This window comes from Spermophilus citellus, assembly GCF_964194105.1.
Source record: "Spermophilus citellus genome assembly, chromosome: 1".
NCBI lineage: Eukaryota > Metazoa > Chordata > Mammalia > Rodentia > Sciuridae > Spermophilus > Spermophilus citellus.
In genome coordinates, this window is record NC_138182.1 from 42854852 (window position 1) to 42926940 (window position 72089).

General features: G+C 41.0%; 2 protein-coding genes and 1 pseudogene across 3 annotated transcripts; 1 reads left to right on the forward strand and 2 right to left on the reverse strand.

Annotated features, from left to right (window-relative positions):
• Positions 1-4021: 4021 nt before the first annotated feature.
• Positions 4022-15934, forward strand: LOC308651791 (transmembrane protein 184C-like; annotated as a pseudogene). Its single transcript has 3 exons — positions 4022-4131; positions 6505-6578; positions 14791-15934. The product of its transcript is annotated as a transmembrane protein 184C-like (transcript).
• An 18217-nt stretch (positions 15935-34151) lies between these two features.
• On the reverse strand, positions 34152-35558 carry LOC308652534 (sperm motility kinase Z-like; the record flags this gene model as incomplete). Its single annotated transcript, XM_081300391.1, has 1 exon — positions 34152-35558. The coding sequence occupies one exon, from the start codon at positions 35556-35558 to the stop codon at positions 34152-34154; it is 1407 nt and encodes a 468-aa protein (XP_081156517.1).
• A 14557-nt stretch (positions 35559-50115) lies between these two features.
• On the reverse strand, positions 50116-51669 carry LOC308653127 (sperm motility kinase 2B-like; the record flags this gene model as incomplete). Its single annotated transcript, XM_081301588.1, has 1 exon — positions 50116-51669. The coding sequence occupies one exon, from the start codon at positions 51667-51669 to the stop codon at positions 50116-50118; it is 1554 nt and encodes a 517-aa protein (XP_081157714.1).
• Between the last annotated feature and the right edge of the window lie 20420 nt (positions 51670-72089).

The following is a 72089-nucleotide window of genomic DNA, read 5'->3' on the forward strand; positions in this document are numbered from 1 at the left end:
TTTAGGCTGTCACCACCCAGGTTTTGCTTGTCATGTTCATCAGTTACAAAGTTTCCTTTAAAAGAAGACTGAGAGTCACACAGTCCCCTCCCCCACCCTTCCTCTCCCAGAGAGTACACATCCTGCTCTGTTGTTTGCTCTCCTGAATAAATTTCCTTGCTTCCCTAAATAAGGCTCTATTTGTGCCTGGTGTGACCCACCTTGAAATTCTTGTGCTGTGTATGTCATGCCACAGCTGAGCTGATACCCTACTGCCTTCTAGGGATTGGTGGAGAAAACTGGGACCTCATCTGGCATGTCTGTCTGTCTGTCTCTCTCTCTCTCTCTCTCTCACACACACACACACACACACACACACACACACACACACAGTCAATCAAATGGACACAGAGGAACTTTTGGAGACGGTGGATATGTTTGTTACCCTGATTGTGGCAATGGTATCACAGGTATATCACAGTTATATCCTCATCGAATTGCATACCTTAAGTATGTGCAGTTTTTGTGTATGAATTATACCTTGTAAAGCTTTTTGAAAATTAGAATAAAGAAAAGGACCATTGTAAAGTCTACTAGGAACCTGATGTAAAAAAAAAATTATTAGGGAGTTGCCCTTGTGGAAATACACAGCTATGCATATATTCACTATCTATCCCAAATGTTCAATATATGTATGGACTAAAGAGTTCATCATAGCTAACCCATGCAGCAGGAGCTCTAAATAGACCGTTCACAAATGCTAGTAAACTAACAAATTCCTCAGCAGAGGGAAGTTCTGGCAGCAGACATAGTTAATTGGTGCTTGTGTAGCACCTGACACCCGTATGGTGCTGGGTTTCTTCCCTTATCATGTCCTTCCCCACAGCTCAAGGTCAGTGCTCAATTGATGTTTCAAGTCACATGGACCCGCATTCCTCTTACAGTGGACAAGTGCCAAACTTGTTCTATTGTGGTAGAGCAAAATGGGAACTTTAGCAGTTCAAGAGCTGACAGGGTGGGGTTTTGCCCAATGACACACAGTAGCTCTGCTTACTGACATTTAACCATAGGCTTACAGTGGCTGACAGGTGCCTGTAAAAGATGCAGATGCAGGAAACAAAGCAACAGGGACAGAACAACCCCCTCTAGGTTTAGTGCAGTACAAGTCCCTAAGCTGTAGGAGCTAAGAGTCCCTAGGTTGTTGACAAGCTTGTATTCATATAAGGAATGTGGAATGCACCCTCCAATAGAATTGCGCCAACTCTCTTGCCTTGATGTCCCTAAAACTTGCTTATGTACAAAAGTAAAAGCCCTGCTGCACTTTTGTGGGGGGAATTATCCCTTTGAGCCATGGCGCCGCTAATAGTGTTGCTTCCAGATCTCCGTGTCCTGACCCTCATTTCCCAATACACTATGAGCACCATAAAAGAGTATTGAACTGACAGAGGTCTCCATGTGACCAGGAAGCCCTCCAGATTTTGGATTTTCCAACAGCCTGGGAAAAATTCTACAGCCAAAGCTGTAAGTACCCCACATTACCTCTGCCACCCTTTCACCTATTTACTTTAAAAGGGAGAACAAGACCTTGGCCTGAGGTTATTGATCTAGTTCAGAGACTTCCCTCTGACACTGTATGTATTTAAAAAAAATCCTACCTAAATAAATAGGATAACCTTTTCCCCAAATAAGTTTCCTTTAGTCAGAGTTCATTGAAATACACAAGCTAAGGAGGAGACACATGTGCTGCTGTTTCTTGCCATGTGATGCTGAGTCACCTCCAGAAATGCCATCAACAGTTGTAGCCCATAACCTTCTACCTCTAGAACCAGAGCCAGAATAAACCCTTTTTCTTAAGTAAAACAAGCAAACAAAAAAGCTAAAGAGGATTTGACCAAGTGATTTCCATGTGGTATTCATTGTCCTCATTCCATTTATTCTAAAAAGAAAAAAATCTTGATGGGCCGGGCAGATGGCTTTCCCAGGTGTGTCACATGCCAGCATGATGTGAGTGCTCGACAAATGTGAGGTGGATAGCAGTCAGCACAGCCAATCTGGAAATTGGTAAGATTTAGCTAAGAACAGTTTTCTGTGAGAATACCACAGGGTCACCATTACCTTGGGATTTGTCCATGATGAATGTCTCCAACTTTAGATTCTATTACTTGCTCTCACCCTCCAACACTTCACCTTAAAATGAATCACAACGGCAAACTATCCCACAAAGTCAGGAAGGAAGATAAATTGTATCATTGTGGTAATTCTATAGCCAGCCTCAGGAAGGACATAAAGAGACTCTTCTAGGAAAATATTTCCAGTTGTTAAATTTGTCTGGTTTACAAATTCAATTTCCTTTGAATATCTACATTCACTTAATCCTCTGGCTCAGGAAATTAGAATTAAGCAAGTTTTTTTTTTTCTTGTGGTGCTGGAGATCAAACCCAGTGTCTTGCACAATGCTAGGAAAGCCCTTTACCACCGAGCTCCACCCCCAGCTCTGCCCTGAGTCTTAAGACTTATTTTACTAATGTAGATAATGAAACAGAAACACAAGAGAAAGAAACAGGCAGGAAAAAAATGATAAAACTTGTGGAGAAGCAGTAATGGAGACTCCTCAGAAAACTTGGAATGGAACCACCATCTGTCCCAGTTATCTCACTTCTCAGTATATACCCAAAGTACTTAAAATCAACATACTATGTCAATGTTACAGCAGCTCAATTCTCAATAGCTAAGCTATGGAACCAACATAGGTACCCTTCAACAGATGAATGGATAAAGAAAATGTGGTATATATACACAATGGGATATTACTCAACCTTAAAGAAGAATGAAATTATGGCATTTGCTGGTAAATGAATGGAACTAGAGAATATCATAAGTGAAATAAGCCAATCCCCCCAAACCAAAGGCTGAATGTTCTCTTTGATACATGGATGCTAACACACAAAGTGTGTGGGGGTAGGAGGCGGGAGGGTGAAAATAGAAATTCATTGGATTAGACAAGGGAATGAAGGGAAGGAAGAGGTATGGCAATAGGAAAGACATCAGAATGAATTAGACATAACTTTTTAATGTTCATATATGAATACATGACCAGTGAAACTCCACATCATGTAAAAACCACAGGAATAGGAAGTTATACTCCATGTATGTATAATTATTCTAAATATGCTCTACTGTCATGTATATCTAAAAAGAACAAATTTTTAAAATTTTTAAGAAGAAAACAAACTTGTAGAAAGCTGTAGGGAAACATGGAAACATCCTATATATAACCACATAACTTACATTTATTGTTTGGTTTGGTTTTGGTTTTAGTGTGTGGTGATACTGGGGATAGAACCCAGGGCCTTGCACATGCTAGGCACGTGCTCTACCACTGAGCTACTACACCCCTATATCTTAACGTTTATGATTGGCTATGAAAACATTACTTTCTCACTTTGTTCACTTTTTTACTCATGCATGTGTGCATTTAACAATCACTGAGTGCAGTGCTGGGTACGAAGATTACAGAGTAGGGATACTTTGCCTATAGAGATTTATGGTCTGTTAGAAGAGAAAAAAGAAAAGAAAAGCTCAAAACTTACATAATGGCCTGAAGAGGCTCTTTGAAAGCTTCTTGGGAGAGATGACTGACACTGGAGCTGACTAAGTCTTGAAGCATAAATGTAGGTTCCCAGTGGAAGAGCTAAATTAAGACAGAGTTAACTGGGGAAATGGATTCAAGACGGTTAAGAAAGTAGAATCTATAAAACTGACTGATCTGCTGTGGATGTGGAAGAGAAGTAATCAAGGCAAACATCTGGGTTCGTGGCTTGTGGTGAAAGGTGTCTGATGGAGCCGCTCAGACACAGATTACAAGAAAAGGGGCAGCTGAGATGTTCTGATGACCCTGTTTAAGATATGCGAAGAGACTTGAAGGAGATCTGTCTACAGTCAGTTTGCTGTCTGGGTCTAGAGCTCCGGAAATAGATATGAGCTGGAAACAAATGTAGAATCACTAAAGTTACACAAGCAGAGGGTGAATCCATAACTCCTGATGAAGGCTCCCAGAGGCAGTGAGATGACCAGCAAGTCAGGAGTCTCCTCAGGACGTGCCAACAGGGAGGATGTGAGCCAGAGAGAAAGAGAGAGGGCCGTGACCCACAGGTGAGGAGGGAGTGGCCAGCAAATCACATAGAAAAGGACTGCTATGGGCTGAATGTTTGTGTCCCTCCCAGAGGCACATGTTGAAACCCTCATCTCACTGTGATGGTATTAGAAGGTGGGACCTTAGGGGAAGCCAGGAGTGCTTGGTCCTCTGAATGGGATGAGTGTTTATAATAGAGGATGAAGGATGTGTCCTGGTACCTTTCCCCTTCCAACTCTTCCACTATGTGGGGACATCGTATTTATCCCTTTCAGCCGATGCAGCATTGAGGTGCCATCCTGGAAGAAGAGAGCAGCTCTCACCAGACATGAAATCTGCTGATGCCTGGATCTCAGACTTCCATCCTCCAGAGAAGTTAGAGAATAAATTTCGGTTGTTTATAAATTACTTAGTTTGTGTTACTTTGTGATAGCATCCAGAAAGGACTAAGACAGAAGGTAATTGTGTCTGGAGGATGGGGCTCTCATGAGATTAATTAATGCCTTTGTAAGAAGAAACAGGAGAGAGTTGTCTCTCTCTGCTCTCTTCCAGGGAAGAACACAAGGAGAAGGCATCCATCTGTGAGTCAAGAGGAGGGAGCGCTCTCCACCAGAGTCCAACCATGCTAGCACCTTAATCTCACACCTCCAACCTCCAGAACCAAGAGAAACAAAGTTTTTATTGTTTCAGTCACCCTGTCTATGGAAATTTGTTATATTAGCCCAGATTGGCTAAAACTTGACAAATAAGGTAAACATTGGGATGGAGGATGTTACCTTTTCTTCTGGGAAGAAAGCAAAGGACAAAAGGAGAGTAAAGGAATGATTTAGAGAGGAAGGAAAAGGCAAATGATAGTGTAAGAAACACATTGGAGGTAAGTTTACAAGGACAGTTCATGGAGTTAAACAACAAAACATTTTCACAAAATACAGGGAACCATGACAGAGATGAGGATCAGCTCTGTCACTAACAGGCTGGGTGAATTCTGTGCAATGGTGAGTTGGAGTGACCTCTAAGTTTCCTTCTTCCTCTAAGAAGTTGGACTCTCTTGTCACTATGCTGCTCCAGTGTGCTTTTCATTGGCCTTCTCAAAACCAAGACAGGTCCTACTGAGCCTCAGAAACCGAATCCTACCAGGTGCAGTAGTGGGTGGGATGAGGTCTGTTCACATGGGTTTTCCACCCCTAAAGAACTTGGAGTTCTGGCATCCTGATTGTAATAGGAAGACCCACCACAGCTGGGCAGGGCCCCTGTCTCTGCAGTTAGAACCCAGGGTGTTTGGCTATGTGAGTCATTGCTGATGCAGGCCCCATGGTTTTTGGTCTGCAAAGCTACAGAGAAGCTGGCTTCAAACAGATGTGACAGTTCCCACATTGCTCTTAGCTTTCATGATGTGCCTCGAGATCATCCCAGACCTTTATCCTGTATATTGTGCCAGATTCCAGCACAACAGAGACCTTTTATGACCAGAGAGTGAAAGCAACTGACCTTATTTTGTAGAGTTCATAGCTGCTCTGTTAAAAATTAAGCTTCTCAACAATTTCCTTTCACTTGGCTATTAAAAGGATCTAGGTCTAGCTGATCAGTTTGGAAGAAATTATTCAAATGATTCAGTCACAATCCCGTAAATCCATCTTGGTGCCTCTGTTCACACCACCATTTTCCTCTTTCCTCCTCTTATTCAAGTCCAGGTGAAACTTCCCATCCTCTAGAAATGGTTTGTTCACCATGAGACCTAGGTCCTTAAGATGCCTACAACCAAATATGTCACAGATTAATGAATCTGACCTCATAAAAGGTCTTGAAGATGCTATTACTTCAGTAATTAATATCATCCACAATCAATGTGTCTTGGCACATCTCACATAATTTCACTTTGTGTAAGTGTGTAGATTATCACCTAGGTCTAGTGTTGAATAACGTCTCTTTGGGCTTTACTTTAGCATCAGTGAACACAGCATGTTGTTCTTGTTTGACAGAGAAGTTAGAATTTTGCCAAAGGCTTTCCTTCCCCTGGACTCTTTTCAGACTCAGTTTTACTCTGCACTCATTTTTCCTGGGACGTTAAACACAACCCTCTAACAAGCTTCTCTCTCATCTCTACAAAAACACAGAATGATCCAGAGAAAACAACAAAACTCAGAAAGAGCAGTTAAATGGAATGAAGCTTCCCTGGGAAAACATTCTGGATAAATGAAAGCATGGTGAGAAGAAATCTTTCAAACTGAAAAAGGCCCGATACCAAATCACTACTTTGTGCTGTAAACAGTATCATGAGGCACTGTTAATTGGGAGATGACCTTGACCTGAATAGCTAAAGCAGACAAAGGCAGTAAATTGCAAAATCGACAGTGGAAGTCACCTCAAGAGATGATTCTTTTAATGTTTTCCAGGGACTTACCAGAAAGCCAGACGAAGCCATACAAACAACAACAAGCCAAACACTACCTCAAGGAGGGTTTTATAGGTGAGTTTTTGATCAACTTTTATTTCTTGTGTATTATCTTTATTAGGTACTTCAGGATTCACCTTGGCCAGGTTCCAATTTTTTTGACTTCTGAATTAATTAGATCTGATTGTCAGGAATGTACATATCTGACATGGCTATTTATAGTGTTGCTGATTATAAAATTATTCATACTGTACTCAGTTTAAAATGTATTTCAGCAATTAATTCTTAGGCTCACTGAATATATATATTCACATCCATGTGCTATGTGTGTTTCGTGTTATTTTGTTTAGTCCTTGTAACAACTCATGGGAGAAAGGGGTTATTACTCTCACCTTCCAGACATGGAAACTGAGGCTCATGAGATGAAGTTGTTAAGCACCTTGATGTTCATTCAGCATTCTGTGTAGCTTTGCTTATTGGGAAAGAAGGCCCTGAGGAGTGATTGTACATTTCCTATCTAGTCCATATTTTCCATTGAAGATAAAGTAGCATTCTGGATTTTTATGTGTCAGACTCTTGCAAAACTGTTTGATCTGAGCAGTTTTCTGTAGCTAGATCACATCAAACCAGCTCTCAAGATGGGCCAAGCACAAAGTGGTGACATTAAGAGCCCCTGGTCCAACAACACCCACCTCAGAATTTCCACTCATAGGGTAGGTACCAGGCCTGTTGAAACCACTCAAACATACCTTGAAGCTGGACTGTGTTTGACAGCACCAGGAGCACAGAAGTCCATCCTTTGAGGGCTGGCAGGTGGTCATTAATTACTCTGTTTCTTTTTTTAGGTGACTGAGGATAACAAAATTCTGAAAATACGCCTGGTATTGAACTGAACAAGAAGTGCATTTTTCAATCAGCCCAAGCCAATGTGGAATTCATTCACTTCTCTGAATACATGGATTTATCTCCTTTCCTTAACTGCAGACCATGAAACCTCCAACCTCTGGTCCTGCCTAGGCTGCACTGTTCTCTACATCCAAATAAAAAGGTCTTTCAAAAATGAATTTATGTTCATCTCCCTCTTCTTTGTGTTTCTCTGATACCTTCCAAGAAAAATCCAAGTGCCCTAGCCTGGCACCCAAGAACCTTCTAGATCCAGCCTTTGTCTTTGCTTTAGTCCCTCTGAGCTTTAGCTCTGGTGAAGCAGGAGCATTTTGCTAAAATACTGGGCCTCCTCTCACTCTTCTGTCCTGGCTAACTTCTTACTAGATTCCTTCTTGGGATCCAGACCCTTTACAAGGTGCCTCTGCAGCTTCTATCTGAGAGGTAGAGTCTGCTTCCATGAACCTGGAATCTGGACTGACCTGTGACTTGCCTTGACCAATAGAGTGTGCTAGAAGTCCACGTGTGGACTTGTAGCCTCAGCCAGGCCTTAAGATGCTGGCAGTCACTGTTAGCTCTCTTGGATCCTTGCCCAACCACTGCATGAACCTTAACTTCATTTTTGGATATAAATATATCAGTATGAAATAAGGCTTTAGATATGATTCCTGAGCAGCCTCTGAGGAGAGACTGAATGGAAAAAAGCAGAAGTTCTGGGGCATTAACTGCCCATGGGTGAGCCTTGACCACTTGGGAAACAAAAAGAAGCCAGACATACATATTTCCCCCTCTTCCCCTTTCTCTCTGAGCCATGGATCTTCTTTGTAATCCTCAGTGTGAGTGGATGTACCTGTTGAGCAAACCCTTGGTGTCTCCTCACATATCACTGCAAATCAGTGGCCAGGGCTAGGTGTGGTGGCACATGCCTGTAATCCCCAGTAATTCAGGAAGCTGACCCAGGAAGATTGTAAGTTCAAAGTCAACCTCAGCAACTTAGCAAGGCCCTAAGCAACTTAGCAAGACCCTGTCTCAAAACATAAAAAAAACACCATAGCTCAGTGGTTAAGCACCCCTGGGTACAATCCCTGGTACAAAAACAAAACAAAAACATAGAATTGAAGATGAAATAAAACCCTTCCATGATAAACAGAAGCTAAAAGTATTCATAACCAGAAAAACCTGCACTATGAAACATACTCAATGAAATATTTCATGAAGAAGAAAGGAAAAATAAAAATTGAAAATCAGCACAGGGGTGAACTACACTAGAAGAATAGTCAATTAAATGAGAATAAAGTCTGATTTAAACATTACAGATACATCATAATGGCACAAATTAAAGAGCAACTCTCTATAATAACATGGAATATAAATGGTCTAAACTCTTCAATCAAAAGACAAAGTTTGGGGCTTGGGTTGTGGCTTAGCGGTACAGCATTCACCTAGCACGTGTAAGGTCCTGAATTTGATCCTCAGCACCACATAAAAGTAAATAAATAAGATAAAGGTATTGTGTCCATCTACAACTAAAAAATAACACAAAATTAAAGAAAAAGAGACACAGGTTGGCAGATTAGATAAAAATAAAAAACAAGACCCAACGATATGTTGTTTGCAAGAGACTCACCTCACAGGCGAAGACATCCACAAACTGAAGGTGAAAGGATAGGGGAAAAATCCCATGCAAATGGTACTCTTAAATAATCAGGAGCAATTATTCTCCTTTCAGACAAAATGGATTTCAAGTTAAAATTAATCCGAAGAGACACAGAAGCTCACTTCATATGATTGAGGGAATCATGCAACAAGATATAATGTTTATAAATATTCATGCCCCAAACAATGGTGCATCTACATACATAAAGCAAACCATTCTCAATAATAAGTATCAAATAGACCAGAATACAATAATACTGGGTGACTGTAACACAACTGTCTCACCACTAGATAGACATCCAGATTCTACAGAACTAAAAACTATGATTAATAATGTGAACCTAACAGACATCTTTAGAATATTTATCCATCAACGACTAAATTTACCTACTTCTCAGGAGCACATGGAGCATTTTCTAAAATAGACAATATTTTAGTTCACGAGTATCAACAGTTATGAACTTAGAATTGATATGTCTCTTGAAAGTAGCTGCTGTGGAATCCTAGAATTTTAAAAAAAATTGCATCCCTGAGAAAAGCCCCACTTGATCATGGTGTATACTCTTTTCAATGTGTGCTTGGATTCCATTTGCTAGTGTTTTGTTGAGAATTTTTACATCCCTACCACCCCTTGGTTTGCGTGAGGGCAGGGCCATTCATTCAGGTGCGCTCAACTGGGTACAGTGCAGCATGCCTGGGGCTGGGTGTCTGCAAAGGTGAATTCGTTTTTACTGTATATTTTTATTTGTTCTTATTAGTTATACATAATGGTAGAACATATTTTGACATATCATACATACATGGAGTATAACTTCTCATTCTTCTGGTTGTACATGATGTAGAATTACATTGGTCCTGTAATCATATATGCACATAGGAAGTAAGATCCAATTCATTCTACTATCTTTCCTATTCCCATTCTCCATTCCTTCCCTTCATTCCCCTTTATCTAATCCAAAGTATTTGTATTCTTCCCCACTCCAACCCCCCATTGTGAATTAGCATCCTCATAGCCTTTGGTTTTAGGGAATTGACTTATTTCACTTAGCATGATATTATTAGATCTTGCTTAGCAAAATTTTCTTCTAATCTTCAGTTGTGAAGACTTTTACTATCTGAGCAACAAATTTAGAACACTAAATACTCTTACCAGTGACCCGCACAGATGGGATAAACTGGGTTTAAAAGAGCTGGTTGCAACATTAAGCTAAGAGGCAAAAATCCACACAACACAGAGAGTAGTTTTCTAATTGAAGGAGGGATGGTTCTGAGACCTTAGGGGTCAGCTTCCACGCTGGAAAGAGCTCTGGAGAAGAGAGCATGCACCTGGAATCTCTTTATTTTCATAAGGGGACTAGCAAAGGAGTTTCAATAAAATGTTCTTCACCAAATAAGGCAGGGGATAAGGTTTCAAGTGTGGAATCTTGCTTGGTGAGGTCTACTGACATCTTGGCGAGTTCATACCCAACTCAGGTGCTGTGTGGGATCTTAGGCAGAGCTTGAGAGGGAGTTCCATCTGCATCATGGGATCTCTCCCTGCAATGCCAGGCCTAGCCCCTCATATGGCTACAATGCACAATAGCTCAGGTAAAGCTCCCTCTATGCCCATCTCAGGATTCCTTCTACAGAGTCGGAGAGGCCTGGGATGTTGAGACTTCAGGCAGCACAGAGTTTGGGATCTGAAGCTGGGTAGGTTTGGCCATGGGTGCCAAGGCATGGCCACTTACAATGAAAGTGGATCATACCAAGGGGAAAGGAGGAAAAAACAACATAGACACTTTAAATTAACACAGGGCCTGGGTTTAAAAAAAAAAAAACTAACTCAGTCTTTACATCTGGACAAACACTTAGAATTCATATTACTTTGCAACTCCTCCTCCCTGCCCTCCTCTCCACAATCCTGTCAGGCTGAATTTGTTGTGTGTTTGCCTTTTTTAAAAAAAGATAACTCAGCTTTCAAATATAATTTAGTTGCAACATTTCTATAATTGCAGAGAAGCAGTAAGGTCTGTGCCAACAACCTGGGAACTAGTGCTGGTGTTTAGTTCTTGTTCTGCAACTTAGGAGTTTTGAAAATTTGTCCAAGACTCAAATTACCAATACCTCAGTTTTCTCATCTCTTAAATAATGATGAATCCATATGCCCTCACAGAGTTGTTGTAGATTTGAGTAAGACATGAACCAGTTGTGTGACTCTAAGGAAAGTACTTAAGCTCCGTGGATTTCAGTTTGTTCATCTACAGAAGGAATAGGTTGCAATCAGACAGGACTCTAATTCATTTCTAGCTTGGAACCTGTTTATAGCTACATTAAGAATGGTTTGAAAAAATGTGAAGTACCACTCAAATAATTACACATTAGAAACAGCATGAAGATAAAACAGATGAAAGGAGAACTCATTTTATATATTTACTATGCATTTTTGTAAATTCCTGCCATTTCTATGACTATTTTTGTTTGTGTACTTGACAACCACCGACCACCTGAAATCAAGGCAGCAAATAAGTGGCTTGGAAAGAGAATTTAGAATGAAAAGGACAGTGGCCCAGGAGGAAAATGAATCTGCAAAGGAGACTGAGGTGGAGCAGTCAGGAAAGGCAGGAAGAAAAGTGGGATGAGATTACCATGGAAGCCAAGGGAAGAATGAGCTTCAAAGCAGTGTGCTGAGTTCAGTGCAGCTCAGGGACCAATAAGATGATGACCAAAAAGGGCACACTGAATTTAGCAACATGGAGGCTACTCATGACATGAGCAAGGACTACTCTGCAGAGGGGGAGGAGGGGTTGAAAGTCACAGATTGACAGGTGAGTGAATGGAGGTCTGGCAGTAGCCACATGTATGGGGACACTTATGTGAAGAGGTTTTGCTGTGAACAGGGTTGGAATTACATAAGTTAGAGTGAGAGTAACAGGAGACTTGATCTTTGGGAACCATGAGACTAATGTCTGAGAATTTCGGGGAGAGTGGCTTGAGGTCTGAAGAATGTGAAGACTGCATGAGACTGTCAAGACTAGGCTTAAAAGACTCCTCCCTTTTCATCTCAAAAGAATTTCCAAATATGCTCCTTGAAATGGAAGTTTTGGGGGTGAATAACATTTTTTTTTGGGAGATATTAAGTGCTAGATGGAAGTGCATGGTCTGAGAAAGAGAAAAGGAGGCTAGATCAGTGGAACCTAAGGCTACTTTCTGTACAAATTGCAAGTATTCCAACATGAGGGCAACTGGTACCTCCCAGAAGTTGAACCTGAATTTCCCAAACAAAAGATGCTTTCATTCCTCTGGGCTTTCACAGCACTCTGTAAATCTCCATGTTGTCCTCTGGGCTACAACAGTCTCATCAATCCATGTAAGCTAGATCCACTACTAACCCCTAGGCTCCTTCAAGTCAAAGCTGTGTTGCACAGTATGTCTTCCCCTATATGCAATCTGTGAAATGCTATTTAAGTCAAAGAGGAAGTGTCATCGGGTATATACAGATTAACTTTACACATGACACTGAGTGACATATCTTGCAAGAACAAAGGTCTCCAGAAACAGCAACACAAAAACACGTGGGCCAGCCATGCTTGGAAGCAACATGCTGCCTATGAAGACTGCATGGCAACTCTGTTTTACAATTTTAAGAGAGCCCTGGGTAGCCTAGGAAGGCCTCCCATGCTCCTAAACTTATTAGGTACAAAAGCCAGATAATTACCTAAAAGCATTTTTCAAAATGAACAAATGTGACAGCCTATTCATGACATGTTTTAAACATGAGCAAAGCACTGTCAAGGCTTAGAGAAGCTCACAGGAGCCAACTTTTGCTCTCCCTTATGTACATATGCCATAAATTTAAAAAAAAAAAGACTAGTTTACCAACAGCCAGAACCAGAACCAGAACCCAATGGCTCATAATCACCCTGAGGAGTGATAAAATTCTGCTGCTGGTAGACGTACATAAACCAAGATGGAAAGAAATTTTTTAAGAATATTCCCATTGCTCAATAAACCTTAATGTTTTAAACCTGAAAGATAACTAGACTAAAAAGGAAAAAAAAATCCATCTGGCAAGAAAAAGCAATTATTCAGAGTGTTGGTAGTTTACCTGAAATACATACATTATCATATTTAGAGATTTTGAAACTATGCTTGCTAGTTAAAAATCACTGTTTGTAGCTCTTTACCAATTTTTTTTAAAAATGCACTAAAATGGCTTTATCTAGTGATTCAGCTACCTAATGCTAAAAGTTGGAGCTTATGTTCAATTTCCGATTTCTCTGTATTCAAAAGAGAAGATACAATAAATTTCAAAGTCTGAAACTTTTAAAAGACTTATCTGTTGTTCAATTGCAACTGAAACAAAAGTACTTCCCCAGGTTATAAATCAGTCTAGTTGATAATCCTGACAATAATGAAAATGTAGAGGCTTTTTAAAGAAGAAAGTAACATTTCTAATTTGTTGAGGCAACGTATCCAAACGATTTATTATTTTATTTAAAAAGAAAACCACAAAAACAATTTTTTTTATTTGAGAAGTCCTCCTACCAAGTCCTAATCTCTGATAACCACTGAGATTGTAACAATTTGCTAAAGTAACAGTACAATTTTTCTTCTAAATAGCCTTTGCTTTGTTCCTCCAACATATGTATACATATATTTCAGTCTTTAGGCACATGCTTGAATGAAGACAAAGGACTAAGAGGACTGGCAGGGGACTTATGGTGTTTGTGGGCAAGGTACAGATAATCAATAGGCTGGAAACATTTTCTAAGAAAAGAATGTACTAGACCTGCAGTTCTTATGGAAAAAAGGTGATCTTAAAAATTAATGAAACAAAGCAACACTGAAATATGAATTCTATGAAGAATAAGTTCCAAAGCATTTAGAGAGACTTACTGGTTTTGGAAAAATGACAATGCTAGTATTAGTAGATTATTTTACTTAGCAATCTCGTTAGAAATGTAACAGGGCACCTGCTTAGGTTATACACAGCCTGTCTGGAGCTGTCTGGAATTCTGGACCCTCTTATATGTACTGGCTCAGCTTTTCAACAGTTTCAATGTCTGCTGATTGGCAAGAGGTCTGTCATGCTGTGTTGCTTACTACTCTTTTTTATTTTTTTACATCTATTTGTTCTTTTTAGATATACATGACAGTACAGTGTATTTTGAATAATTATACATAGAGTATAACTTATTCTAATTAGGATCCCATTCTTGAGGTTGTACATGACATGGAGTTATACTGGTCGTGTATTCATATATGAACATAAGAAGGTTGTGTTCGATTCATTCTACTGTCTCTCCTATTCACATTCCCCCTCCCTTCCCTTCATTCCCCATTATCTAATCCAATATTCTTCCCCTCCTTGCCCTCCCTAGAATCCACATACCAGAGAGATCATTTGGCCTTTGGTTTTTAGGTTTGGTTTAGTTCACTTAGCATGATATTCTCCAGTTCCATTCATTTACCAACAAACGCCATAATTTCATTCTTCTTTATAACTGAGTAATATTCCATGGTGTATATGTAGCACATTTTCATTATCCATTCATCTGTTGAAGGACACCTACATTGTTTCCATAACTTGGCTATTGTGAATTGAGTTGCTACAAACATTGATGTGGCTGCATCACCGTAGTATGTTGATTTTAAGCCCTTTGGGTATAAACCAGGGAGTGGTATAGCAGGGTCAAATGGTGGTTACATTCCAAGACAGGAACTGGAGACTCAACCTTTAGCTGTGGTCATCTACCTGGTGTCCATATAGTCATTACGATTCCCCTATGCATGTGGGAATTACAGAAACTGGATGTTGGAATACATACCAAGGCTTGGTTTATTGCTGGAATCTTGTGGCTGTTGACTGTACCTATATCGCCGTGGGTGCTACTGCAACACCTACTGCGTTATACACAACCTGAACTACAAAATCCAATAATGATTCTTTGGATGGTAACCATATACAGTTCAGGTAGTTGGATAGCTTTAAAATATCCCAGAATTGCACAATATGTGATTACCTGCAGAGAATGCTATGAAGCTTATGTCATTTACAACTTTATGGGATTCCTTACTAATTATTCAACTAACCAATATCCAAATCCGGTATGAATCCTTGAAGCCAAAGATCAGCAGAAATGTTTTCCATCTTCATGTTGGTGTCCATCATGGCCGAGAAGTGTTGCTATTTAGGTACAAACTGGGTGTACTGCAGTACAAAGGTGTCAGACCATTCACTACCATCTTTGCTTTAATCTGTGAGCTGCTTGGTATATATGATGAAGGAAACTTCAGCTTTTCAAATCTTGGACTTATTTGATTATAATAAATAATATGTCACAATTGTTTGCCATATATGTCTCCTGCTGTTTTATAAAGTACTAAAGGAAGAACTGAGTCCAATCCAACCTATTGGCAAATTTCTTTTGGCATAAGGATGGTGGGTTCTGTGTCTTTTTGACAAGCAGTACTGCTGTGTTTGTAAAAGTTGATGCTATTTCTGAAAAGCATACATGGGAATGACAAGCTATAGAAGCCATGGCCACAGGACTCCAGGACCTTATTATCTGTATTGAGACGTTCCTTGCTGCTGTTGCTCATGGCTACACATTCTCATATAAACCTTGTGTCCAAAAAGCAGGAGGGCTCCTGCTTTGATTCCTTTCTGGAATGTGGGATGTTTCAAATATCGGAGATGATATTTCTGAACAAGTGAGGCATGTTGGATGGACAGTTAGGGGACATCCTAGGAAAAAAATTTTCCTGAGGATCAAGATCAAAATGTACACACAAGCTTGTTATCATCATCATCACAAGATGCTGTTTCTGTTGCCTCTTCTATGCCACCTTCATCCATGGGTCATACCAAGGGTTTGGATACAGACTCCACAGACTATACATACTACAGCTAAGATATGTGAGGAAATACTTAATGAAACTACTACAGAAGAGAAAAAAGAGGCTTTAGATAAATCTGTGGACTCTTGAACAGTGTGCAAAAGCAAACTGCTACAACCATGTTATTCTATTACCTGGTATCCCTTGGCTCAGGATTTTGTTACTTGGGACAAGCCATAAATGATGGAAAATTTCAACATAAACACAGGTGAAGACCAGGTACAACTACTGGATTTATACATTTTGAGTTTTGTATATCACAAAATAATCAGTCTAAATTTCCTAGACTTAGACTTGATTTCTGAACTAGAACATCACATACTCAAATGATAGAAAATGATTACAGCTAAAATGCTCCTAATGTTTTACTGCATTATCAAGAGGATGGACCTAAATGAGGAAAATTTAAAAAAATCAGTGTTTCTGTTTACTGCTGCATGAATATAATGCTCTGGATAGAAAGCATAAATTCAGAAGTATGAATTAGTAGACAATAATAATCATGTGCCATATAAGCTTACCTAACAATTATTTATCTACTTCCCAAATGAACATCTTTCAATAAAGAAGAGTTTATCATTTATTTTCTGCAAAATAAAATTGATCCATGAAAAATATCTGCCTTCAAAAAATGCTAAAAATGAGAAAAAAAATAAACAAATATGAATATAAGTATCCTGTAAAAGACAGAGTTCATTAACAGGAAAGAAGAAGAGATGGAGGTAGAAAAGTGTATTTTGATTTGAGAGACTAATAAGACAAATGCAGAGGTGAGATAGGATGTGTTATGAAGAGGAAGAAGGAAAAAAAAGTAAAATAATTAAAGGAAGAGTGAAATAGAGAACACTAGAGTTTGGTTGTTAGCAAGGGGAAAAAAAAGAAAAAGGGAAATAGAGTTGTGAAACATACAAAAGAAAATCAATCCAGAAGATACTAATCAAAATCTCTAACCCTGAAAAAACAGAGCACTGAAAAATAGCTACCTTCAAGAAATGCTAAAAATGAAAAAGTAGAAATATGTATGTGTACAAATGTATAAATGTCCATCATGTATCAATCAATACACATTCAAAAACAAAACAACAAAATAAAAACAAAAACAACATTAACAGAATAGTCAATGAGAGTATATGCACGCTGTCTACACCAAACTGTCCTTCATTTCTTAGCTTCCTTTGTCGGAGGAATGGTGTGAGGGTCTGTGGATGACATTTTTGGCTTCACTTCCAGGGTATGGTTGCCTCTGGGTTCTCTGAGATGAATTTCTGCAAATGAAGCTCCCAGGGATGGCACAGGATCTGGTGTTGCCCCAGGTATTTCATTGCAGGGGAGTTTGTGGGTGTTAAATGAATCAACGCACTTTTAGGACTATACCCCACTACTCTCCCCAGGGCACCAATTGTGGGAAGGGGGAGTCAGTCCTTCTCTGATTCTTTTGTTTGGGGACACAGCCCTTTTTGGCCTCTCAGAGACTGTTTCTGAGCACTGAGCTCAGTCACTCCACCTGTTCAGATTCTCCCTGCAGCTGGTCCTATAGCTGCTGGGTTCAAGGGAGTGGGGAGGACTGGCTTTCTCAGGCCTCTCTGATTTGTGTTGCCCCCAGACAAAGTAGTGTCCGTGCCAGTAATTCTCTGTGCCAAAGATTCTCCTGATTTTCTAAACTCAGTTTAGATTTTGTGGTTGGCATTTGCTGGATTCATGTATTGGACTCAGCCTGGAACTCACAGATCTAAGTTCCTGGTCTGAGTTTTTGCTGCTGTCACGTGGAGATACTAAAATGTCTCCAGCCCCACAACAGGCAGACTGTGACTTTCCCACAGCAGTTTAATGAGCCAAAAGTCCCTGGGTTGGCCCAGGGCAGGCTGCCTCTCTGACCCTGGGATTCCCCATACCAAGACCTCCCCACCACTTTTCTTCAGTCCTTTCTGACCTTGTGTATTAATTTTGCCCACCCCCACCAGGAGCTCTGCTCCAATTCTGTTCCTTAGCCTTGTCTGATATATCCAAAATTTCCCAGTCTTAAGGCTCTCTGTTCAATACTGAGTGCCAGTGGGTGTTTTCACTCACCTCACAGAGAAGTAGTTGTCTCCCTGTTTGAATCTGAGTTACTAAGCTTTGAGAAAAGCCACTTCCCACTAATCCGCCATCTTGGAATCCTATGATTAGATAAGAGAAAGGAATCGTTGCTCTGGTGGTTTAGAATGACGCTGGGTTTCTAGTCAAATACCCTGTTGCAACTGTGCTTGTTGTCACCTCCTTCATGTTAGTAGGCTTGCTCTTCTAGAAACCAAGATCAGATCCTCTTGTCTTGCTCACTTGAATGGCACAGGAAAATAAGCAACATCTGTATTTATTTACCAAAGGAAAGAGTGCCTCAGGGATTTAGGAAATGTCATAAGAAACACTGAAAACTGCTTTCTATTATTATTATTCATATTTTAGGGCATCCCAAAGCAGCCTCACTGCTGCTTGCCTCTGAGCTGTATAACGTTACTTGGCTGCACAGAAACATTGTCTTCCATGGAAACCAAGGTGATCTGATGGGGTTACACAGAGAGAACATTTTTAATGTAGCATTTTCAGATTTTGGCAGGGTAGACACTGCCAAAATCAGGGTGCACACAGATTTTTGGCTAGTTGATCACTATCTGACCAAATGGTAAGAGTAGGAAATGCTGCTTGCACTACAGGCCATGATGGATAAAGAGTACAAATTAAATAATCACTAATCCTGCTGTATGACCTGGGGCAAGTGACTTAACCTCTCTGGGCCTCAAATTTCCCCATCTGTGAATTATACACTTGGAATATTTTCTTGTTCCCATATTGATAACAAAGGACAGAAATCTGTTTTTAGACTCTTTAATTAAACTGCTTTTTAAACCTTAAGATTTTTAAAATATTAGCTTGAAATAATGTTTTAATTAGTTTCATATTCTCTTGATAATAGTAACAATGAGCAATAGATGACATAGTAGATGTCACTTACTATCGTATACTATTATTATTCTTGGGCTTACAGCTATTTATGTAATTTTATTTATGTATTTTAAATTTTATTTTTATTTTTGTAAATGAATGGTTTTTAAAGTTGTTTGTTTTGCATACAGATATCAAATTTTTTCTAGCACCATTCATTGACTACCCTTTCTCCATTAAACTGCTTTTGTGGCCTGACTGAAATTAATTGGCAACATATCTCTACATCTATTTTGGACACTGTAATGTGTTCTATTGATTTGGTTTTTTGTTCTTTTGATAACATCATAATGTCTTGATTATTGGAGTTTCATAATAAATCTTAAAATTGTGTAGTTTGATTCTTCCAAATTTATTCTTCTTTTAGAAATTGTTTTGGCTATTTTAGTTTCTTTCCTTTTATCTATAAATTTTAGAATCAGCTTGTCTATAACTATAAAAATGTTTCTGGGACTTTGGTTGGATTGTATTAAACCTATGAGTCAATGTGGAGAGAACTCTCCTCTTTATTAAGTCAAATCTTCTGATCTATAAAATCAGTCTCTTTCCACTAATTTAGGCTTTAGATTTCTTTTTTTTTAAAGAGAGAGTGAGAGAGGGGGAGAGAGAGAGAGAGAGAGAATTTTTAATATTTATTTTTTAGTTATCGTCGGACACAACTTCTTTGTTTGTATGTGGTGCTGAGGATCGTACCCAGGCCGCGCTGCATGCCAGGCGAGCGCGCTACCGCTTGAGCCACATCCTCAGCCCGGCTTTTGATTTCTTTCTCCCATTCTGTAGGCTCTCTGTTCACATTATTGATTGTTTCCTTTACTCAGAAGAAGCTTTTTAGTTTGAATCCATCCTATTTGTTGATTCTTGATTTTATTGTTTTTGCTTTAGGGGACTTGTTAAGGAAGTCAGTTCCTAAGCTGACATTTAGGCCTACTTTTTCTTCTACTAGCATGGAGTCTCTAGTCCAGTGCCTAAGTCTTTGATCTACTTTGAGTTGGGCTTTGTGCAGGGTGAGAAATAGAGGTTTAATTTCATTTTGCTACATATGAATTTTCAGTTTTCCCAGCACCATTTGTTGAAGAGGCTATATTTTCTCCAATGAATGTCTTTGGCACCCTTGTCTAGTATAAGATAACTGTATTTATGGGGGTTTGTCTCTGTGTCATCTATTCTGTACCGTTGGTCTGCATGTCTCTTTTGGTGCCAATACCATGCTGTTTTTCTTACTATGGCTCTGTAGTATAGTTTAAGGTCTGGCATTGTGAGGATGTGGGGGAAAAGGTATACTCATACATTGCTGGTGGGACTGCAAATTGGTGCAACTGTTATGGAAAGCATTATGTAGAAAAGTTAGAATGGAACTAACATTTGACCCAGCTATTCCACTCCTTGGTTTATACCCAAAGGGCTTAAAATCAGCATACTAGAGTGATGCACCACATCAATGTTTATAGCAGCTCAAGTCATAATAGCTAAACTATGAAACCAATCCAGGTGCCCTTCAGCAGATGAATAGATAAAGAAATTGTAGTATATATACACAATAGAATATTACTAAACCATAAAGAAGAATGAAATTATAGCATTTGCTGGTAAATGATGGAGCTGAAGAATATCATGCTCAGCAAAATAAGCTAGTCCCCCCAAAACAAAGGTTGAATGTTTCATCTGAAAGGCCAATGCTAACTTAAATGGGGGGAGGGGCGAGGGAAGAATAAAGGTGTTTTGGATTGGTCGTAGGGCAGTGAAGGGAGGGAAGGATGTATGGGGGTAGGAAGGACAGTAGAATGAATCAGATATTATTACCCTATAAGCATATATGACTACATGACTGGTATGAATCTACATCATGTCCAGCCAGAAAAAAGAGAAATTATAATCTGTTTATGTAAGATATGTCAAAATGCATTCTACTATTATGTATAACTAATGAAAACAAATGGGCAAGTGCATGTGTGCACATGTGCACACACATAAACACACAAGAAATGAAAGGCAAAAAAAATACACAGATTCAATAACCACAAAAATATCAATGACAAATACCAATGACATTCTTCAGAGAATAGTCCTTAAATTCATTTGGAAGAATAGTCAAAGCAATATTGAATAAGAAAAGTGAAGTAGGAGGCACTACTATCCCCAATCTAAAATTACACTATAGAGCTACAGTAGCAAAAGCAGTATGTATTGGAATCAAAATAGACAGGAAGACCAATGGAACAAAATGGAAGACACAGAAATAACCCAAATTTATACAGTCATGTGATACTTGACAAATGTTAAATAAATAAATGTTGGAGAATACACAGCCTGTTTAATAAATGATGCTGGACAAACTGGATATCCATGTATAGAAGAATGAATTTGGATTTTTATCTTTCACCCTGTACAAAAGTCGAATCAAAATGGATCAAAGTCTTAGGATTCAGACCAGAAACCTAACAATTGCTAAAAAAAAAAAAAAAAAAAAAATCATACCCTCAACACTCTATCACATAATTATAGAAACAAACTTCCTTAACAAGGCCCCTAAAGCTCAAGAGATAAAACCAAGAACCATTAAATAGGATACCATCAAATTAAAAAGCTTCTGCACAGCAAACAAGATGATTAAGGGTGAAGAGAGGACCTTTGGAATGGGAAAAAAATCTTTGCCAGTTGACGGAGGATTATTATCCAGAACACAAAAAGAATTCAAAATACTCAATGCCAAAAAAACAAATAATAAATGGGCAAAATAACTAAACAGAAATTTTTCAAAAGAAGAAACACAAATGGTCAACAAATATATAAAAAAATGTTCAACATCTCTAGCAATCAGGGAAATGCCAATCAAAATTACACTAAGATTTCATCTCACTCCAGTCATAATGGTAATCATCAAGGATACAAATGTTAGACCACGATGCAAGAAAAGACCACTGACTCCAATTAAAATCAAATTAAAGCAAGCTTATTATTTCGACCGGCCAGGCTGCCTTTCCCATCAAAATCGTGGGAGCCAAGGACAGCCCCTAAGCTTTCTTGCAGCCCAGCTTTATAGCCCAAAAAGTTACACAAAGTGGGGTTACAGATAATAAAACTCTGAGGAGCATAACACACAAGTTTACATTTTTGCTGGCCCCAACATCAGAATTTATGAAGGTCGTTAGAGCCTCAGAGAGGGTCGTTATTTGGCCAGGGAAGGCCAGGATTTATGAGGCGTCACTAAGATTTAGGAAAGGGTTGTTATCTGGTCAGAGAAAACCAGGCATGTGTGAGTTCAAGGAACGGGCAGGCATTCCAAGCAGCGTAACAACATCAACTTATGGCCAGGGTATACAGACATCCTAATATTTTTACAGAAAACAGAAATGAATCCTTCATAACTTGTGACAAGCTGGTTTCTGATCTAAAGAGAATTAGGCTAGGTATATCAACAAATAATAATAAGTGTTGGCAAAAATGTAGGGAAAAAGGTGTTCTTCAGTGTTTATCCAAAAGAACTAAAATCAGCATACTGTAACAATATACCCACTGCAATGGTTATAGCAGCATAGTTCACAATGGCCGAATTATGGAAAAAACCCAGATGTCCATCAACAGATGAATGGTTCAAGAAAATGTGGTATATACAAACAATGGAGTTGTATTCAGCCATAAAGAAGAATGAAATAATGTGTATTATTTTACACTTATAGCACATCACATTTCAGATTAGATATATCTCAAGCATTCAAGCCACATTTGGCCACCATATTGTACTGTGCAGATGTAACAAGTAACCCTTGTTCACAAACTAGCAAAAGTGAAGGACAATCTGAGGAAGGTATCATGTAGAAACTGCCGTAGTTAATGTTATGGATCCTAATCACATTGACAGTAATCACCAAGAAGGCAATGCAGTTGTAAACACCTAAATAAAAATGGGATGATTTGGAATGAGGATCAAGCATATGGGCTAATGTCCCCAGGATAGGACTTTTGGAAAGACTTATCTGTCTCAGATATGGGAAAATGTTTACAGAGGCAGCCAAACCAGTCAGGAAATGCTTACCTCTGTGATGCTCTAAGCTGTTTCATAATCGACAAGAAAACAGCAGGCATTGGGCCAGAAACTACAACATGCCATGATAATCCCAGGAATTGTCAGCAGATTATAAAGCACCATTTAGATCTGATTCACAAGGTCAATCAATGATTAACGAATACCAAAGAGCTGGCTCTGTCCTAATACACCTCGGGATTAAGTAAAGCTTGTACCCAGCATTTCCCCTTCACTTCCCACCCTCCTGGATGCCTTAGCCAGTGTCTGTCCTTCTGAATCAAATCATGCAGCTCCTCCAGCCACTCAAGAGGACCCCTGGTGATCTCCTTCAGGTGCACTATGTACTTTCTCTGCCAAACCCTCTGTCTCTTAAATTATAGTCTGTTAAGGGTAGACTATGAGCATTTTCTGATTTCATGGTATTAACCAGCATCCTGTGACTCTGAAGACCCATCATAGGCAGTATCCTCTGATTTTGTTAATGTAAAAATGGGTAATGCTCAGTTTAAGACTGGATTGAGGCTAGATTACCACTCTTCAGTATCTATAACTATACACAGAATTACTGCCTACAATAATTTACAAAATAATTTCAAAATAAATTTACAAATTTACAAAATAAAGCAAAGAGAAACAGAATTTTTTTGACTCTATATGAGAAGGAGTCAAATTACTAGTAATAGCAATTAAAGTGCCCTATTGAAAGCTATTTATTATAGGTTAGAGAGGTGTGACAAATTTTTAAAGGTCTGAGGACATAACTTTCTGAATGTCAAAAAACAACTCTGGATAGCTGGGCGTGGTGGTACACGCCTGTAATTCCAGCAGCTTGGGAGGCTGAGGCAGGAGGATTGCAAGTTCAAAGCCAACCTCAGCAAAAGCAAGGTGCTAAGCAACTCAGTGAGACCCTGTCTCTAAATAAAATACAAAATAGAACTGGGGGTGTGGCTCAGTGGTCGAGTGCCCCCGAGTTCAATCAGTACCAAAAAAAAAAAAAATTCTGGATAATGTAACTGTCCTCTTATAAACTGAGACCAATGCCAGGTTCCACATGCATTCTATATGGGGCCCATTATTACCTAATACAGAATCTCAGGCCACTTAAGATAACGGTTTTAGGTAGCAGAAAGTTAACACCCCAAATCCCTACGTAGGATGCCCAATGTCTGGGACCACACTACATGAATGTCGTGATGAGCCTCTATCTGCAGTGAGCTAATATCAATAGCGGAGAAAATACGAGCAAAGGAGCTGGTTTCAGAAACAAAGGCCCCTTGTGTATGTACACTTCAAAACCATATCTGGAAATTTAACCAATAAAGATGAAGTCTGCTTTAATTACCTTTAAATTTGAATAAATGAACTACACATCCTTACTTTTGTTTTCTTTCTCCTAAGCATTTACAATATTCTCCCATTTCATAAAACTTTTAGTTCAATTGAATATTATAAAAAATTCACTTGGATATTTTATTAGATTTGTTTGTATACACCAGGAGTTAAACATCAGACAGTCTATTCAATCCTAAGTGTCTCTTGTTGCAAGATAGTTTGTTTCATACACAATTGGAATCCAATTCAATATTTCCATTATGTGCTATAAAGCACATGAGAACAAGACTTCAGTTTAATGCAAATAAAGTCTTATATTACAAACCTCTAATTCGTGAGAATTCGTGATAGACAAATACTAATTAGCTATATGCATATCTATGTATTCATCAAGGCCTATTAAAGACAGAATGACTTTGTGTTGATTCTTTAAAACTTTTTCTTGGCTATATTAATGTAAAATACACTGGTATAGGAATTATAAGGGGAAATGCAAATGTAGCTGAATTGAAAATTATTTATAATACTTACATATTTCCAGTAGTCAATTTCCCCAAAATGTCCAGTAATAATCCAAGTCCCTGACATCCAAAGCTTTCCACCCAACTGAAAAATGGAAAAGGTGGGGTTATACATTGTCAGTTTTTATTTTGGAATATCATAATAATGCTACATACCCACAGGTATTTTATACTTGGCTATACCCAAAATCATAACTATACTATAAAAACAATACCAACTAGATTCGTTATCTTTGTAGTAGAGTTAGGGCTAAGATGGGATAAGCCAGGGTGAGCAATTCAGCTTGCACCAGCCTGTGAGAGCCCGACTTGCCGCATCCGGCAAAATGGACCGAGTCCGGCGGGAGACGTCGGGGTTAAAAGAGTTCACAGGACACCAAGGTTCTTCATCCAGGGGGAGACTGACTTTATTATCTCAGCTCATCCTTATATATTTCTTGCAGATAGAATGGAAAGTTACTGGTAGGCGGGAGCAAGGACGGAGGGGGACAAGTGGTTCTTGTCGACTCATACTAAGCCTTCAACCAGGAACCTTATCAGACCCAAGCAGGTCGGGACGTTCCCACATGACTGTTATAGGCTGAATATGAAAACAGAAACCACAAATCTTTCAAGGCCTTGGGAGCTGGCCTCTTTGGCGTGCACACAAGAAACCAGGGCCGGTACCAAGCCCCGGGGGCCAGGGGGAATCCGAGCCAGCAGTTGTGCTCCCTCCTTATAACCCCGATTGGGACGAGGACAACCCCAGAAGGCAGGGGGGGTGTTCAGTGGCAGCCTAAGATAGCCCAAACTTTTCCAGTAATTGAAAACCTGGATGCCTATGGACAGCCGGCCAGAGTGTATGTTTCTTTAGCCTTTAAGGATATTAAACAACTAAAGGAGGCAATTACTAATTACAGACCCCATGCCCCCTTTACATTGACTCTCTTCAAGTCTTTGTCTGCCAATCAGCTGACACCTAGTGACTGGCTACAGCTTTGCAGGGCTGTGTTGTTCGGAGGGGATTTTTTGTTGTGGAAAAGTGAAAATCAAGAGAGGTGTCACGAGCTAGCCCGAGTCAATCAGGACGCCGGCTTCCCACGGCGTAACCTTGAAATGTTAACAGGCTCAGGACAATATGCTATCATAAATCAACAAATTGATTATGACCCTGGGGTCTATGCTCAGATAGCTGCAGCAGCCGTTCAGGCTTGGAAGGCTCTACCTATTTCAAATTCTGAAACAAAAATTTCAAAAATTGCTCAAGGACCCTCTGAGCCTTATTCTAATTTCATAGCCCGATTGATGCAGATAGCAGGAAAAATATTCCCTAACTTGGAACAAGTCATGCCGGTCATTAAGCAATTGGCTCTTGAAAACGCAAATTCCTATTGCCAAAATGCCATTAAATCTACCGGAGCAAAGAGTGTTGATGACATGATTCGAGCTTGTAAGGATATTGATGGAGCTCATATTACCGGACAGGTTTTGGCCGCTACCCTCAAAACGGGATTGTCAGGGTTTAATGGTAAAGGAGCCCAACCCAAAGGCTGCTTCTGATGTGGGAAAGAGGGACATATTAAATGAAATTGTCCCGAGGGGGATAGACGGGGTCGGGAAGGCATGCCTGGCCCCTGTCCCCAATGTGGCAAGGGGAATCATTGGAGCAGCGAGTGTCCTTCCAAGTTTGATGCTCAGGGATGCCCACTGCAGCCGGGAAATGGGAACAAAGGCCCGCCCTGGGCCCGGAAGCCAGAGTGTACGGGGCGATCCAGAGACAAAACAAGCTGCTACCGCAGTAAGATCTTGGCCAGGCGGGGAAAAAATGCAGACAAAATCAAACAAAATGCAATCGATTAAGAAAACTTGGGGAACTTTTGCCCCCAAAAATGGGCAGCAGACTCCATGCTGTTTGCATCACCATGGTAACCATGGGCTGCCTGGCCGGAAGAGCGGCTTCCTGGTCCCACCTCCCACACTCTTGGGGCTACTGATTGGTTCTTCCACAGTCACTCAGACAGGACTTCTAGTCCCGCCTTCCAGCCACTAACCTGTACTGCTGTGTTTCAGATTTCTACCGGAGCTGCTCAGAGCCTGTATTTTTAAAAGATGCCTACCTGTAAATGCTAACGAAAGATATCTTTTTCAGACAAAATTTAATTCTACAGGTTTCTATGTTACAGTCCTAAATTTAAGCTAGTTCTAAGTTAAATAACCTGACTTTTTCTTTATAGTTGTGTTACTAAATAATGTTCTATTGATGAGAGATATCAAATATGCTTCTTTATATTTTACCTTTAATTTTGGAGGTTATGAGGATGCATTTGCTCGCCACAGGAACAAGCCGGCAAAGTTCCTGTGATGACCAAAAAATCCTTATTCTCATTGCTAACTATAAAAATAAAAATGTATACTCAAGGATCTTATTTCAGTTACATCAAGTGACGTCACATAAAAGAGTGCACTCCTAGTTAAAAATAAATTAAAATGGATCCAAATATTTTAAGGCCACGTGGTTACATAAAGTTAATACAATTATAAGTTATGCTCTTATTCTTAATATATATTTTTTTTATATATTTAGATAACCTATATTTGTTAATCTATAAATTAATTAGCACATGCCTAATTGATTAGTTAATATATATTTGCCTAATTGTTTTTCTTCAACAGGAAACCCATAATTTATGTTTTATATCTACATTTATCAGATACTCTGCCTTTTCAGTTACAGATATTTGAGATAAATGTGTTTACTATAAATTTGCTTTTAAGTGAAAATACAATCAAGTAGTTTCTAATTCTCAAGGTTACTGTTTAAACTTATAAGATGATAAATTATTATAATTATTTCTACAAAATATCTAAGGGTTTTAACTATATTTTTATTAATATTTCTTATCAAAGTATAATAATTTGTTTATAGATTCTAAGGTTTTCAGAAATTGTTCCAAAGTATATTTTTTTTAAGAAAAAGATGCTTCAACAAAGAAAAAGCACACATGGATCCTAAAAAGAAGAAAAAAATCATCTTTGGGTAAAACAAGGTCTTTATATTCATTTTCCTAAAAACAAAAAAAAAAAAAAAATGGAGAGAGATTTTTATATTGTTATCTAAACAGATGATGTAAAAAGTTAGAACAATTAAAAAAGAGATTTATATATACTAAACTGACTATAATTAATTTAAGGGTATTTCAGGTTATTTTCCTAATTTAACTATACTAATGTGAGCAAAAATTTTGTCCATATTTTGATATGATAAACACCTATTAAAATGTAAGTTTATTTTTTAAAGAAAGATCCTTATTGCCTAATAATTCTTACTGTTTAAGATAAAGATTAATTTTGGTAAATAAATTCACATTGTTGATTAAATATTAAGTATATTGAACTACTAACTTAAACCCCTGTATGACCTTTTGAGAAAAGACCCCTCACCCACCTCCCTGTGAAAACCTACTCCAAAAGCCTTGAAGGCACTCAGGTTAATAAAAACAGCCTTACAAGAGATGCAGGTAATGCAGGTGGACTACTCCCAGTAGGCACAAATCTTCAAACAAGTCCCCATATTCTTAGGAATCTAAAATGGACTATACAAAATGTGGAAACGGGAAAAATTGCAGTTTTGGCCCAAGGTACCGGACATTATCCCTCACCAGGATGGTGGCTGAATATTACTTTTGACCTATGCCACCTCGTCCAAGATTCTTGGCCAGATACAGGAAAAACCAAGGAGGATTCCTACCCCCCTTGTCGGTTCCGATCATGGTATTTATGCCCGGGACGACAACGTACTTGGAAGTGTGGAGGACCTGAGGCCTATTATTGTGCCTCGTGGGGATGTGAAACCTCTAGTAATGGGCATTGGCTTAAGAATTCACCTAGGAATGACTATGCCCACTTCTGGCAAACAATAGAGGGAGAATCAAATATTACTATTCAGTTTACTTCCAATGGAAAACAACAACCAGATTGGACTCAAGGATATCTCTGGGGGCTGCGTATTTACACCCCCGGACAGTACAATCCTGGCCTGCTTTTTCGGCTCAAATTGACCATAGAACAGCCTACTGGAAGTCTAATAGGACCTAATCAGGTGCTTGGAGACCAAAAGGCCCCATCTGGACCCAAGCAGCCCATAGCCCCAACATTAAAACCTTCCCCCAGCGGTCAAACAATAACTATGGGCTATCAAACCTTTGATTATACCCCTGAGCCCATACACCCTGGAACTGGAGATCGCCTTCTTAATTTGGTCCGAGGAGCTTTTTTTGCTCTCAACGCCACCAATCCTAACAGGACCCAAGATTGCTGGCTATGCTTGACCTCCAGGCCGCCCTATTATGAAGGGGTAGCAATGCTGTCTAATTTATCCTCTAATACCACTGCAGATCCTAAATGTTATTCTCTGCCCAGCTATAAGTTAACTATCACGGAGGTCATGGGACAAGGGGTTTGCTTGGGAAAGTTGCCGCTTTCACGCCAACATCTCTGCAACATCACCCGACCAATAAATCAATCCCAATCTGATTATTTGTGGGGTCCCAAAGGGTCCTATTTTGCTTGCAATACTGGGTTAACTCCCTGTGTTTCCATGGCAGTCTTAAATACAACTACTGATTTCTGTGTGCTGATACAATTATGGCCGAGGATATCTTATCATGGATCAGACTATGTCCTGGGACACCTTGAGGGACATACTCGGCTCCCCAGAGAACCCATAACAATGACTATTGCCCTCCTATTGGGCATAGGCGGAATAGCAACTGGAATAGGAACCGGGACAGCCGCCTATGTCCAGGGAGGTCAATTATTAAATCTACAAATGGCTATGAATGAGGATTTAACAGCCATGGCCAAGTCAATTACCGCCTTGGAAAAGTCCCTCACCTCCCTCTCAGAAGTTGTGTTACAAAATAGGAGGGGACTAGATTTATTGTTCCTAAGGGAAGGAGGACTATGTATAGTTTTAAAGGAACAGTGTTGTTTTTATGCAGATCACACTGGGGTAGTCCGTGAAACTATGGAAAAAGTCACGGAAAGATTGGCTAAAAGACAAAAGGAGTTTGAAGCACAACAAGGATGGTTTGAACAGTGGTTTAAAAATACCCCATGGCTAACCCCTTTGATATCCACTGTAATGGGACCGCTTTTCGGTCTCCTTCTTATAGTTGCTGTAGGCCCCTGCCTTGTCAAGAGAATGACACAATTTATTAAAGACCAAATTAACATTCTGATTTCTAAGCCAATACAGGTCCATTATCAACGCCTGCAAACCAAGGATGATCTTGCTGAAGTTTGTCTCCGACCAATTCGAAGATGACTTTTCTACAATGATCCCTGCTTCATGCCTTTCTCCTTTTGCCCCCCTTTTTTCTTCCTTAATTTTATTATTCCTCTCCTCTGACTCTATGCCTTGTCGAACCGGAACTAATTAAAGACCTAATAATGACTGGCTGGATCACTACCACTTAATGCCTTGGTAACAACGAGCTGATCTTGTAGTACCCAGAGACGGGCAACTTTCACGCTTGCACTGCAACCTAAGACAGGGGAATGGGGCCTCCCCAGAGATGGGTAAGCACTGTAAGGGCAGTGAACGACCTAAGACAGGGGCTACTTGATTCCCTTTGACGTGCAACAAACAAGAGAGGGGGAACTGCTGGCTCGGATTCCCCCTGGCCCCCGGGGCTTGGTACCGGCCCTGGTTTCTTGTGTGCACGCCAAAGAGGCCAGCTCCCAAGGCCTTGAAAGATTTGTGGTTTCTGTTTTCATATTCAGCCTATAACAGTCATGTGGGAACGTCCCGACCTGCTTGGGTCTGATAAGGTTCCTGGTTGAAGGCTTAGTATGAGTCGACAAGAACCACTTGTCCCCCTCCGTCCTTGCTCTCGCCTACCAGTAACTTTCCATTCTATCTGCAAGAAATATATAAGGATGAGCTGAGATAATAAAGTCAGTCTCCCCCTGGATGAAGAACCTTGGTGTCCTGTGAACTCTTTTAACCCCGACGTCTCCCGCCGGACTCGGTCCATTTTGCCGGACGCGGCACCGACTCTTCCATGCTCTGTGTCCATAGCATCACATAGGTAGCTTGAAGTCATCCACAGCCATAACAAGTATTTTACATCTCAGGAATTGTCAAAAGCAGAGTTTTACCACCCATTCTCCTAGATCTGGCTATAAAATATTACCAGCACACCACTGGATAAACTCCATCTTGGACTACATCAAAGAGCAGAAAATGGGTAAATGAATGATGGTCTGTGGAGGAAAGATGCAAAGAAAAAGATTACTCACAATAATTAATCAACATTAAAAATCGATGCTGTAGGAGAATATCACAAAGTACTGAAATTGCAGCTCATTAAATGGTAAGAACTTCATATATTTCAAATATCAGTTGCTTAAAAATAATTTGAATGAATATTTCTATCCTGACTAAATTACACCTATTCTATTCTATAAAACCAATGACCCAATCATTATGTTTAAATAAGTAGGACCTTGTTACCACTGGACAACAGCTCACCCTGACCCCAGAAAGATTACGTTGGTAAAAATGAATACCTTCTTACACTGGTGACTTGGAAGCCTAGACCAATAACTAATAGAATGATAATAATCTGTCTCCAAAACAGTTGGGTGGGGGAGAAAAAGCTATCCTAGGAATTCATAGGTGAATATTTATTTGTATAAACGTGTCCATATGTAAGAATTTATATGGTGTGTACAGAGTTGAACAGTAAGATATTAGAAACGAATTTTTATCAATAAAAAAGGGCTTCATAAAGGAAAAAAATTTAATTCATGTATAAGAAAACACTACTTTTTTTTTTAATGTAAGGTACAACATTTCCAACTAAATGAGAGTGAAAGCTGTAAGAACAGCATGATATTTGCACAAAAGTAGTCACATACACAGAATAGAGGGCCTAGAAGTAAACATACAAATTAACAACCAACTAATTTTCAACAAAAGTGCTAGGAACATGTCATGGAGAGAAGATAGGTTTTTCAGTAAAAGTTGTTGGTAAAACAAGGAAATTCATATGCAGAAGAGTGAAACTAGATTCCTAACCTATCACCATTTAAAAAAAAAAATCAATTCCAAATGGATTAAAGACTAAATGTAAAACTTGAAACTGTGAAACTACTAGATGGAAACATGGGAAATGCTTCAGGACATCACTAATCATGAGGAAAATATATATCAAATCCACAATGTCAAATCTTCATTCTTGTATGAATGACTAATATCAAAAAGAAGGCCCTGGAGGGAACAGGCATCTTGGAAAAGTGGAAAAGCTGGTGTAGGTTGTAAGGAGGGAACCCATGGTTTGTGCTCTACTTAACAGAAAGTCCTCAGCATGAAGGAGCTCGACATCAACATATATAAATATTTGAGTAAATGAAACAGCCCTTTCTTCCTACCTAGAGCAGGAGTTACACTGACCCCAGAGGAAAGACCAACATCTATTTCTAGGATCCACAGGGAGAACACCTGCCTGACAAGTGCCAGCCTGGCTCAGGGGCAGGCCTCCAGGCAAATGCCAGCCCAGGACACCCTGTCCTTCTGCTCCTGAGAACAACCACACAAAATGCAAAAAGGCGTTCCTCCTCTACACTGCCTCCCTCCCGACCTCCAGGATCCCTGCACACCTCTGTGACTGTCCCAGTGTGGGCCTGGAGTTGTCACCTGGGCCTGGGCTTCCTCCCCAGGACACTCCTCCATGATCCTCAGTAGGCCTCTCCTGCTTCCCAGAACCTCCCGCACATTGTGACCTTTCAGGCAGCTCTTAGGCAATCCCTTCCCTAGGCCAAGGTTGGGTCAGAAAATGGCCATTTCCTGGCGGCATTCCCTGTTCCCCTGCCTCAAGCTGGGAAGTGGCTTTGCCTTAGGGAGATTCACCACCATTGGGATTTTTTCTATAGAAAAAGACATGAAGAGTTTCTCTTTTAAAACTTCCTGGGCTGGGATTGGAGCTCAGTGGTAGAGTGCTTATCCAGCATGCATGAGGCACTGGGTTCGATTCTCAGCACCACACATAAATGAATAAATTAAGAAAAAAGGTCCATCAACAACTAAAAAAAATATTTTAAAAAACCAACTTCCTATCATCGAATAGTTTCACAACTAGGGCCCTATCAGAAAATAGCAAATTACTAAAATGTCACATGTGACATACATTTCAAGCTGCAGGAACAGCTATGAGCACATAGTCCTGTAGAGATATCAGGGATGGAAGGTGTTAGAAGCCTCCCCTCCTGGCTAACTCATGTGCGTCCCACTCTTCATCTGTGCACACTTCAATTTACGATCTTGGGCATCAATGGAACCCAACACAAAGAGCAATTCCACATGGATACACTTGGCTTTTATATAAATAGCAGCCATAAGATGGCCTGTCATCTGCACTCCCCAGACCCCATGTGTTCCCTTCTCTGCTACCTCCAGCAGGGGCCATGAGGAGGATTTGGGTGACGAGGCAGCATGGCAGGTGGTGAGGCACACAGTCACTGCTGCAGGAAGGCCCACCCCTAACTCCTGGCCCCCTCTGACTTCCTAGCAAACAGTATGAAGGAGATGATGCCATAGAACTCTCTGGGGTCTCCTATGCCTTCTCAGATGTGATTTCTCCAACAGTTGCCACCCACCCATCCTCTCCACACACCTCAGGAAGGGATTCCTTTTGCCAAAGGACACGAACTGGCTCTAAGGAAAAATCCCCATTCAACTGGGTTAAGGGGAGCAAATCTCCAAGGCACTGGGTCAAAGCAAGTGAGTACACATCTACACTGGAGACCGTCTACACTAAGGCAACTGAGTCCCCATCTACACTGCTAAAGCCAAGCAAGTTCCCCTGTCTGATGGCTGAGGTGAGTGAGTCCTCCTCTACACTGGCTCAAAGTGAGTAGATTTATCTACATTGAATAGGCACAGTGGTCCAGGCCTTGGAATGGATGCCTGGTGGGCTCCTGCCCCACTTGGAAACCCCCTGTCCCCACTTTTTGACATCAGCCCTTTTTTTTTAATCTTTGGAACATCAATTTGACTATGCAATTTGAGAAAAACAAATTTATTAAGAAATATCTCTGCCATCCCAGGAGCATGGGAGAAAGGACAGAGAAGAGCAGGGCAGGGGAAGGGTCCCAGGGTAAACAGTCTCATCTGATGACTCTGGTAGGTGGGGCAGGGGACACCTGATGTCCAGGTAGATCCAGGTGTGCTCCTGGCTGGACCCCATGTGGAGAAGCCCAGCCAGTAGGCACTCTCAGTCCTGCAGCTGTTGGGGTCCACGTGACTAATGCCCACATAGTGATGACAGCATCCACAGAGCAAAAGGTCCTCTGGCTGGCTGTTTCTTCGTTTGGTCCATCTGAACTGTCCATTTATGTAGGAACCACCCGATTTGTGAACCTAGCAGGTTTCTGCTCTCCTGGTGTAGGAGCCTCGTTTTCGCCATCACACGAGGGTGTGCAACAGCACAGTCTGCGCAAGCAGGCAGCGATCCTCCGCCTCACCCGCTTCCAACCCTTCCTGTGGCCCTGGGGACGCCCTGTGGTGGCATCTTGGGAGACTTGGCTGTCTGTTGTTGATGGGTAGGGTTGGGGTGAGTCGGACACAGAGTGATGCTGGGAGGCTAGGCTGGGAGTGAGGGGCTTCTCATGCAGGAAGCGGAGACTAATGGCAGGGCAGCTGGCCCTTCTGAAGCCCTTCTGCCCTGACTCCTTGGCCTCCTGAGGCTGATGATGCTCACAGGGCAAGGGGAAGGTGTGAAGGGCAGGCTCACTCGCCCTCCTCTGCGGGAGGGCAGGGAAAATGGAAGGATCCCTTCTCACAGGCTCCATGCAGCCTGCCCCCTGGCTTATCTGCTGCTGGATTATGAGATAGGAAGCCATCACATCATCAAACTTTTTCTGGGACAGCGACACCCAGGTACTATAAGGGTCGTACCCCATGTCGAACAGCATTGTCAGTACAGTGGGGTCTGAGAGATTGGGGAGGGGCACATCATGGTAAGATGCCTTCTCCTCACCCTGATTCAGCCACGGGTCTGCCAAGATCTCCTCTGCCGAGGGGCTTGCTCTTCGGTTCTTTGCCAGGATTTTCCTGATGAGCCTTTGTGCTTCAGGGGACATGTGCTGGGGAAATTCCAACTCAGATCGGTAGATGTCACTTGGGCAGTTCCCTGTCAATATAAAGTACAAAATGATACCCAGTTGCCAGGTGTCCACTGCGGGGCCCTCTAGAGAGTGCCAGTATCTGTTCCATTCTTGCCCAGGCTGGAGAATGGTGCTTAAGCCAAAGTCGATGATTCGGATGTTGCCTCTGGCATCCAGCACAATGTTCTGGGGCTTCAGGTCTCCATGCAAGATGTGCATCTTGTGGCAGTAGCACACCGCACAGGTGATCTGTCTGAACAGTCTCCGGGCCTCCTCCTCCTCCTGCATGCCCCCAGGTGGGATGAAGTCAAAGAGCGATCCCCTGCCTCCATGCTCCATCACCAGGTAGACATATTGGTGGGTTTCAATAATCTGAAAGAGGTGGATCACATTCGGGTGGTTCAGAGTCTTCATCGCCAGTTCTTCAGGGCAGGTCAAACTTCTCCAAAGTCTCCTTGGCAGGATTTTCACCGCCACCTCGGCCCCAGTGCGCAGATGGCGGGCTAGGATCACCTTACCAAATGCCCCATGCCCAATGTCCTTCAAGACCTGGTAATGGTCTGTGAAGGCCTTCTCCTGGAAGGAGCCAGGCCACTGTGGCACTACACTAGACTCACTACTCTTACTATGCATCCTAAGCAGGAACACCAACTAAGGATGCTAGCTAAAAACAAAATAAGAAACTAAAACAACAAACCAAAATCAAAAAACAAAACAAGACAAAACAAAAAACCCAAATCAAAGAACCAATCGCCAAAGAACACAACCACCAACCGCCAACCACCAAACGCACTAACTAGCTGGGAGTCCGACAGGTCACCACCAAGAGCTTCCTGTACTTATGGACAAAAACCCAGCCTCAGTCACTCTGTTATATACCCGGGGATTGAGACTCCCTCACAGTGGCTCCTTGTGAGCTCAGAGCAAGAAATGGCCCAATCATGCCTGGGCATCACCCCCACTGGCCATCACCCTTTGGGCCTACAGGACCTTTTCTACTTTCACAGTAAGAATAAGAATGGAATCCAAGAAGGATTTCACTTCAATGGGTTATGGAAACTGACATGTATTTTTTTTTTAATTAAAATTTGAACATTGCGCTTGTAGGGGACAGATGATGCAGGGAATCTAAGACAGCAGGAAACAGTTTTATTTGGCTGCAGCCAGGTTCAGAGGGTACAGTTTTCACTGTAATCAATTAATGCCCTGACTCCCAAGTTCAAGTAGTTTCAGAACTTTATACCCAGTTTGTTAGGGGAGGGGCTCAGAAGTTCACAGTCTGCAGAAGTTCACACAAAAGCACATTTTTCTTTTACTCTTTTGGGAAAATTAACCCTTCAAAGACAGTGCCTGAGAAGGGAGAGCTTCTTCTCCCCTTTCTTTCCTCCTCCTGCCAGCTGTGACTACGGAGCCCAATTGGTAGCCTGTACTGTCTTAGAAGTACAGACATCTCTGTGAAGTTCCAGCTCAAGGCCAGATGCCTGGTTAAAGGATTTGTCTTTTTTTTAAATCAGATTTTGCAGCTATAAAGTACTATATTGGATCTATGTTTGTGAAAAACTAGTAAAAGGGCCTACAGCACCAGAGTGCTGATTTCTTTCCAGGGCAGTGGCCAAGTAAAATACAGCCACAGGATAATAGGAAGTTTACCTACACAGAACTCTTCTGTAGAGACTCTTCTGCTGAGAGTCCTAAAATCAATTACGGTGAAAATTTCTGGAGAAGCTTAGTTAAGATTTTCTGTGGAGGAAGGAATGCCACAACAGGATCTCAATGGACTTTTCATTTCAAGTCTAGACGTTTGTAATAACTTAGCCTTTGAATGACCTCATTATATCTACACTGAAGGTATTCAACTTCTTTATTTCCAACACTGAATAATGGGTGTCAAAAGGATCGTAGCCCCTCACATCATGATACTATATAATGCTTTTCCCTAAGATACTCTCAAGCATGGTATGCACAGCTATGGGGTTTAGAGAGAGGAAGCACTAAAGAACAAAACACAGCGGTTTCAAACATTCAAAGTGATAAAGAACAAACCCTGATTGCCAAGAATCCTAGAACCAGTACTAGCGTCCTTCCCAGACGGGGAAGACATGGAGGCATTCTCAGGGCCCCTTCATGCTGCTGAAAGCAAATGCCGTGGACTGGGTGATTTATTAACAAATTATCTAGTCCCAGATCTGTAGACTGGCAACTTCTAGGTCAATGCAATTTGGTGCTGTGTCCTCATATGATGGAAAGGCAGAAAATGGAACTCATTTCCTCAGGACCCCTCGCCCTACATCTTTTCTATTTTTTTCTTTTTGTATGTACTGGAACTCAACCCATCACCCAGGAGCCTCTCACACTTTAAGCAAGTGCTGTACCACTGAGTTAGATCTGTCCTCTTTTCATTGTGAGGCAAGTTCTTGCTGAGTTGCTTAAGCTGGGCTTGAATATGTGATTCCCCCTGCCTCAGTGTCCTGAGCAGATAGGCTTAAGGCACTTGTGGTTTAAAAATGAGGTGTTCACCAAAAGCTGCTGTGTTAAGGCAGGAATATTCAAAGGCAAAATGAGTGGATTGTGAGAGCTGTACCTAATCCGACCCTACTCATTTCAATGGATAAATTGGGTGTTAACTGTAGGCAGGTGGAAAGTGACTGGAGGAGATGGGTCACTGGAGTAAAGCCCTGAGAGAGTACTTCTTTCCTGCGTCTCCTTTCCTTGTTTGTCCCATGTTGCTGTGAAAGGAGAAGCTTGGCCCTTGCCCCAGGATGTGCTGCATCACGTTTCGACCAGTACAATGTTTTTGGCCATCTATGGATTGGGAACTCTGAAATCCTGAGCTCCTAATAAAGTTTTCATCCCTAAGTTGTGCTTGTTGGGTGGTGTGACTACAGCATCAAAGAAAGCTAAGAGAAACGTAAATTGGTACTGAGAAGTAAGGTCATTGCTACTAACTGGACCACATTGATCACAAACCATTAAAGCTGGTTTGCACTAAGAATACTTAACAGTTTAGAGATGCAAGCCTCAGAAATTTTGGAATGTAGTAAGCAGAGCTTGAAAAGGAATTTTGGGAGGAGCTCAGAAGACCAGAATACCAACAGAAATGCTGACCATACTAATGAAGTTTCAAAGGAAATGGAGACTCTACATGAAATTGGACTAGAGGCTGCTCGTGTTATTTTCTGTCAAAGAACTTGGTCGCATTTTGCCCATTTGCTGAGACCCTATTTTAGGCTGAATTTTGAAGCAAGAAAGTAATTAATAGAGTTGAGGAAATTTACACACAGTACAGCATTTAGTCACTGGCATGGATATAACTGGAAGCTTTTAGCCCAGTTTACTGTGAGAATGGGGAGTAGCAAGCAGACTTAAAAAATTTTACAACCTGCAGTTTGGACAGTTATGCACATGGAAAGCTGAGGGTAGAAAAGATGTGCTTGTTGAAGAGTAACAGATCCTAAAGAGATGCTATGTTCATTGCACAAAAACAATAGAGAAGATGAGTATCTCAGGAATTTGCAAGACCCTACCCACTCAGGGTGGATCCAAGGCACAGAGGAGAATAATTCTTTGAATACAGGTCATGGGATCCTCTGCTGACCCAATGCCTAAAATGATGTTTCACCATGCTAAGGTACACAGGCCCTCAGAGGCCACTTTAGCCTTGATTCCACACACAATGCATACACTTGTTACATTCCTGACACCAGGAACCAAGGGAGTTGGGATGCAGATATATATGTGCAGCATTCTGCAAGTTACTGAAGTTATGCTGCTGTATGGTAACATCAGACTGGTTTCTCTTTCTCATGTAAAATGACCCTCATGGGAACCACAAAATACCTGGGGAATATCTTCTAAATGAAAGGAATTGGAATTTAAATGTTTCACTATAAAAATCAACTAGACTAGAAAGAAGGTAATTTTGGAAAAATGAAAGGCACAGCAAATTTAACACTTCCCTGGTCTTCTTATAACGGTGCAAGACACAGCCAACTTGCCACCTGGCCTACTCTCCTTATAAGGACACTAGTGCCAATGAACCAGATGCCCATCCTATCCTCCTTATAAGGTCAGAAGTCCCAATGGACAACTGCTCATCCTGCTCTCCTTATAGGGACACAAGTCCCATTGAACCACTAACCTAATCTGGTCTCTTTATGAGACAAGAATACAACAGTACCAATATCACACCCTGCTCTTTCTATAAAGCAACTCACACTGAACCAAAAGCTTGTCCTATTCCGTTAGGAGCCAATCTTGTGGTAATTACATCATCATAATGCCATTTCCTTCAGTCTTGTTAGAACCTAAGCATGCTTTCCAGGGATATATTTCAACCCATATCATTATATTCTTAGTTTTCGAACAGTTTTTATCCATAGATGTTGAATTTGCCCTGTTATTCTATTCTTATCAATGAAATGTAATATTATATAGGGATTTTCATGTTTACTTTAGGATGGAATTTGCACACTCAATTTTGGGTTTCTTCCATTGTTTATTTTGACACTATAATTTCTAGTTAATGATCTAGTAATGCTAGCCTCATAAAATAAGTTGTGAATTGCTCCTTGCTCGTCTACTTCCCGGAAATGATTGCATAGAATTGTACTGATTCTTCTTTAATTGTGAGGTAGAATTCTCCACCTATACCCAAGATCCCTTTGGAGATTCTCAAATTAGCAACTTAACTTCCTATGATCATTGAACCCTGAAAAGTTCATATTGTTGGGTAGTTCATGCTTTTCAAAAATTGGTTTATTTCAGTCCATTGTAGCTTATATTTTCTGTTGTTCAGTTCACATTTTCTGATACTCACATGAAAATAACAAGATTTGCTCTGTTGCTAAGCCTGGGCTTGAACATATGATCCCCCTGCCTCAGAGTTCCAAGCAGATAGGCTTTTAAACCTTTTGTGGTTTCAAAATTAGGTGTTCCCCAAAAAGCTGCTGTGTGAAGGCAGGAATATTCAAAGGCAAAATGACTGAATAGTAGCGCTATACTAGCACTGTACCTAATCAGACCCTACTCATTTCAATGGACTAAATGGGTGTTAACTGTAGGCAGGTGGAAAGTGACTGGAGGAGATGGGTCACTGGAGTAATGCCCTGAGGGGGTGCTTCTTCCCTGTGTCTCCTTCCCCTCTCTCTGCTCTGATATTGCCATGAAGGGAGCAGCTCTCCTTTGCTTGGCCCTTGCCCCATGAGGCGCTGCCTCCCTGAGCTCACACTGGTGCTCAAGCAACCTTGCTCTTCTACATCTCCAAGTGCCATTTGTCTCTTTCCAATGCCTTCATTTTCCATATTTCTCTATCCCACCCATGGCTCATGCAGGTGGTGGAATTAAAGGTTCCTCTTGGGTGGAATAGGCAGGCTGTGAAATAAAGCTAAGAAAGAGAAAACAGCAAAGAAACTAAAGGACATCGGAAGTATTTTTAAAAAGCGGGGTTTGGGGGAGGGCGTGGAGGAGGGTTGGAAGGCTCTTATATCTTAGGGACAGAGCTTTCACACTGGAAAGAGGATAAGAGCTTGCATTTGCTTTATTTGTATGGCAGAAATATCAAATGTCTTCCATAGAATGTTCTTCACCAATTAAGATAGGAGATGGGCTGTCCAGTTTCCAACAGGTTACACCCAACTTCACAGCTAGCAGTGCAGTCTCCCTAGCATTGCATAATCCATTGAGTGAAAGGAGCCACAAAATAGTTTGCAATGCCAAACCTAAATCTCAAGGCCAAGTGAAGATGTTCAAATAAGCTCAAATCATTCACAAATGGCATCCCACATTTCCTTATGTTCCATAACACTAGTTAAGGTACATGAGTACTTGATGCTCTGCAAGACCATTTTTCAACCCTGCAATCCACACAGTGCTGATAAAACCAGCTCTCAAACTATGCTCACCATTATGTCAGCTCTGCTCCACATACTTTACATTTACAACTCATTTAATTTTTGCAATTACCTCCCATGGCAGGGACTATTATTCTCCCTTTTCTTACATGAGAAACTGAGACCCAAATGGTTGAATAGTGTGCACATACCCATATGAATGGTGAACAAATAACCAGGATTTAAATACCCGTGTCCTACATGCTGATGCACTTCCCCACCCTGACCCCCAGCTCTTCTGTGTCTAAACACACAGTCATAATAGCATTATGACAATAAGGCCAACTGGGCTTCTCAGGAAACCACTCATGGTACAGTATGGTGCTTTGAAATGATAAAAAAAAAACAGTAAAAAAAATCAACTATTCCTTTTTAAAAAGTGACTTCTTATCCTTATTTAATAAAAAAAAATCAGGTCAATTTGTGTAGTAAAATATTACTCAGTTTAGCCCAGTTTCTTTAACTAGATTCTCTGTGGTTCCAAAGAAAAATTCATTGCATGTTGAATTATGGAAATGCTTTCAGGCTTCACTGGGGTATTCACATGACTGTATGCATCTGCCAAACTTCATTAAACAATGCAAGTAAATGTTATTTTATGGTATATAAGTTTCAGTTCAATATTATGGCATTCTTTTTAAAGAATGTGGGCCCTGAAAAAAAGATCACAACATCACCAAAACCAACTTTTTAGAGTCCCAAATAGCAGTTCCCTGTTAGAAGTGCTCCTGAGACAGAGAAACAGAGTATTGTGAATAGTTAAGAAAGTAGCTGAACTGCACACACATAGAAACTAAAAGCTTGATCTTTCTGCCAAGACGGCAGCCTGAACATTACTTTTCTTTAGTATGTCCCTCTATAACAACAGCAAAAAGACTGCTCAAAAACAACAATTAAGGATTTAAAGACATGAACCCTAAAGGACAGAAAGGATGGTATATTTTTCAGGATTCTGTAGAGAAACAGAATCAATAGGAAGTATGATTATGAAAAAGAGATTGACTAGATTGGCTTTTACACCCAGAATCAGGATAGCCCACAGTGGCCATCTGCAAGCTGGAGAGCTGGAGGAACCAGTAGCTGTGCAGATCCAAGAGGCTGAAGCCACAAAACTAGAGGGATCAATGATGATATCCCAGTCTGAGATGGAATCCTAGAAAGTGCCTGGAGAATCACTAGCATAGTCCCCTTTAGAAGAGAAAGGAGCAAGAATCTGATGTCCATTGGTGATTAAAGCAACTATTAAGAAACCATTCCCCCCAAAAATGGATCTTGCATCTTCCACTGATTCTTTGTTCTTCAAATTTTTATCCTTCCAAGTCTCCAATCTATTGGGCTGTGCTATCCCACATGACAAACATTCCTATGCACCCCTCAGTTGAGAAACTGATGTGACTCCATTTTTGAAAATAAATAACTGTCTAATTAGGAGCTATTAGATTTATGGCTATGTATTGTTTGCATTGGGTATTGTAAACATTGATCTCCCCTTTAAAGGCAAGGTATTAGTAACCTGTAGGAACACAACAAGATTATAGGGTAGAAACTGTAATATCTCAGCTCTGAACTGCAAGAGAGGAAGACTCACCAACACATGAAAAAACAAGGGAAGAAAGTGCCCCAAACAAACCAAGGTGATACAATAATAGAATCCACTGACACTGCAGTTGATGAAATGTCAGAGAAGGAGTTCAGAATGTACATAATTAAAATGATCTGAGCATCAAAGAATAACATAAGAGAGCAAATAAAGGCAACAATTGATCACTGCAACAAAAAGACAAGAGAGCAAATACAAGTAGCAAAAGATTTCTTAAAGAAAGAGACAGAGATTCTGAAAAAAAAGCCAAACAGAAATCCTTGAAATTAAAGAAAAAATAAATCAAATTTAAAAAACCTCAATAGAAAGCATCACTAACAGACTAGATCTTGGAAGACAGAACCTCAGACAATGAAGACAAAATATACAATCCTGAAAATAAAGTTGACCACATAGTGAATATGGTAAGAAACCATGAACAGAATATCCAAGAATTATGGGATAGCATCAAAAGACCAAATCTAAGAGTCATTGGAATAAAGGAAGGTATGGAGATTCAAACCAAAGGAATGCACAGTCTCTTCAATAAAATATCTGAAAATTTTCCAAACAGAAAGAATGAATTGGAAAATCCAATACAAGAGGCTTACAGGATACCAAATGTACAAAATTACAGCAGATTTACATGTAATTTTATATATATAATATATATTGTATAATATATAATAATTATAATTTACACATTATAATGAAAATGCCTATCATGCAGAATAAGGATAGAATTTTAAAGTCAGGAAGAGAGAGGAATCAGATCACACATAGAGGGACCCCAATTCAGATCTCAGGAGATTTCTCAACCCAGACCCTCAAAGCCAAGAGATCCTGGAACAACATATACCAAGCTCTGAAACAAAATGGATGCAAATTAAGATTCTTATACCTAGCAAAATTAACCTTCAGATTTGATGATGAATTAAAAACCTTTCATGATGAAAGAAAGTTAAAAGAATTTATGGCAAGAAAGCCTGCACTACAGAACAGTCTTGGCAAAATATTCCATGAGGAGGAAATGAAATGAACAGTAAAAATCAGCAAAGGTAGGAACTACACTAAGGGAAAGGACAATCAAAGGAGAAGCCAAGTTCTGTTAAAAAACAAAAATAAACCAAAATGCCTGGGAATACAAATGAAAATGAGTACATATTTCAATAATAACCCTGAATGTAAATGGCCTAAACTCATCAATTAAAAGACATAGTCTAACATATTGGATTTTTTAAAAAAGACCCAACAATATGTGGCCTTCAAGAGACTCGTCTCACAGGAAAAGATATCCACAGACTAAAGGTAAAACAATGGGAAAAAACATTCACTCACATGGGCCACATCAACAAGCAGGGGCTTCCATCCTCATATAAGATAAAGTAGACTTCAAACCAAAGTTAGTGAAAAGCAATAAAGAAGGACATTTCATACTACTCAAGGGAGTCATACATCAACAAGACAAAACAATCATAAATGTCTATGTATATCAAAAAACCCTTCTCAATTTCAAGAAGCAAACAGACCACAACACAATTAATACTGAGTGTCATTAACACACCTCCCTCACCACTGGATAGATCTTCCAAACAAAAACTAAACAAAGAAACTACAGAACTCAATAATACAATCAATAACTTAGATTAACAGACATATATAGAATATTCCATCCATCATCGAGTGAACACACTTTCTTCTCAGCAGCACATGGATCCTTCTCCAAAATAGATCATATGTTATGCCACAAAGCAAGTCTTAGCAAATACAAAAAAAAATAGAGATACTGACATGCATTCTGTCTGACCATAATGAAATGAAATTAGAAGTCAATGATAAAATTAAAAAGAAAAGCTACTCCAACACCTGGAGACTAAACAATATGCTTTTGAATAATGCATGGATAACAGCAGACATCAGGAAGGATATTAAAAAAAATTCTTAGAGATAAATGAGAATTCCAAGACAACTTATCCAAATCTCTGGGACACTGCCAAGGCAGTACTAAGAGGAAAGTTCATTGCATGGAGTTCTTTCATTAAAAGAAGAAAAAGTCAACAAATAAATGACCTTACATTATAGGTAAAAGCCCAAGGAAAGGAAGAACAAACCAACATCAACATAGTAGAAGACAGAAAATAATTAAAATCAGGGTGGAAAGCAATGAAATTGAAACAAAAGAAACAAGTTCAGAAAATTGACAAAACAAATAGCTGGTTCTTTGAAAAAATATAAAATTGACAAACCCTAGACACTCTAATGAAAAGAAGGAGGGAGAAAACTCAAATTACTAAAATTTGTGATGAAAAAGGAAATATCACGACAGACACAATTGAAATATAGAAGATAGAAACTATTTTGAAAAATTATAATTCATTAAAATAGGAAACCTCGAAGACACTAAAAAATTTCTAGAGGCATATGATCAACTCAAACTGAGGCAAGAGGACATGCACAATTTGAACAGATCAATTTCAAGCAAAGAAATAGAAGATGCCACCAAAAGCCTACCAATCAAGAAAAGCCTAGGACCAGATAGATTCACAGCTGAGTTCTACAAGACCTACAAAAAAGAATTAATCTCAGTACTCCTCAAATTATTCCATGAAACAGAAGGGAAGAAACCCTCCCAAACTCATTCCACAAAGCTAGTATCATCCTGATACCAAAACCAGACAGACACATATCAAGGAAAGAAAATTTCTGACTAATATCCCTGATGAACATTGATGCAAAAATTATCAATAAAATTCTGGCAAATCTCATACAAAAACATACTTAAAAAATAGTGCACCATGATCAAATGGAGTTCATTCCAGGAATGCAAGATTGGTTCAACACACAGAAATCATTAAATATAATTAATCACATCAATAGACTTAAAGAATCATGATTATATAAATTGATGCAGAAAATGTATTTGACAAAACACAGTACCCTTTCATGTTCCAAACATTAGAAAAACCAGAATGGCAGCTATTAAGACAACAGTAAGAACATCCTCAACATTGTAAAAGCTATCTATGCTAAAACCAAGGCCAACATCATTCCAAATGGAGAAAAATTGGAAGCACTTCCTCTAAAACAGGAATAACACAGGGATGCCCTCTTTCACCACTTCTATTCAACATAGTCCTTGAAACTCTAGCGAGAGCAATGAGACAGAAGAAACTGCAGAACACTAAAGAAACACACTGAAAAAGACCTTAGAAGATGGAAAGATCTCCCATGCTCTTGGAGAGGCAAAATTAATATTATCAAAATGGCCATACTACCCAAAGCGTTATACAGATTCAAAGTGATACAAATTAAAATTCCAACATCATTCCTTATAGAAATAGAAAATGCAACCATGAAATTTATTTGTAAAAATAAGAGAGGAGCTGAGCTGGGGCTCAGTGGTAGCACACTTGCCTAGCATGCGGGAGGCATTGGATTCGATTCTCAGCACCATATACAAATAAATAAAATAAAGGTCCATCAACAACTAAAAAAATATTTTAAAAAAGAGACCCAGAATAACCAAAGCAATCCTTAGCAAGAAGAATGAAGCAGCAGGCATCACAATACCAGATCTTTTATACTATAAAGCTATAGTAACAAAAAATGATATGGTATTGGCACAAAAATAGACGTGTAGACCAATGGTATAGAACAGAAGACACAGAGACAAACCCACATAAATACAGTTATCTCATACTAGACATACATTGGAGAAGGTGCCAAAAACATACACTGGAGACAATATAGCCTATTCAACAAATGGTGCTGGGAAAACTGGAAATCCATATGCATCAAAATGAAACTAAACCCTCTCTCTCACCATGCACAAAATTCAACTCAAAGTGGATCAAGGACCTAGGAATTAGACCAGAGACCCTGAGCCTAATAGAGGAAAATGTAGGCCCAAATCTTCATTATGTCAGATTAGGCCCCAACTTCCTTAACAAGACTCCTAAAGTACAAGAAATAAGGAAAAGAATTAATAAATTGGATGCAATCAAACTAAAAAGCTCCTTCTCAGCAAAAGAAACAATCAATGAGGTGAAGAGAGCCTACAGAATGGGAGCAAATTTTTGCCACATGCATGTCAGATAGAGCACTAATCTCCAGAATATATAAAGAACTCAAAAACTTAACACCAAAAAAATAAATAAAACTCAATCAATAATTGAGCTAAAGAGCTGAACAGACACTTCTCAGAAGAAGATATACAATTGATCAACAAAAAATGTTGAAAAAACAAAAGATGTTGAAAAAATGTTCAACATCTCTAGTAATTAAAGAAATGCAAATTCCTGTCTGTACACCCGGTGTCTACTCTAAGAGTTCATCTCATGCCAGTAAGAATGGCAGCTATTAAGACAAACAACAGTAACTGTTGGCGAGGATGTAGGGGGAAAAGGCACACTCATACATTGCTGGTGGGACTGCATTTTGGTGCAACCAATCTGGAAAGCAGTACGGAGATTCCTTAGAAAACTTGGAATGGAACCACCATTTCACCTAGCTATCCCACTCCTCGGTCTATACCCATATTAATATAGTATGTCTCAGCATACTATACTAATATAACCGCATCAATGATGATACAATTCAATTCACAATAGCTAAACTATGAAAATAGTATGAAGGCTCCTCAAAATTTCAAAAACATAACTACCACATGATCCAACTATCCCTCTAGTGGGATATATTCACAGGAAATAAAATCAGGGTGTCATAGAGACATCGGCAGTCCCATGATTGTGCAGCACTATTCACAATAACCAAGATATGAAAACAATTTAAGTACCCATTAGCTGCTGAACCAATAAAGAAAATGTGGTACATATACACAATGGAATCCCACTCAGCCATAAAAAGGAGGAAACCCTGGCATTTGTGACAGCATGGATGGAACTAGAGATTATTAAGTGAAGTAAGCCAGGTGCATGAAACAAAGGCTGCATGATCTCACAAATGCATGGAATCTAGAAGAGTTGATTTCATAGAAGATGTAAATAGAATGGTGCTTACCAGTGATTGGGGAGAGTAGGGGGGAGGAGGAATGTGGAAATGTTGATCAAAGGGTACTAAGTCACCATTAAGATAGGAGCAAGAACTCCTGGAGTGCTCCTGTACAACATGGCACCTACATATAGCAGTTATGAATTGGGTATCTGCAAAAGCCAGAGGATTTTGAATTTTTTACCATAAAAATTTTGTTTTAGGAAATAGATATGTTCAACCTGATCTAAACATTTCACAATGTACCCATGTATTAAAATATCACGAAACCTCATCATGTGTATACTTTTTATGTTTTGATGTATCAGCTTGAAAAAATAATTTAAATTCAAAAATACACTGTTTAAAATCCATTTTTCTTGGCTGGCCATGGTGGCCTACACCTATAATCCCAGCAGCTTAGAAGGCTGAGACAGGAGGATCAGAAGTCCAAAGCCAGCCTCAGCAATGGCGAAGCAATAAGCAACTCAATGAGACCCTGTCTTTAAATGAAATACAAAATAGGGCTGGAATGTCCTTCTGCTCCCGAGAACGAGCCACACAAAATGCAAAAAGGCGTTCCTCCTCTACACTGGCCCCCTCCCGTCCTCCAGGATCCCTGCACACCTCTGTGACTGTCCCAGTGTGGGCCTGGACTTGTCACCTGGGCCTGGGCTTCCTCCCCAGGACACTCCTGCACATTGTGATCTTTCAGACAGCTCTTAGGCAATCCCTTCCCTAGGCCAAGGTTGGGTCAGAAAATGGCCATTTCCTGTCTGTACACCCTGTGCCCTGCCTCAAGCTGGGAAGTGGCTTTGCCTTAGGGGGATTCACCACCATTGGGATTTTTCTATAGAAAAATGTGTGAAGAGTTTCTCTTTAAAAAACTTCCATCGGATAACCTTACAACTAGAGGCCTATCACAAAATAGCAAACTACTAAAATGACACATGTGACATACTTTTTTTTATAGGTATCCATATCTGACCACTGAGAGAATAATAGGAAAAAACTGCCAGATAAACTCTGGGGGCGCAGTCCTGTAAAGGTATCGGGCAGAAGGAGTTAGAGCCTCCCCTCCTGGCCAACACGGTATTCCCACTCTTCATTTGGGCACCCTTTAATTTACAAACTTCAGCATCAAGAGAACCCAAAACAGAGCAATTCCACATGGGAACACTTTGCTTTTATGTAAATAGCATCCATAAGATGGCCTGTCATCTGACTCCCCAAACCCCATGTGCTCCCTCCTCTGCTACCTCTGTTATGCCAGATTCATGGGACCCCAATAGACCTCCAGGAGCTGAATCCAATGCAATTACACAAGAGTCTTTATTGCAAGCTCGAGCCAGGACTCACAACCGTTTCCAATGCAGCGGTCCCAGGGAGTGAGTCCTGGTCCTTTGTTCAGTGAGATTTTATAGGTTTTGGGGGGATATTCTATGCGTCACAACATCACACAGCAAATCATCCCATACTGCAGGAAAATCAAACGACAGTTCTTAACATTGATTAGCACATTCACTGGCGGGAACAAGTTGGGTAGGGGTGATTGGTTAGTACAAGAGGGAGATTCCTTTGAACTGATTGGTTTAAACCACGAGGGGTGTATGTACTAAACTACATGGTTTCCCAACATGTTATCAACCACCATAAACTACTGGGGGGGGGGGTCATCTGGCATCCCAGGTATTTTCCCTGTCTCATGCTGATTGGTGGTTACTAGGGGGTTGCTATGGGTCCTCACCTAGCCTGAGTCAGGGACACCTGGCGCTGCAGGTCTCTCATTATTTGCAGACAAGCAACTCAGCAGGGTGGGTAGGTGCCTAGGAGTGCTCTGTGGGTTTTTCCAAGGACAAGGGTCATGCTCCCTTTCTGGACAGGCTTTGCTCTGAGGTAGAGGCTGGTTTCTCAAAAATGGAGTCACATTAGTTTCTCACAAGCAGGAGCCATGAGGAGGATTTGGGTGATGAGGCAGCATGGCAGGTGGTGAGGCACACAGTCACTGCTGCAGGCAGGCCCACCCCTAACCCCTGGCCCTCCTCTGACTTCCTAGCAAACAGTATGAAGGAGATGATGTCATAGAACTCTCTGGGGTCTTCTCAGATATGATTTCTCCAACAGTTGCCACCCACCTTCTTCTCCACATACCTCAGAGAGGGATTCCTTCTGCCAAAAGCTACCAGATCAAAGTCACTCATATCTACACTGGCTCTAAGTCAAAATATTCATCCATTAGTTTAATGGGAGCAAGTCTCCACTGGCACTAGATCAAAGCAATTGAGTCCACATCTACATTGGCTAAAGGTGAGTATGTTCCCTTGTACACAAGCTAAAGCAAGTGAGTCCTCATCTGCACTGGTTCAAGGCGAGTAGGTCTCTGTACATTGAGTAGGAGAGGGAGGCACAGTGGTGCAGGCCTCAGAGAGGATGCCTGGTGGGCTCCAGCCCTCACTCAGACACCCCCCACCCCGTTTGTTTGATTCGTTTTTTTAATCTTTAGAATATCAATTTGACTATGCAATTTGAGAGAAACAAATTTATTAAGAAATATCTCTGCCATCACAAGAACATGGGAGAAAGGACAGAAGAGCAGGGCAGGGGAACGGTCCCAGGGAAAACAGTCTCATCTGATGTCCCTGGCAGGTGAAGGCAAGGGAGACGCCTGATGTCCAGGTAGATCCAGGTGTGTTCCTGGCTGGACCCCATGTGGAGAAGCCCAGCCAGTAGGCACTCAGTCCTGCAGCTGTTGGGGTCCACGTGACCAATGCCCACATAGTGATGACAGCATCCACAGAGCAAAAGGTCCTCTGGCTGGCTGTTTCTTCGTTTGGTCCATCTGAACTGTAGTAACATAGGATTCTAATCTCCTTGTAGGAGCCTCGTTTTTGCCAACACATGAGGATGTGCTACAGCACAGTACACGAAAGGAGGCAGCGATCCTCTGCCTTACTTGCTTCCAGCCCTTCCTGTGGCCCTGGGGACGCCCTGTGGTGGCATCTTGGGAGACTTGGCTGTCTGTTGTTGATGGGTAGGGTTGGGGTGAGTCGGACACAGAGTGATGCTGGGAGGCTAGCCTGGGAGTGGGGGGCTTCTCATGCAGGAAGCGGAGACTAATGGAAGGCCAGCTGGCCCTTCTGAAGCCCTTCTGCCCTGACTCCTTGGCCTCCTGAGGCTGATGATGCTCACAGGGCAAGGGGAAGGTGTGAAGGGCAGGCTCACTCGCCCTCCTCTGGGGGAGGGCAGGGGAAATGGAAGGATCCCTTCTCACAGGCTTCATGCAGCCTGCCCCCTGGCTTATCTGCTGCTGGATTATGAGATAGGAAGCCATCACATCATCAAACTTTTTCTGGGACAGTGACACCCAGGTACTATAAGGGTCGTACCCCATGTCGAACAGCATTGTCAGTACAGTGGGGTCTGAGAGGTTGGGGAGGGGCACATCATGGAAAGATGCCTTCTCCTCACCCTGATTCAGCCATGGGTCCTCCAAGATTTCCTCTACCGAGAGCCTTGCTCTAGGGTCCACTATCAAGATTTTCTTTAAGAGTCTTTGTGCTTCGGCCGAGACAGGCTGGGGAAATTTCACCTTGGGGTGTAAGATCTTCTTCCTTAGCCTCTTCTTGCTGGATGCCCTAAATGGGCGGTGTCCAGTCAACATAAAATACAAAATGACACCCAGGCTCCAGCTGTCCACTGGGGGACCCTCGTGTATTTCCTTGCGCACAATTTCAGGGGCATGGTACTCCAGAGTGCCCCAAAACTGGGTCAGCTTCTGCCCAGGCTTGAACATGGTGCTTAAGCCAAAGTCGATGATTCGGATGTTGCCTTTGGCATCCAGCACAATGTTCTCGGGCTTCAGGTCTCCATGCAAGATGTGCATCTTGTGGCAGTAGCACACCCCACAGGTGATCTGCCTAAACAGTCTCTTGGCCTCATTCTCCTGCATGCCCCCAGGCAGGATGAGGTCAAATAAAGTTCCCCTAACCCCGTACTCCATCACGATGTAGATCTGTTTGCAGGTTTCAATCACCTGAAAGAGCTGGATCACGTTTGGGTGGTTCAGGGTCTTCATGGCCCGTATTTCAGGGAGGACCAAAGTCTTCCACATGCTCCTTGGAATGACTTTCACTGCCACCTCAGCTCCAGTGCGCAGATGGCGAGCTAGTTTGACTTGACAAAACAATCCATATCCAATGTCCTTCAAGACCTGGTAATGGTCTGTGAAGGCCTTCTCCTTGCAGGAATAAGGCCTCTGCGACACTAGACTAGTCTCAGTACTATGCATCCTAAGCAGGAACACCAAATAAGGATGCTACCTAAAAAATAAATAAATAAATAAATAAATAAATAGATAAATAAATAAGTAAAACAAAACAAACAAACAAAACAAAACAAAAAAAGACAAAACAAGAAACCCAAATCAAAGAACCAATCTCCAAAGACCATAACCACCAACCGCCAACCACCAAACAAATGTGCTAACTAGCTGGGAGTCCAACAGGTCACCACCAAGAGCTTCCTGTACTTATGGACAAATACCCAGCTGCAGCCACCCTCTTATATATATCCAGTGTTTGAAATTTGCTCACATTGGTGAGAAATGTCCCAGTCACGCCTGGACATCACCCACACTGGCCATCTCCCTTTAGGCCACTTTCACAGTAAGAATCAGAAAGGAATCCAGAAGTTTTTCAATTCAATGGGTTATAGAAACTGACATGTATTTTTTTTAATTAAAATTTGTACAGTAGTCAATGGACTTCTCATTTCAAGTCTAGAAGTCTGTAATCACTTTGGCATTGAAAGACCTCATCAGATCTACACTCAAGGTATCCCACTTCTTTTTCTTCTATCCAACACTGAATAATGGGTGTCAAAAGGATGGTTGCACCTCACACACATCATTATAATATAACAATGCTCTGTTCCCTAAGGCCCTCTAGAGCATGGTAGGCACACCTACAAAGTTGACAGGGAGAAAGGGCTCATCATAATTTCCCCATAAGGTCTTCATCAGATCTCTGCTTAGAAACACTAGAGCACAAAACACAGTGTGTTGAAACATTCAAAGTGATAAAAGATATACTCTGGAAGCCAAGAATCCTAGAACCAGTACAAGTGTCCATCCCAAAGCAGGAAGAAATGGAGGCATTCTCAGATGACTGGGTACCTTCCTGCTGTGGTAACCAAATACATTAGACTGAGCAATTTATTAACAAATTCATTTGTCCAAGTTTTGTAGACTGGCAAGTTCAAGGTCAAAGCACTACTTTGGTTCTGTGTCCTCACATAATAGAAGGGCAGAGGATGGAACTCATTCCCTCAAAAACCCCTCACCCTTTTTCTTTCTTTCTCCGCCCCCCCACCACCAACATACTGGCAACTCAACGCATCAACCCAGAATATCACATGCTTTAAGCAAGTGCTCTGACACTGAGTTAGATCCATATCCTTTTAATTGTGAGAAAAGGTCTTGCTAAGTTGTTCAAGCTGGGCTTGAACATGTCATTTCCCCGGTTTCACTATCCTGAGCAGATAGGCTTACAACTTCTTGTGGTTTAAAAATGAGGTGTTCCCCAAAAGCTGGTGTGATAATGCAGGAATATTCAAAGACAAAACAACTGGATTGTGAGAGCTGTACCTAATCAGACCCTCCTAGTTCCAATGGACTAACTGGGTGGTTAGTTAACTATAGGCAGGTGGAAGCTGAAAGGGTGCTTCTTCCCTGGGTCTCCTTTCACTCTGTCTACTTCATTTTTGCAATGAAGAGAGCAGCTTTCCTTTCTTGGTCCTTGCCCATGATGTGCTGCCTCACATTGGGCCCAGAGCAATGTTTTCAGCCATCTACAGACTGTGACCTCTAAAAGCATGTGTTTGGGACAAAGTTTTCATCCCTAAGTTGTTCTCATTGGGTGGTGTGGTTAGTGCCAAATTAAGCTAAAAAACAGAAATTGGCACCAAGAAGTGGGGTCATTCCTGTGACAACTGGACAACATGGATCAGAAACCTTTGGAGATGGTTTTCACAGTTTAAAGATGCAAGCCTGAAAAGTTTTGGAATGTAGTAAGCAGAGCTTAATGAGCAATTCTGGGGGGAGCTCAGAAGACCAGAATATCAGTAGGAATGCTGACCATGCTAATGAGGTTTCAGAAAGAAATGAAGACTGTGAAATCAGACTAGAGGTCGTTTGTGTATTTTCTGTCAAAGAACTTGATCATATTTTGCCCATTTGCTAAGACTCTGTTTTAAGCTGAATTTGAAAGCAAGGGGCTAATTAACCGAGTGGAGGAAATTTCAAGATAGCATAGCATTCAGTCACTGGCATGTATATTGCTAGCAGCTTTTAGCCCACTTTACTGTGAGAATGGGGAGCAGCAAACAGAGCAAAAGGATTTTTGAAATTTGCAGTTTGGAGAGAAATGCACATGCAAAGTTGATGCTAAAGAAGATGTGATTGTTGAAGATCTTATCGACCCTAAAGACATACTAGATTCTTTTCACAAACACAATAGGGAAGATGCTTTGAGGGTATCTCAGGAACATGCAAAATCATACACACTGAGGGTAGCTCCAAAGAACAGAAGAGAATATTTATTTGAATACAGATCATGGGATCTTCTGCCGACCCAGAGGATGCCTAAAATGTTGTTTCACCAGGCTTAAGTACACAGGCCCTCAGAGGAACTTCATCCTTGACTCTGCACACAATGCGTACACTTGTTACATTTCTGACATCAGTGAGACGGAGTACAGATGTACGGAAGCAGCATTCTTCATGTTACTGAAGTTATGCTGCTATATGTTCACATCAGATAATTTCTCTTTCCCCTGTTAAAGGGACCCTTCTGGGAACCACAGAGAAATCCACGAAGAACAAATCCAAAATGAAAAGGGATAGGAATTCAAATATTTCACTACAAAAATCAACTAGACAGAATACAATCATAGAAGGATGAAAAGCATAGTGAATCAGAGCTCTCCCTGTTCTTTTTATAAAGGCACAAGTTCCAGTGAACCACTAGCCCACTCTGTTCTCCTTATAAGGACAAAACTGCAACAGTACCAACATCCCACCCTGCTCTCCTTATAAGAAAGTAAGTCACACTGAACCAATAACCCATCCTATATTCCCTTATGACCCCATCTTGGGGTAAATACATCATAATAATGCCATTTTAAAAAATAAATTCCTTTTTCTTAGGTCTGGGGTTGAAATCTAAACATGCATTGCAGGGATATATCAACCCACTATCTATTCCTATTTTTCTAAGAGGTTTTTAATTCATAGATGTGATTTTGCTACACTTGTCAATAAAAATAGCTTATTATATAGAAACTTTCATGTCTAGTTCATGATGGAATTTGGCCAGTCAATTTCGGGTTTCTTCCAGTGTTTTATTTTGGCACTGTCTTTTCTGGTTGAATGATCTGTTAATGCCATCCTCACAAAAATAAGTTGAGAATTTCTCCCTGCATTAATGCCCTGTCCTTTGATACACTGCCAATGAGGAAGCAGAGGAATTCAGAAAGCGTTCATGGCACCTTATGGAACATAAGGAGTGCAAACAGTAAGAACCTACAATATTAGTTTGCTTTTAAAAGTCAGCTCTGAGTGTGACCTGGGCCTGAGGGATAATTTGGGCAGAAGCAGAGGCATCAGCTCCTCCCCTTCCCTCCACCAAGTGCAGCAGAGGAGGTACAGGGCTTGACAGCCATAGCTGGAGCTAATTAATATGTTCTTGATTCTGCACTCTAATTCCTGATCAAACTTGGCAAGACTGGAAGAGAAACAAGGAAAGGAGGGCCAATAAATTTTCCTGATGGAATTCATCTTCCTCTAACATCTAAAGCTCCTAACATCTCAACATCTGTTCACCCATTCATCAAACATACAAGTGTTATACCTATACAGAATAAATTATGCTCATCTCTTCTGGTTTCCTAATACCTTTAATTAAAACAGAACAAAGTTTCCTAAACTAGTGACTCTCATTCTTCAAAGAACGTTTAGAAATAGCAGGAGACATTTTCAGTTGTCATTACTGGGGGCTCCTACTGCCAAATGCTGCTAAATATCCTACAAGGCACAGGACATCCCCCAACAAGAAAGGCAACAGCACTAAATTAGAGAAATCCTGCTCTAAGCAGTAACTGTTCTTCTATCATGAAAAGTTAATGACATGGAAAATATAGGAGGGAAATATTCTAAAATGAGATTATCCAAATAGAACTTTCTGGAAATATTCTATATCTGTGCTTTCCACCATAGTAGCCACCTGTTACATATGTTAGCTGAGCACTTAGAATGTAGCTAATGTGAATAAGGAACAGGATTTAAATTTTACTTAGTTTAAATTTCATTTTACTTTGCCACATGAGCAAATCACTACCATAGCAGATAGAGAAAACTGCCTGTCGGCACTATCATCCAACAGAGTAGAGGAAGTCCAGAAAGATTTCTGCTTTCTATTTTTATGTCTTGAAGTAGAGTGCCTGATAGGGGTGAAAGGAATTCCCAGTTCCAAGAGGGAAACTTGCATTTCCAGGTAGAGAAACCTGGCTTTCTAGGTCTCAGCTTAGAAGTGATCAATCCTCGCAGGCTACCTCCCCAAACTCTCTCCAAAAAGGCTGGCCAGCTTCTTGGCAGGTATATTTATTTGTCAGCTATTTTTCTGCTGTAACTAAAAGGCCCAACTAGCACAATTGTAGAAAAGGAAAGGTTTATTTAAGAGCTCATAGTTCCAGAAGCCTTATTAGTCCATAGAAGTCTGGCTCCATTCCTCAGAGTTCAAGGTAAGTCGGAACATCATGGCAAAAGGGTATGGCAGAGAGAAGCAGCTCCCATGAACATCAGGAACTGAGAGATAAAGAAACTCCATTCTCCAGATAGAAAATATATACCCCCTAACCATGCCCCCAGTGAATTACTTCCTCCAGCCACGCCCCACCTGCCTCCAGCCACCACTCAGTTTATCCCATCTGTGATAAATTCACTGACTAGGTTAAGACTATAACCCAATCATTTCTCCTCCAGCCTTCTTACATAGTCTTACATGTGAACTTTTGGGGGACACTACATCTAAACCATCACAGCATGCCATTCATTCTCTCAACATTTGAGGACCAGCTATGAGCCCAGCACTCTTCTAGGAGTTGGAGATAAAACAATGAACAAAACAAGCAACATATCTGCCTTGAGGCTTACAGTCTAGTGACGGAGACAGTTAAGGAGACAAATCAGTAAAATAGAAGAGTATTCTAGTAAGAACATGCAAAGAATTAAACATAATGACAGCTTATACAAAGTGTTCATGTAATCGCTTGTGGCCAGTATGGAAAGCTGGGCATTTTCCATAGGGTAGCCAGGGAAGACCAAGATTTTTGAGTGAAAATGTTACAGAAGTAAAGGAACCAGTCATAGTATGTCTGTGGGAGTTAAGCGGGTGGACACTGGAGGGAGAAGAACACAGGTGCAAATCCCTCAGTCAAGAATGAGCTGGCCCTTGAAGGTCCAACAGGGAGGCCATGTGACTAGAGCCAAATGCTTAATGGGGAGGCAGCTAGGACTCAGGTCCTCCTGATTTCTGGTCAGTCATACAGCATTGTGGTCACCATGGCCCTTTTATAAATTGGGGAGAATGTACACGAATCTCTTACAACAAATCCCTGTCAATGCATCTTACACAAAAATAATACACTGTCCATTATTCTGATATTCTTTGCTCTGTCATCAATAATAGACAGAGTAATCCATTATCCACATTTACTAGGCTCTATTGGAGTGCCACAGCCAGCACAGAAAGCATTCTGGGGGCTGGGGATGTGGCTCAAGCGGTAGCGCACTCGCCTGGCATGCGTGCGGCCCGGGTTCGATCCTCAGCACCACATACCAACAAAGATGTTGTGTCCGCCGAGAACTAAAAAATAAATATTAAAAAATTCTCTCTCACTCTCTCTTTAAAAAAAAAAAAAAAAAAAGCATTCTGGGCCACGACCAACCACCAGCTCTCTCCTGAGGGCAGAACGTGGTTATGATTAACATTCAGAGGTGGCCAACCAGAGATTTTTCACCAAGGGACATCATGATGTGTTTCTTGGCTTGGGATCTTAAAATTTTTTTCATTTGTAAAAAGAAATGGAGTTAATCAGTACAATGTTCTAATTGAACTATCTGCATCTTTTAAAGCTAGAACCCTTTAAACCTCTCTACTGTACCTTAAGAAGAATCACAAATTTCTAGTCCATCCAGGGGCCTTTAAGCACTTCTCCCTGCCCATGCCCAGGAGTCTATCTCTGGAGGGCTAGGGAGATGTTACACTGCAAGACAGCTCAGGAAGACAGACACCAGAAGATGATGTCTTTACCAAGTTTACAAACAGATCCAAAGAAATTCAATGAAAAGAAGTAATGCAAGAAAAAGTATCAAATGTTTCTGTGAAGGAACATCCCATGGAAATGCTTCCTGCTGAATTCCTGTGCTCCATTTCACCTGTGATTTGGAATATAAACAAAGTGGTTCAAATTCAACTGGAGTTCAAGGTCAGCAAGAATTACCAATGCAAAAATATTCTAAGTTTTTGCCATTTACCTTACAGATGATCTAGAGAAAACCTAGAGAAAAGATATCCCTATTCACGTAAAATGACCTCTCACAAGGTCTAGAGGGCCAGTGAGCTCTTCTGCCCAAGCAGCTCCAGAGACCTTCTTGCCATCCTCTCTAAAGAAAAAGACATCACAAAGATTCCATGAAATACCTCCTTAGGTCAAGTCAACAAGGCTCAACAGGCCCTTTATGACCCTCTGGAGTGTGCTGGCCACATTGAACACAAACCAAGAAGAATGGAAAAACGACTTGGTGAAGATGTTTTGTCTGTAGACTCTCTCTATAATCTGTCACATAGTCTCAGGACAAATTACAATTAAACTACTGCATGTGTGTGTGTGTCTACACTCACATAAATGGATAGTTTCCTTCTTGCATCATTTTAGTTATTTTGTCTTTTACGACTTTTGCTTTGTTTTAGAGAATTAGGATGTTTTTATTTACTTTCTGCTATATTTCTCGATTACAGAAATGCACCTCAAGGTTGAATTTTCCTTTTTGAAAATTTGTTTATTCATTTTTAGTACACACTAACTGCAAGGGAAAATGGAATGGTCTAGTCTTCTCAAATTGTAATATTTGATTTTTCTAGTCTCATTATTAACCACTTTAAAATCTTCTTTAAGCCTATTTAATTTTCCATTGCTATAGAATACTTAAGGTACTTAAGGGTGTGTAATCACATTCACAATTTGTCAAAACCTACAACGCCCCGCCCCAAAGCCCAGGATAAACAACATGTCAGAAAAATTAAGCCAGAAAAATATGCATAACTTTCCCTTGTCAAAATTCCCTGTGTCCCTCAGCATACTATTTTTTCCTTTCTTTATTTTCATAAAGAATCAGTGGAGCCAAGCACAGTGGCACACACCTAAAACCTCAGCAACTCTGGAGGTTGAGACAGGAGGATCACAAGTTCAATGCCAGCGTCAGCAACTTAGCAAGACCCTAAGCTACTTAGTGAGATCCTGTCTCAAGATAAAATGGGCTGGGAATGTGGTAAAGCACTCTCGGATGGATCAATCCCCAGAAAAATAAAGAAGAAAAAAAAATTAGTGGCCAGGGAAGCAACATATCTTAGAGTCAATAATTTAGGCAACTTTTCTTACTTCACTTCCCCTTTTTTCTCACCTTACTATCCCAGATTTGCACCCCTCATAAAGATGTTAGCATCCTATCCTTTGCCAAACATCCTGCTTTCTGGGAAACAAGGTGAAGGCAGCAGCCAGTGTGCATGGGTGTCACAGCTAAGAAGCTTGCTTCCAATTCAGATGCTCTGGTATCCACTCCTTGGAAGCAAAGTATTCCCAGAAAATACATGTATTAGTTTCCTATTGCTGCTGTAACAGGTTATCAGGTGTCTAGTTACTTAGTATAAACATAACAATGTCTCTTCCAGTTCTGTAAGTCAGAAATCTGAAATCAATTTCACTGAGTTAAAACCAAGGTGTTGGCAGAGCTGGTTCCTTCTGGAGGCTTTGCAAGGAGAATGTCTCTGTTCTTTTCAACTTCTAGTGATACCTTTATTCCTGGGCTTGTGGCTCCTTCCAGGTGTCCCATCTGATCTTTGTTATCATCACATTGTCTTCTCCTCTCCTATTGTCAAGTCTCCTCTACCTCCCTCTTTTTTTTTTATTGTTGGTCGTTCAAAACATTACATAGTTCTTAATATATCATATTTCACATTTTGATTCAAGTGGGTTATGAACTCCCATTTTTACCCCTTATACAGATTGCTGTATCACATCAGTTACACTTCCATTGATTTACATATTGCCATTCTAGTGTCTGATGTATTCTGCTGTCTATCCTATTCTCTACTATCCCCCCTCTCCTCCACTCCCCTCCCCTCTTCTCTCTCTACCCCCTCTACTGTAAATCATTTCTTCCACTTGTATTATTCTTCTCTTACCCCTCAGGACCCTTGTGGTTATGATTAGGGCCCACCCAGATAATTTAGGATGATCTCAAGTCTCAAGATCCCTAACCTAATGCCACCTGCAAAGTTTCTTTTGCCATATAAGTTAGCATTTATAGGTTCCAGGAATTAGTACCTTGACATTCTTGGGGCCATTATCCAAACCCTACCGTACACAGAATCCTTTTGCACCCATACATCACTCCCAAATGTGACAGAGCATTCTCTCTTAATGACTTCTCAGTTATGTTTCACCTCGGTGAAAGGCCCTTATGTAAATATGAAAAGTCCAGCGTATGACACAGTTCTTAACAAACCTAGACAATGTCCTATCCCATTCTCTCAGTATTTCAATAAGTGAAGTCTTCAACAGTGCTTAATGGTCTCTGGTCATCATGACATAAAACAAAGACTTAGTAATTACCAACATAATTTGACCAATTTAGAAGTCAGATGCCCCAATTTTATCTTGATAAGCTCTTTATTTTACCCAATCTGTACTTCCTTTTGTGCTAACTATACCCATCTGGTTCTGAAGAAGCAATTTTCCAAGTTCCTAATATAAAATTAGTGCTTAACACAATTGATATCATTCTTAATCTTCTTTATGCCCTTATTTTATGAATTCAGAAAACTCATTATGTACCAAGAATATAAATTGAATGCAGATCAGCAGATTACCCTACTGTCTAGGTCTTATTTCCTCACAACTTTAATCTCATAATCTTATTCTTGATTTAAATCAATTTAAATATATAGAATGGAAAAAAAGTGTGGTGAAAGCCTAGCTCTAAGGTAGGTTACCCAGTTAGTTATAGTCTCAAAAAATATATTCTTTTAGACAAATTATACAACCAATGCATATTTATTAATTTCATTTTTATGCCAGCTACTATAGTAGGCACAATCCATGCAACAATGAATAAATCAAAGCTCTTTTCCTCTTGGACTTTGCCCCTTACTTAGGAAGAGAGAGGTAATAAACAAACATGTAAGTAAATATTGCCCAGTGAGACTTGTTATAAAGAAAAATAAAGCTAGTTGTGTGGCATGGACCTGCAACTCCAGCTACTTGGGAGTCTGGGCAATCTAGCAAGACCTCATCAAAGAGAAAAAAGAAAGCAAGGTAAAAAAGAAAGAGAATGATGGCGGGGGTGCTGTGTTGGATGGGTGGCCAGGGAAAGGTGTGACTGAGAGGAGACTGAATGAAATGAGAGCACAAGCTGGGTGAGAGCAGAGGCAACACTCAGTTTCTAAGAATTGAGAAATGGGCGCTGGGAAATGCAATGGCCCTGAAGCTAGAGCGCTTGGGCTGTATGAGGAACAGCTAGGAGACCAGTGTGGCTGAGACTGAAGGGATGGGAGAGGTATTAGTCAGGGTTCTCTAGAGGAACAGAATCAACAGGAAGTATAATTATAAAAAAGGGACACAGGCTGGGGTTGTGGCTCAGTAGTAGAGCACTTGCCAAGCACATGTGAGGCACTCGGTTCGATCCTCAGCACCACATAAAAAATTTTTAAAAATAAGGCATTTCTGTATATCAGTGACAACTCCTCTGAGAAGGAAATGAGGAAAATTACCCCATTCACAATATCCTCAAAAAAAAAAAATAAGACACTTGGGAATCAACAAAAGAAGTGAAGAATCTATACAGTGAAAACTACAGAACCCTAAAGAGAGAAATCAAAAAAGACCTTAGAAGATGGAAAGATCTACCTTGCTCATGGATAGGCAGGATTAATATTATCAAAATGACCGTACTACCAAAAAGCACTGTACAGATTTAATGCAATTCCGATCATCTATGGCATTCCTCATAGAAATAGAAAAAGCAATCATGAAATTCATCAGGAAAAATAAGAGACCCAGAATAGTTAAAGCAATTGTAAGCAGTAAGAGTGAAACAGATGGTATCGCTATACCAGACCTTAAACTATACTACAGAGCAATAGTATCAAAAATAGCATGGTACTGGCACCAAAAGGCTAGTAGACCAATGGTACAGAATAGAGGACAGAGATTAACCCACAAAATTACAACTATCTTATATTAAACAAAGATGCCAAAAACATGCACTGGAGAAAAGATAGCATCTTCAACAAATGGTGCTGGGAAAACTGGAAATCCAGATGCATCAAAATGAAATTGAATCCCTATCTCTCAACATGCATAAAAGTTAACTCAAAATGGATCAGGGATCTAGGAATTAAACCAGAGACTCTGTGTCTAATAGAAGAAAAAGTAGGCCCATCTCCATCACGTGGGATTAGGCCCAACTTCCTTAATAAGACTCTTATATAGCAAGAATTAAAACCAAGAATCAAAATGGGATGGAATCAAACTAAAAAGTTTCTTCCGAGCAAAAGAAACAATCTGTGAGGTGAACAGACAGCCTACATCCTGGGAGTAAATTTTTACCCCTCATACATCAGATAGAGCACTAATCTCTAGGGTATAAAAAGAAATCAACAAGCTCAAGCACCAAAAAAAAACCAAATAATTCAATCAATAAATGGACCAAGAACCTGAACAGATACTTCTCAGAAGAGGATATACAATCAATCAACAAATATATGAAAAAATGCTCATCATCTCTAGAAATCAGAGAAATGCAAATCAAAACTACTCTAAGATATCATCTCACTCCAGTCAGAATGGCAGCTATTATGAAAACAAACAACAAGTGTTGGGGAGAATGTGGGGGAAAAGGTACACTCATACACTGCTGGTGGGACTGCAAACTGGTGCAGCCAATTTGGAAAGCAGTATGGAGATTCCTTGGAAATCTGGGAATGGAACCACCATTTGACCCAGCTATTCCTCTTCTCCGACTATACCCAAAGGACCTAAAACAGCATATCAGACACAGACACAGGGACACAGACACATCAATGTTTATAGCAGCACAATTCATAATACCTAAACTGTGGAGCCAACCTAGATGTCCTTCAGTGGATGAATGGATTAAAAAAGTGACAATTATATACAATGAAATATTACTCAGCACTAAAAAAGAAGAAAATCATGGCATTTGCAGGTAAATGGATGGCGTTAAAGAAGCTAATGCTAAGTGAAATTAGCCAATCCCAAAAAAACAAATGTCAAATGTTTTCTCTGATATAAGGGGGGTGACTCAAAGCGGGATAGTGAGGGAGAGCATGGAAGGATTAGATTATTTCTAGATAGGGAAGAGGGGTGGGAGGGAAAGGGAGGAGGAAGAGGATTAGCAAGGATGGTGGAATGTTATGGCCATCATTATTCAAAATACATGAATGAAGATTTGAATTTGGTGCCAACATACAGAGATATGAAAAATCGTGGTATATATGTGTATTAAGAGGAACATGTATAATGGAATAAATTGGCATGAACATACTTTATATAAAGAGATATGAAAAATTGTGCTGTATATGTGTAATAAGGATTGTAATGCATTCCACTGTTGTCATGTATTTAAAAAACAAAATTTAAAAATAATAAAATTTAAAAATAATAAAATAAAATATATTGTGGATTTGGGGTCTGTTAGGTGCAGGGCAGGCTGAACTAAGTTGTCTGCAGGGTGGGCTGAATGAATGTTAGCTGCAGCATAACCCGGGCACTCAAACCCCCCACCTCTGGTCCTTTATCACCTGTTGGCGTCAAGTCTGAACACTCAACCCCACTCAAGGCCGAAAACTGGACCCCCCACCCGTCTGTTGCAATGAAAACCCACATCTGACCCCTGCCCCATCTGCCTGAAGGCAGAAGATGACACCCTTAGCAACTACTGTGTGATCCAATCACTAGGCCAACAAGGCAGCTTGCAGACTCAAAGACACCATTAGATTTTAGCTAAAAACTCCCTCCTGCTGGGCCCCTCTCTCTTGCTCTCTCTCTCTCTCTTGCTCTCTCTTCTCTGCTTTCTTTCTCTCTCTCTCTCTCTCTCTCTCTCTCTCTCTCTCTCTCTCTCTCTCTCTCTCTCTCTCCCCTCCTCCTCCCCACTGCTGCAATAAAGATCTCTTCTGAGTGTTGTGGTCACTTTCATTTCAGTGTCCATTTATAACTAAAAATATTTTTAAATAAATAATTAAAAAGGGGACTTACTAGGCTGGCTTCTGTCGCCAAAAGCTGTCTAGTCCACAATGGCCGACTGAAGGCTGGAGAGCTGGAAGAACCAGCAGCTGTGCGGTGAGAGAGGCTGAAGCCCCAGAACAAGAGAGATCAACGGTGCTCCCCTAGTCTGAGAAGGCTCTGGAGAATCACTGGCAGAGTCCGATATTCTCAGAGGATGGCAGCAGCAATCAAGAAACCAGTAGAAGAGAATCGAGCTTGCATCTGCTGCTGCTTCCTTGTTCTTCCAACTTTTATTCCAACCAAGCCATCATCCTATTGGTCAGTGCTGCCCACGCTTAGGGAGGGTCTCCATTTCAATTGGCTATCCCACACGCCAAAACCAATCACTCCTAGATAAACCCTCAACAATACACCCCTAATCTCTTCATTCAATCAAGTTGACAATTCAAATTGACTATTACTGGAGACAAGGCCAGGTACAGTAGAGGCTCTGTAATTAGGCTCTCACATGAAATCACTGCCAGATGTCACCAGTGGAAATGAAGTTTCTGCCCACCCCTAATCATCCCCTGAGTTACTATAGAAGAGGTTGCACCTAATGTCATTTAAATACTCAAGGACCAGTAATTCCAGTAAACAAGAAGACAGGGACACCAGAGGGTTGCTTCCTGAGTTCTGAACTTGTTTGAGCTTTGCTTTGGGAGACAAATTAGATTAGAATACCCAGATGAGTGTTAAGGTTGGGTTCTGTTTTAGTAGGCCTTTTCACTGCTGTGACTAATAGGCCTGACAAGAACAATTTTAAGGAGGAAAAGTTTCTTTGGGGACTCAGAGTTTCAGAGGTCTCAATCCATAGGCAGCAATCTCCATTCCTCGGGGCTCAAGGTGAGGCAGAACATCATGGCAGAAGAGTGAATTTGAAGAAAGAGACAGGATTAGACAGTCAGTAGAGATAGGTAAATCCAGTCAGGTCGGATCAAGGAGGCCAATTTGAGTCCAGGAAATTGGAGACTGTCCCCTGAGGGATTGAAATGTTAATTCCTTCAGACCCCTTCCTGCTTATCAAGAACTTGCCCCCCCCCCCTCCAAACTGTTGCTCAAGTAACCTGTCCCAGGGAGTAATAAAGTTGTTTTTTAATGTGTCTGGGGCTGCTCTATCCTGCCCTTCCCCCAACCATCTCCTTCTCACCATGGAGCATCCTAGTCACTTCCACAAGGAGAGAGATAAGGGGGAAAGGCAGGAGAACAGAGGAAGCCTAGGACATATAAAAAAGGACAGAACACCCTGCTTCTGGGGATACTAGGATCCCCAGCTATGGCCCCTTTTTCCCTCCCGGGAGAAGTCCGTGTTACCCCTTTTTAAATAAACCCTGCTTCATATGCTTGCCTCGGTGTGCTTCTCTAGTGTTACACTTCAACATGTGGAGAGGCAGGACTTGTCACCGGTAACCACCAACCACCAGCGGTATCAGTAACACATGAGGAAGAAGTCACAGGGAGAGATGGGAAGTCACGGAGTGGGAAGGGGCCAGTTTTGCTCTTTTTAAAACAACGCACTCTAGAGAACTAACTCAGGGTCCTACAAGGACTACCTTAATCCCTTCTGAGGAGATGCCCCCTGTGACCTAGTGACCTCCCACTAGGCCCCACTTCCTAAAGGTCTCACTGCCTCTTAGCATTGACATACTGGGGACCAAGCTTCCAATGCAGGAACCTGAGGGGACAAACCACATCCAGACCACAGCTACTATGATGTGCCTCACCATAGTTTACTTTGTATTTATTCTGTTGTTTTCCTCAGCTTCTTGTGTGGGTGGTATGGGGGATTGAACTCAGAACCTTGCACATGCTAGGCCACCACTTTACCACTGAGCCTCATCCCTAGACCTTTACTCAGCTTCTAGTATCTGTAAATGTCTTTCATCAAATATGAATCATTTCCTGGTGCACATCTGTAATCCCAGCAGTTTAGGAGGCTGAGGCAAGAGAATCGCAAGTTCTAGGCCAACCTTAGCAATTTAGTAAGACCCTAGGCAACTTAGCAAGACCATGTCTCAAAATAAAAAATAAGGAATTGAGTTGTTTGAGCACTTGCCTCAAATGTGTTAGGCACTGGGTTTGTTTTTCAGCACCACATATAAATAAATTATTAAAATAAAGATCCATTGACAACTAAAAAAATATTTTAGAATGAGTAAATACTAAATAAAATGGGATGGGGATGTGGCTCATTGGTTAAGTATCTCTGGGTTCAATCTCTAGTACCGTCCCCCCCACCCCCCATTTTTTTCAACAATTATTTCTTCAGCTGCTTTTTCAGTCCTATTTTTCTCTCCTAGTGTTCCTCAAACTCATATGTTAGCCACATGTTTTCAGAATGGAAGCCATAAAGCAGAAACTAACCCTTTTTCTAAGTATTGACTCCTTTCCTGAGTCTTTTGTTTTGTTTCACTTTCAGATAGTTTTTCTACCCCTCACCAGGTCAGTTTGACAGAAGATCATGTGGCAATCACCAGAAGTGATCCCTGCTAAGTGACCACTCCTCCTCTTTCCCCTCTGGCCTCCCAAGAAGTCCACCAGTCTGCAGGGAAACAGAACTACTCTACCTGCAAAGTCCCAATCCCAGCCATGGCCTTACAATTCACGTCAATTTGATTTGAGAAGTTAATGGAACAGTTTGTTATGAAAGACCCCAGCCCCATAACCTAAGGCTTGATTATGAAAAGTAGAAAGTATGCAGTAAACAGGTGAGCTCACCACATGACCTGTTAGAAAGGGCACCCTGACCACATCACAGGACATGCTTGAGCAAACTGGGATCATAAGCGGGAACAGGGAGGAAACACAATGTAAACCTGTGAGATTGATGAGTTTTTCGGGAACCTATAGTGAAAAACAAGTTTATCATAGTGAAAAACAAGTTTACCCTTTAAGTGACCTGTACGTTGGATTCAAAGGGACCAATGAGACACCTGTTACTGTGCTAGGCGGGAAACAACTCCTTTTTCCCTATAAAAGATCTGTACCCCAAAGCCCGGTGTGCCAGTTCACCAAAGCTTCGGCTGAGGTTTTGCTGTGCACCCGCAGGCGCCTGTGTATTAATAAACTTGCCTCTTGCTTTTGCAGCCAGTGTGACGCTAGTTCTTTTGGACGGGGGATTTGAGGGTCTGGGGGTCTTTCAGTTAGATGGCCCCATCCTGAATCCATCTGTTCTAAAGTTCAAAAGATTAAGATTCCACAGGGATAAAAACAGATTCAAAAGACATGAGTTGGCCCCAGTTCTTCCAGGAACTAGCTGTGTGACCTTGGACAAAGCACCTTTTCTAAGCCAGCAACATGTGAGGAGCCCATCCCCCCACCACACACACACACACACACACACACACACACACACACACACACCTCGAAGCCCTGTAGCCTCATGGGTTGATGAGGAAGATCAAATGAGGCAACATATGGGAACATTTCTATACACTGTGTCTGGCATTGTGAGTCTACTGTGATTCCCTAAAGTTCAAAGCATTGATTGTATCCCCAGGGCGTGGCACACATGTATGTCAACATAATGATGTATGGCGCAAATCCCACCAGACTCTTTTCCAGTCTAGAGAGACAGGACCACTCAGTGAGTCCCAGAGGGAGGAAGTTCTGCTTTTCTTTCCTTAAAAACCCAAAGCTGGTGACATTTATTGGTAAAATCCAGATTAGAATAAAATCCTAATTTAACTTGTGTCACTAGTTCTGCTGCTCAGGACACCAGGGGAAACATGAGCTCAGATGGTGTTACTTAATAAACAAAAGGAGAGGGGACAAGGCATGAACTAGCTGTAGACCTCTACAAAAAAAGGAAACTGGGCTCTAATTTCAATAGGAATGGAGATCTGAGAACTTGACAAGCTGCTGCAAAGTCCCCAGGAGAGCTCAGCACCGTGCTGGGAGGAGAGGAGGTGGGGCTGAGGAGTGAGACCAGGGTGAGAGCCCAGATCAGCTGAGTGGAAAGGTGGTGCTGGGAAGGCACTGAGCAGAGGCAGACAGTCACAGGTACAAAAGGAATAGAGACAGATGCCTGAACAGGAGGAATTCAAGATGGGAGCCACCATTCAGTCCGCCCTACCTTTGGTGCTTCACATATGAAATGAGTTAAATAAATGCCCAGCGCCTAAGCCTGGGTGATTATTTTCCCCAAATTTCTAGCACCACTACCACCCACCACTCAAGGCCCATTAGCCTCCATGACATTATTCCCAAGAGTAGGGGAAAATGTTCTCCATTTCAGTGTAAGGCCAGCACAGGCCTTGATCAGCTTAAATCTGCTCCTCCTCCTCCTCCTCCTCCTCTCCAGCTGTTTCCAGCTGCATTTTGAGCCTCCCTCTCTCACCATTTCCCAGCTCTACCAGCTTCCTTCCAGTTCCTCTGAATGCACCAAATTCATTCCTTGGGTTTTTTTTTTTTTTTTTTTAAGAGAGAGAGAGAGAGAGAGAGAGAGAATTTTTTTAATATTTATTTTTTAGTTTTCGGTGGACACAACATCTTTGTTTGTATGTGGTGCTGAGGATCGAACCCAGGCGGCACGCATGCCAGGCGAGTGCGCTACCCCTTGAGCCACATCCCCAGCCCCACCTTGGGGCTTTTGATGACTAGCCTTTTCCTCTCCCCAGAAAGCTTTCCTCCCAGATCTTGGTGCAGTTGGCACTTTCTTTGTGCAGGTCTCCACTCAAATCTCACCTCCTTGGAAAGGCACAACAGCCTTATTCCCAAACACTAGCACATCTCAAAGTTCTTGCCCCTATCCAAAATTATTTATTTGTATAATTGTGATTGTCATTTTCTCTCCACTAGAATACCTCTTTGCTCCTGGCAGCATCCCTAGTGCTTAGAACCCTTAATATTGATGAGTGAATGGATAGGAAAAGGTGAGGTTTGAGTGAGATGATGTACCCAAGTCCTTGCAGAGTGCCAGGCACTTTAACAATGGCATCAATTATTATTACAGTTACTATTATCCTTTTGCTGTTGTTGTTGCTGGTCAGATAAGGTAGTGATAATGACCCCAAAGTCAGAGAGCAGGAAACACTGCTTTTTCAAGAAAGCCACCATTATTTTCCTCTAGAGGACAAGAAAAAGATTCAAATAGATTCATCACCCCACCTTTCCAAGGCAGAGGAGTGTAGTGGTGAGATCACTCCATGGCTCTGAATTCAGTTTCCCCATTTAAGAAATATAGTAAGTACACTGGGAGTTGTATGAAATCCCTTCTGATTAGAAACCTCCTCCACTTCCTCTCAACTGTTCTTGCCTGCCTCCTAGAGGAAAAGAGGCAGAGATAGCCAGGAGCCCCTGAACTAAATTTTGTTGTCAGTTCCCAAATGACTAGATTGGACAGTGTCCTCCTCCACAGGATAGTGGGCAGAAAGCCCAGGTGACACACTGGAAGCCCTCCTCTGCCTTTGATTCAGAACAGTGTCTAACTTGCTTTGCACACTTATTGTGAGCAGCTTTACACCGGATACCCTTTCGTACTAACCTTACAAGGTTGGGCATCTTTATTGCTTTCCTTTTTAAGTGCATGTGGGGGGAGAAGAGAGGGTGAGGGGACATAAACAGAAAGGTCACACAGACCTAAAGCAACAGGGTTAAGAGTACAACCACATCTACTTTCTTTTGGCTCTTAGCCCCAAGAAATTCTCACCAAAGGGTCTTAAGCCCCTTGATCATCAAAATCAGCAGGGAAGATCTTCAAAGGCTCCAAAGCCTGCCGGATTCCTGCTGAATCTTTAGGGGTGATGAACAGACATCCATCTTTTTCAAAAGCTCTCCAAGTCCCAAACACTCAGCCGGAGTTGGAAACCACCCCATTTCGCTGGGCAGTGAAGCCATCCAGCCGTTGGGAAGTGGCCAATGAATGTGCTAATCCTTCCTACTGTCGTCATGGAGAACGTCATTCTATTCTTCCCTGCGGTCCCGGCTCAGCGCCTGAGTGCACGGCAGCCGCGTCTCGGCACCGCCCTCTACTGGACATACGGCGAAACCTCCACTGCAGCCAAACCCTGGAAGCGTGCAAGTGTAGGGGCGTCAAGGAATGCTCCCCAACTCCTTTGTAATTCGCCACGGTGAAGCGGAGATGAGTGTTAATTATACGCTGCCTAAAAAAATTCATAGTGATCAAGTCATATTAATAAATGCACACAAATAAATGAATGAAGAATTTGGAGCCAGGTTCGGTGGCCCAGGCCTGTAATCCCAGCAGCTCAGTAGTCTGAGGCAGGAGGATCACAAGTTCAAAGCCAACCTCAGCAACTTAGCTAGACCCTGTCTCAAAATAAAAATAAAAAGGGATGGAAATGTTGCTCAGTGGTTAAACCCCTCTGAGTTCAACCCTGGTTAAAAAAAAAAAAAATTGTTTTGGCTGGGGTTGAACAGTTGCTTAGCATACCCAAGGCCATGGGTTCAATCCCCAGCATCTAACATATAGATAGATAAATTGATTGAATGATTTTTTTTTCCTTGTAATTAGAACAGTACTAGCTAAACACTTGGTTGAAAAGAAAAGCTCATTCAGTAAAGGGTCACCACTGGGTAGAGAGTTTCTTCCCTAGGAGATGCCCAGACTTCATTTACTTATTTACTCAAACATTTTTTTTCAACAGTTATTTACTGAATTCTTAGGAAATACCAAGCACCCTTCTGTCAGTAGGATTTTGCAAGACAAGAAATTCTCCCTTTGTGGAGTTTATAGTCTAGTGATGGATACAGATACAGGTATTAAATAGATAAACATCTATGTAAGGGCTATCAAGGAAAAGAACTAGGCTTTGAAAGTCCTGTTTTGGGAAGAATGGTCAAGGACAGTCACTCTCTGGAGCTAACTTAAAGCCATGAAAAGAAATTTGACATGAAATCAGCCATGCAAAACCGGGAGAGGTCCAGGTGGCTTAATAAGTTCTCGTTTAAGACATTCAGAGGGAGCCAGTGTGGCTGGAGAACCATGAATGGGGGAGGGGGCAGGGTGTGGATGGAGATGAGATTAAAGAGATGGGGATTAACACGTATTTAGGAAATGGTAGGCACCATTCCACAAGATGCAGAGAGATTAAATTCTTTGCCCAAGTTCTGAAGATAGTGGGTAGCAAAACTAGGATGTAAACCCAAATAGTCCTGCACCAATACCCAGGCTCAGTACGTGTCCTTTACTCTACCTTGCCTTCCAGGCAGTATTAAGAAGCTTGAGTTTTGATGTAAGTGCAGTGAGATATCTTTGTAAATCTTTAATCTGGACTTTAGGCAATCTCTTGTGTTTTGACAGGATGGTGCTAAATGGGTAATAAGGAGGCAAGAGTGAAGGGTCAAGATGAGAGCTTCCTCTTCCAGACTACCCCACCTGGCTCTTCTATTTTAAATATGTTTACCTCTCTCCCATCTTCATATCTACACTCTTGTCCAAACCACCATCTTCCCTCACCTCACCTATGGTCCTTGTAACTCTTCTCTGTGTACCTGTCCTCCCTTGATAGCAGCCTTCATTTCTGTAACTTTATCAGTATCTATGATACATATGTTGTGGTTTGGATATTGCGGTGTCCCTGGTGTCCCCACTAAGTTCCTGTGTTCATGTTCAGGCAAGGGAGAACAGTGGCTGAGACAAGGGTATAGAGATGGAGATAGGAAAGAGGTGAACAGATTTAAGAGAGAAGTGAGGGTGGGTGGGGCGGGGGTGATATGGGAGAAAAAGCTGTCAAAGATGGCACCTGGGTTCTGGTGTTGTCAACTGAGATGGAAGGAAAAGAAGTTTAGGAGAGTGGGTAGAATTCAATAATGCAGACATTGAGTTTGAGATGCCATCAAACTTAATGTACATCAAAGTGAAAACCAAGAAGACTGTAGTATAAATGACCAGCATCTCAAACTTAATGTGTATAAAGGCCAACTCTTCATTTACCTAATTCTGAAGTGCAGAAATGGAAATATAGGCTAGAAATGGAAATATACTCCCTATAAATGCTGTTAGTCCGCTTTTTGTTACTGTGACCAAAATATCTGACAAGAACAACTTAGAGGAGGAAAAGTTCATTTTGGCTCACAGTTTTAGAGGTTCATTCCATGGTCAGCTGATTCTATTGCTCTGGGCCC